General features: G+C 34.7%; 5 protein-coding genes and 1 pseudogene across 5 annotated transcripts; all 6 read left to right on the forward strand.

Annotated features, from left to right (window-relative positions):
* The first annotated feature begins 1,903 nt into the window (after positions 1–1,903).
* Positions 1,904–4,015, forward strand: LOC112695881 (peroxidase 3). Its single transcript, XM_025748407.3, has 4 exons — positions 1,904–2,175; positions 2,286–2,477; positions 2,563–2,731; positions 3,368–4,015. Exons 1-4 carry the CDS (start codon positions 1,966–1,968, stop codon positions 3,775–3,777), a joined length of 981 nt encoding a protein of 326 aa, XP_025604192.1. The 5' UTR covers positions 1,904–1,965; the 3' UTR covers positions 3,778–4,015.
* An 8,285-nt stretch (positions 4,016–12,300) lies between these two features.
* On the forward strand, positions 12,301–13,656 carry LOC112805290 (uncharacterized). The gene has a single exon (XM_025847689.1). The coding sequence runs from the start codon at positions 12,301–12,303 to the stop codon at positions 13,654–13,656; it is 1,356 nt and encodes a 451-aa protein (XP_025703474.1).
* On the forward strand, positions 13,653–17,893 carry LOC140173590 (uncharacterized; annotated as a pseudogene).
* Positions 17,894–18,581: 688 nt separating this feature from the next.
* On the forward strand, positions 18,582–22,291 carry LOC112695882 (NPL4-like protein 2). Its single transcript, XM_025748408.3, has 2 exons — positions 18,582–19,962; positions 21,629–22,291. Exons 1-2 carry the CDS (start codon positions 18,970–18,972, stop codon positions 21,881–21,883), a joined length of 1,248 nt encoding a protein of 415 aa, XP_025604193.1. The 5' UTR covers positions 18,582–18,969; the 3' UTR covers positions 21,884–22,291.
* Positions 22,292–23,191: 900 nt separating this feature from the next.
* On the forward strand, positions 23,192–31,440 carry LOC112695883 (sister-chromatid cohesion protein 3). The gene is made up of 22 exons (XM_025748409.3): positions 23,192–23,786; positions 23,912–24,116; positions 24,480–24,592; positions 24,742–24,834; positions 25,009–25,172; positions 25,257–25,493; positions 25,603–25,747; positions 25,863–26,041; positions 26,140–26,285; positions 26,381–26,508; positions 26,738–26,911; positions 27,233–27,394; positions 27,472–27,672; positions 27,756–27,893; positions 27,989–28,192; positions 28,288–28,432; positions 28,717–28,823; positions 28,924–29,061; positions 29,229–29,494; positions 29,580–29,704; positions 30,581–30,859; positions 31,089–31,440. The coding sequence occupies exons 1-22, from the start codon at positions 23,742–23,744 to the stop codon at positions 31,100–31,102; spliced, it is 3,408 nt and encodes a 1,135-aa protein (XP_025604194.1). The 5' UTR covers positions 23,192–23,741; the 3' UTR covers positions 31,103–31,440.
* A 700-nt stretch (positions 31,441–32,140) lies between these two features.
* Positions 32,141–33,475, forward strand: LOC112695884 (large ribosomal subunit protein eL21z/eL21y). The gene is made up of 2 exons (XM_025748410.2): positions 32,141–32,547; positions 33,053–33,475. Exons 1-2 carry the CDS (start codon positions 32,311–32,313, stop codon positions 33,308–33,310), a joined length of 495 nt encoding a protein of 164 aa, XP_025604195.1. The 5' UTR covers positions 32,141–32,310; the 3' UTR covers positions 33,311–33,475.
* The last annotated feature ends 38,614 nt before the right edge of the window (positions 33,476–72,089 follow it).

A 72,089-nucleotide genomic window follows, 5' to 3' on the forward strand; every position in this document is an offset into this window, starting at 1 on the left:
GCCGAGAAGTTTATTAAATCTTCACCAAGAGAACGAGCTATACTTTGGATTAATCAGGCAAGAACACGTATAAAATGACCTTGTTTTGTTAAAATGTAGACGACGTCAATATAGAAGAATATCGTTTTATTTTTTTTAGCGTGATAAGTAATTAATGTATCAAATTTAGTACGATATTAACGAAAATAAACTCACGAGACGAATTGTCGTTGTAAATTTAGAATTTTAATTTAGGTTCATTAAAATTTTTGGGTCAATCCTCGAATTTTAGGGCCATAACTAATGTCCATTACCTTTGATCAATGAAATGGAATTCGATGATGCCTTTGGCATATGTGATATGTGGGATTGACGTTAGTATGTAGTTTGGTTACTGAATTATTCTCTCTTGTATTATCTTGTAATATATAGTTTATTATATAATATATAATTATTCATTGACCTTCGATCACATATAAACCGAAGTAATTTATAGAAATATACCTGAACTAAATAATTACTTTCATACATTATATTGAATTCTCGCTCTTCAATGGACGAAAAACAATTAACACGGAGTTCCAGCTACAGTTTTAAATTTCTATCTCAACTAAATTGAGCATTCATAAAGCACATTTTCCTAGCCGGCATGCAATCGTAATTTTCATGCTTTATTTATCAAATTCGTAAGAACTATATATATAAATTTATATAAGAGGTTAATTTGCCAGTTATAATTTCTTATATTCTCAAAAATTAAGACATTACACTATTATATGATTCATTTATTCAGAAGTTAACTATACAACTTAATCTTTGACTCTCTAATGCGATGTTTAGTTGAAAGGAAAGAAAGAGAAAAAAAATAGAAAAAAAAAGAAAGAAAAAAAAATTGAATGAATTTTTATTTTTTTTAGATGTGTTTGGATAAAAGAAAAATAAAAAAAAATATTATAAAAAGATAATCTTACTTTTATATTATAAAATATATTAAAAAAAGTAAAAAAATAATAATAAAAGTATAGAGTAAAAATAAATTTTTTTAATATTAAAAAAATTGACAAATCCCACTAGTTTTTTTCTATTTTTTTCTTTAATTTTTTTTAACTAAACAATAAAAAATAATTATTTTTTTTCTATTTTTTTTCTTTCCTTTTCTTTCCTCCTATTTTTCTTTTAAACAAACATAACATGAAAGGAGACGCAACATACTAAGTCCAAGTCAAATCATACATAACTAAAAGCTTTATATGAAGGCGTTGACATGCTAATTACAATTAATTAAGCTTATGGTGTAACGGAAATGCATATAATTAAAGCTGATATATTATATTATGAATTTACACAAATTGAGTAGAATTAGTCAAAAATAATTCCATTGCCAAACATGGAAAATAGTTTTTTTTACACTTGATTTATCATCTTCTTATTTTAGGTTAAATTACATTTTTTGTTAATATTTATAATTTTTTAAAAATATTTTTAACATTTAATTTTATTTAACTTTATTACTTACGTTTTTAATTTATTTAATTTTATTTTTAATATTCTTTATTTGTATCAAAATTATTTCTAGACGCTTTTAATTTTGTCTCTAATATATTAAATAGAATTAACATAAAAAAATACTTTTGACATAAATAAAAAATATTAAAAATAAACTAAAAAGTCACAAATAACATGGTAAAAAAAATATACTTTCCTCTTTATTTTAATATCATTTTCATTATTCAATGGTAGGTACGGTGATTAGGTACTTATTATCCTAACGCAACTAGCCACAATACATGCATGCAACGATTTAAACTACAGATTAAGATATAGTATATAGAATAATGCTGATCTGGTATTGCATTTCAAAGTTGACATGAGATGCCTATAAAAAGGAGCAACTACATTGTAGTTCAACATTCCATTCTTCAGTTACAAATAATATAGTACTATATTGCACATAGAAGCTAAGGTGAAATAATCAAGAGCATAATCATGAAGACAACGTCTTTCCTCGTAGCTTGTGTGTTACTGTCTTGTTTCCTTGGGGCTTGCCACGCAGGCAACCTTAGGAAAAATTTCTATAGAAATTCCTGTCCTCAAGCTGAAGCTATTGTTAAGACCAAAATCCAACAACACGTTGCTGCAAGGCCTGAATTGCCAGCCAAATTGATTAGGATGCATTTTCATGACTGTTTCGTCAGGGTAATTAAACATCTTATTTCCATTTTATACTAACATTGATCTTGAATTTTAAAAAATTTAATTTAGACATACTGTTACTATAATTGTCACATTCAAAACTATTGTTTCAGGGTTGTGACGGATCGGTTTTGTTAGACTCAACTGCCACAAACAAAGCGGAGAAGGATTCTATTCCTAATTTATCATTGGCTGGCTATGATGTCATTGATGATATAAAAGCAGCAATTGAAGCAAAGTGTTCCGGAATTGTATCTTGTGCTGACATTCTGGCATTGGCAACTAGAGACGCTTTTTCTGTCCGAGTAAATTAAATCCAACTAATTCACATATATATATATAGTCTTAGTATGTAGTAATTAATATATAAATATTCAATAAAATTTGCAGTTTAATAATGTGCCTCTGTGGGAAGTGCTTACTGGTAGAAGAGATGGGAGAGTGTCCATAGCAAGTGAAGCCTTGGCCAATCTTCCACCACCTTTCTTCAACTTCACCCAGCTCAAACAAAGCTTCGAAAGTAAAAAACTCACCGTGCATGACCTCGTTGTATTATCAGGTTCAGTTTTGTTCCATAGTAATTAATATATGACATTTGGTATTATAATTGTATGAGAAATTATTGGAAGGCAACTATTTTTAATATTTTTTGTCATTATTTGACCAACATAAATATTAAATTATCTTAACAAATAAATTTTACTAAAAAAAAAATTTAGAGAATCATCTACAATATAAGTCAACTAAACTAATTTTTTTATTTTGAATTTTAAAATTTAAAACTTAAAATAATAAAAATTTATTTTTTTTATAATAGACTTATTTTCAACTAATTGAGTAAAATTGGTTTCACTTCTAGTCAGTTTCTTAATCGAACCTTTTACTAATTTATACGTGCAAACTGTAAAATAGATAAGTGGAAACCTTTTACTAAAATTTTGATAAATATAAATATAAATTGTATGTTTCTTGTATATAAAATCTCTGTAAATATAAGTGTAACAAAAATATTTTTGGTTATATAACATTGTTCTATGTATATGTATACGGAAATACGGTATTATTGATCTATACGATAATATTTATAAATATAATTTATTTTCGTCAAATTTATTATTAAGATTGATTCTCGATAGAAAATAGTATCCAAATTTGTTCCAAAGGCTAACTGCATTGGCTATATGTATATATGTAGGTGCACACACAATTGGAGTAGGGCATTGCAATCTCTTCACCAATAGGCTTTTCAATTTCACTGGAAAAGGTGATCAAGATCCTTCACTAAACCCCACGTATGCTGACTTCTTGAAGACAAAATGCCAGGGACTAAGTGACACAACCACAACGGTGGAGTTGGATCCTAATGGCTCTACCAAATTTGACAATGACTATTATAACATCCTTGTACAGAACAAGGGTCTGTTCCAATCAGATGCTGCGCTTCTAACAACAAAGACATCAAGGAACATTGTCAATGAATTGCGTAACCAAAACAAGTTCTACACGGAGTTTGGCCAATCAATGCAGAGAATGGGAGCCATTGAAGTCCTCACTGGCTCTGCTGGGGAAATTAGGCATAAGTGTTCTGTTGTCAACTCCAATTAATTAATCATTTAAAAAAAAAACTAAATTTGTTTCTTTGGTTTTGATTTCATTTCATTATTTGATTAATGTTGCCTGTGTTGTGAAATTGTTCTCTTGGAATTTGGCTTCCTTTTTTGCTTTCTTTTGAAATGTGCATGGTTTCTGGAGTTTGATAATGTAACATTGTAACATGTAATGTGTGTAACTCTGTATGTTTACACACAAAAAAAAAAATAATAATAAATTCCATTATTTTTCAATTCTAAGTTGCTTCGCTTTATAGTTTATATATCCAGTCATATCCATGTGTCTCATTGTCGAAGTTATTACTATTTTTTTAACCCTGTCTTCATTATTTTTTCCTAAGAATTTTATAAACCAAAATCGTGCCTCCAGTTCAACTTGGTTTTAAAATTATCCGAAAGACAATTATACCCTCACCCCACCTATCACAATTTTCTCATCTCCTCTCTTGCTCTGCTTCTTCATCTTCTTCATCCTCTTCATCCCTGCTCAGTGATTTCCATCAACTTGTTTCTCTCAAAGAAGGATTTCAATTCCCAAACCCAGCTCTCAACAAATTCCAACCTCAACCTCAACATCTCTAGCAACCAGTTCAGTGGTCACCTCCATTGGAACTGCTCTCCAACAATGGAAGTTTCAAAACAGAACCCGCAAACAAGGAAACAGCGAACAACAATGGAAGTTTTAAATCAACAAGCAGAAATAAACAACAAAATTTGCATTTCAAAACAGAACAACAAAATTTGCATTTCAAAGAGCAACAAAATTCACAAATCAACAAGCAGAAATGAAAAAAATTTGCAGTTCACAGTATCAACAAGAAGTAGAAATCAGTACCAAAGAATCAATAAATTACATTTCAAACATCAAAGAATCAACAAAAATTAAAAATAAAATAGAATTGGAACCCTAATTCAGAAGTGAGGAGAAGCAGAGACGAGTGGCGAGCGACGAGTGACGAAGAGCAGAGGCAAAACTGCAAAACGACAGTGGCGAGTGGCGTGAAGAAGCGGCGAGGACGCGGGGAGCAGCGACGAGGAGAGCGGCGAGTGGGGAGGAACAGCGGCGGGCGGTAAGAGGCGAAGAGCGGCGATCGGGAGAGAGCCAGCGCCGAGCTTCCCTTCCCCTTTCTTCTTCCCTTTCCTTTCCCCTTCTTTTTCTTCCCTTTCTTCTTCTTTCCTTCCCCGTTCTTTCTCCTTCTCGTCCTTTTTCTTTGTTTTTTTATTTATTTTATAATTTTTTAATTAAAAATAATTTAATAATAAAATTTAAAATTTTGATAAAAAAAAACAATTTTAAAACCAGATTATATTTTACAAATAATTTTGTATACAAATAAAGATTAAAAACAAAAAAAATTTACTTTATACTTTAGAAACCAATGTTGTAATTAATCCTATTTTTAACAAAAAAAATATTTTTTAATATATTTAATTTTAAATTAAGTTCAATTTATTTCTTTTTATTTATGTAAATACTAAACAATAATACATAACAAAAAAATTCACAAAATAACTATATTATTAAATGAAAAATCATAATAAACAATAAATTAATGCCTTAATTTCTATAAAAAAAAATATGCATACATATTTTTTTGTCTCCAATATTAACTATTGCACATTTATAAGTTGTATCTTTATTTTTATATCAAATAAAATTTAAATATTATATGGAGTAAATAGTCAAATTGGTCCCCGAAAGATAGCCCAATCTTCAAACGAGTTCCCGTAAGAAAAAGATAATAAAATTTGTCCTCGAAAAATTTAAAATTGGTAACATTAGTCCTTCCGTCAGTTAGATGATGACGTGTCACGTTAAGTGCCATGTGGCATATGATGACGTGGAGGGCTAATGCCACGTGTCACAAGATGATTGGTTCATGTCAGATCGGTGACACCTGGCATGCCACGTGTCAGGTCAGTGACATGTGGCATGCCACGTGGCACTTGACATGTAAAAAAATTATTTATAATCAAAATAGTCCTTGAAAGTTCAGACGTAAGTCATTTTCATCCCTAAAATTTTAAAAATTAATCAAATTAGTCCTTATATAATTTTTTTTATTTTTTCTTGATAATATTAAATTTAAAATATTTTTTGATACTACTAATTTTAATAGAAATGTAATTGACAATAAAAAAATTAGTAATTGTATCTTTTCTTCTTAAAAATTTGTTCAATAAAATTATCTCTCTCCTCTAATTCTTGTCAAAATCTCTTATTCTTTTCTATTATAAAACATTTTTCTTACATTATTACATTTTGTTGGAATATATATATGTCGCCTCTAACCTTCGTTCCTTTGATGTCGCTAAAGCCCAAGCTAAGCAAGGTCTTTCCAAGACCGAAGTCTGGAGCCAAAGCAACGGTAAGAGCTGGTAAGCATGGTAACTGTATCGGCGGCCGACGCTCCGCGTTCTATCTAGGTTCCTCTCTTACGTACGCCCCACCTCTTTCAACTAGCAAATCTTACAAAGCTGGGGAAATTGTCAAAACTTCTCGTTGACCACGGCCTATAGGAACCAGGCTATCTACCGCTTTTAACCCTGTTTGCATAGGCTCGTGCATAGATTTACGTTCAATAATCCCAGGTGCTTTCACTTTGACAAGAATTAGAGGAGAGAGATAATTTTATTGAACAAATTTTTAAGAAGAAAAGATACAATTACTAATTTTTTATTGTCAATTACATTTCTATTAAAATTAGTAGTATCAAAAAATATTTTAAATTTAATATTATCAAGAAAAAATAAAAAAATTATATAAGGACTAATTTGATTAATTTTTAAAATTTTTAGGGATGAAAATGACTTACGTCTGAACTTTCAAGGACTATTTTGATTATAAATAACTTTTTTACATGTCAAGTGCCACGTGGCATGCCACGTGTCACTGACCTGACACGTGGCATGCCAGGTGTCACCGATCTGACATGTCAACCAATCATCTTGTGACACGTGGCATTAGCCCTCCACGTCATCATATGCCACATGGCACTTAACGTGACACGTCATCATCCAACTGACGGAAGGACTAACGTTACCAATTTTAAATTTTTCGGGGACAAATTTTATTATTTTTTTCTTACGGGGACTCATTTGAAGATCGGGCTATCTTTCAGGACCAATTTGACTATTTACTCATATTATATGTATAACATTTTCTATTCAACTACAAAAAAAAAACAATTAACACCAAAAAAATACCAATAGATTAAATAATACCTAATCACCTCAATTTATGGAAACTTCTCTATACACAACCTTAATCATGTAATTCTCAGAGATTCTCTCATGATTTTGAATTAAAACATTTATCCCTTACTTGTTTTTAACTCTTAAAAGTGTCACATATAAGTGTCCGTACATAAAAATTAATTTCAGTAAGTACAAACTCATATTTTCAATGTCTATTCTTGAGTCTTGTTAATTGTCATTATTACTTGATTGGAATGCAGTCATTAGTTAGAACCATATTAATTTTTGGGATTAATGCAATTTCTCCTATTTTAGTCCTTATTAGTATTTTATATTTAACTAAATAATTTTCAAATCTCCTAACATGTAGTCGTGTACCATAGGCCATTTGACTAGTCCATTTTCTTAAGTAACATCATAGGAACACCAACAAAAATTATAAAATAATATATTATTTAGAATTTATAGTTATGTATATATGACTAAAAATTATAAAAAAAAAAGATATTTATGGTAAAATCTCCTAAACTTTTCAAATTACAATATAATGATATATTGTTCATTTTAGTGATTTTACATGTACTTAATAAACTGCTGTAAAAAAAATTTTCAATGTGCATCTCAATTTAAGTCTACAATTTTTTTTTAACGTGCATTTCAATTTAAGTCCACTCGTATATCACGTGAAGACAAAATAGTTAAAAATATAATACTTCTAGAAATTAAAAAAAAATAAAATTAACAAAACTATCATAATTTATCTGATCTCATCAAATTCTAGCATAATAAAAGAAACATAACTTATAAATTTATTACAGACTTCTAATTTTTTTTTTAGTTTAAAGACTTATTAATATGAAATTTTAAAAATATAAAGTGTTATTAACTTAAAAAATTATCAAAATAAATTAATACCAACAATTTTAATATAAAGTATACAACTTTTACCTATTAGATGCAAATCTTCTCTTTTTTTTGGAGTATTTATTCTTACGGTTCAAAGCAAAATAAATTTAACAAAATGAAAAAGTTTTCAACCAAATACAAAATGATATCCTTTCAAAAGTAAATCTTATATTCATGTCTAGCTGGCTTGAACCTAATATTATTTTAACCAATAATAAAATTGGTCATAATATAAACACTTTCTTCAGATATTATTTTTATAAATAGGAATATTTTTAGACTTTTTATTGTGAATTGTATACGAAAACTCTTGTAAAATAATATCACAATAAAAAATAATATACAATTCTATATTACCTCATCATCAAATAGAACTATTTTGATTGTAGCTTTTTGTGTACGTGTTTCAAATTGTTTGAAATTCGATATTGAATTATTCTAATATTAATTTTTCAAACTTTATACTCAGATGTTTGCCTTAAAATTATTAATAAGATCATACCTATAAAAAAATTAAAATAAAATAAAAAGATAAAAGAATGTAAGTAAAAATTGATGAAAATATTATATTTAATATTATTTTAAACTTAAGATTAGAACATAACATAATAGCCATGACAATTATAAAAAAAATATAAGTCTTAAATATAAAAGTTTACAATCACATAATACATTAAAGGAACATATATATATATATATATATATATATATATATAGCGTAGGATTAATCTATTCTAAATTAAAAATAAAAATATTTAATTAAATACTGATTTTTATATATAATTATAAAGAAAATACTTTTTAAATATAAGTTGAGAAGAGAGAGGTATGCATATTGGCATCAGAATATGCCACGTCAATAATTTTTGCACAAGAATACTATCTGTTGTAGAATAATATAATGATTATAGTACATTAAATATTGTACAAGATTGAAAAAAAATTCTTAGGGAAAGAAGAGTGTTCAAGGCCTGATTTGATTTGATTTGATTTTAGCACAGGTATTACATATTTATATTACTTCCTGTCCAACCTCACTTGATGTTGCTGATGTCTTGTTGCCGTAGCCTTATCAGCAGCTTCTCGCTTCAATGTTCTCTTTGTCTGTCTCCCTCGATTTTTTCAGTTGCCTCTTTCTTCTGGCGAGATATGAGCTTGCACCTTCTAGATCCTTAAAGTTTGATCGAGAGATTGAGTACTAACTTTGCTTTGAGTCGACCAGATCTAACAACATATTTTGACTTTCAAAGTTAGGCTCATGAACCACAAAATAAACACTATATATCGCCTTTAATAACACAAAATTGATTATTGATATCAATATCAAATTGTTACTAATTAATACACATGTGTATTATATAGCATTTTACTAAAGCTATTTATATGAGTGTTATATTTATGTTAATTTGAATCATAAATCTAATTTTTTTAATTATTAATGTCAATATCAATTTGTCACCGATTATATTTGATTAAAAATTATATTATAATGATCGAAAATATTAATAATTGAAAATTAGTCTAATTATGTATTAAATGCTCATTTTCATATATAATTATAAGAGTAAACTATTATTTCTACCTGCGAAAGTTAAAAATGGTGACATATCTACCCATAGAAAAAAAATACCATTTGTACCCATGAAATATGAATTTCGCACAACAAAATTATCCAAACACTAAAAAATTACTTAAAATCCCTAAATTACCTTTATCTTTACAACCACTTTTCTAATCTCAAATCCTACCACCACCCCTTCACCCAGCCACCCTAAATGAAAGAGTTTCTAACCCTAACCTTATTCACCCAATCACCTCCTTTGTCCCTCTAAAACTCATACACGAAGACATTACACACACACCTCCACCTGAGGAAGAAGAAAAGAAGAGGAGGGGGAGGGAGACCGCACTGGCAATGTGGGGACTTGTCGCCGCTATCGCATCATTGTCACTGTTATTGAGGGAGCCTGAAGAGGATATGCGAGCTAGAACTGAGGAAGGGAGAGCTGTCGCCACCGTCGCGCCTAGCTACTGCCAGCTCCGTCGCTTCTGTCGCCGCAGAAGAAGATAAGAGGAGGAGGAGGGGGACTACACTGGCAACGTGGGAACTCGCCGCCACTATCGCATCATCTCGCTATTGTTGAGGGGGCCCGAAAAGGAGATGCGAGCCAGAACCGAAGAAGGGAAACTGTCGCTGTCGTCGCGCCTTGCTGCTGCTGGCTCCGTCGCGTTTGTCGCCACCATTAATTGAGTCCATCGCTGTTGTTGTCGCTGGTTTAGAAGGAAGAGAGTGCGCAAAAGATCAGAGAAGGCGACGGCGCCGGTGGGTGTCATTGCAACCATCGTCGTCGATGCTGTTCAGCAATGGAGGAAGAACCGTGACGAGGAAGGAGAGTAGGAGTCCGTCACTATCACTGTCGAGCGAAGGTTTGTTGGTAGGGGTGGCGGAGAAGTGTGATGCATATTCAAAGTTATTGGGTTTGTTCCCAAATGTAGAAACGGATTGGGACCTGTATCCTATGACCGTCACATCTGCTACTCCTTCAATGGAGTTACAACAAGACATGGTTGAAGTTTATACTTGTCCTATGTTTGTACTTGAGTGATGGTGGTAGTTAGGGTTTAGGGTGGTGGTGAGGAAGATTTTCGATGGTGGTAGGGTTTGGGATTAGAAAAGTGGTGGTGTGGAGTAAGAGGAGAGGGTAATTTGAGAATTTCAAATAATTTGTTTGGATTTGGATAGTTTTGTTAGTAAAAGTTTATGTTTTATGGGTACAAATGGTAATTTCTTTTTTTTTAATGGGTAGATATGTCAACATTTTTAACTTTCGTGGGTAGAAATGGTAGTTTATTCTAATTATAAAGAGGATACTTTCTTAAAATAAGTTGAGAAGAGAGAGGTATGCATGTTGGTACCAGAATACGCCACGTCAATATTTTTAACACCAAAATACTATCCATTATATAATAATAATATAATAATAATTATTATGGATTTATGGCACATTAGTCCAATGAGTAAACATTATACAAGATTGAAAAAAAATTAAATAAAAAATATTTTTTCTTAATAAAAAGGGAGTGTTCAGACCTACCTTGATTTGATTTGACTTCAACACAGGTATTGTATCATTTTCTGTCCAACCTCACCAGATACTACTGATGCTTTGCCACCGCAGTCTTATCAGTAGCCTCCCGCTTCAATGCTCTCTTTGTCTGTCTCTTTGTTGTGACTTTTTTAGTTGTCTCTTTTTTTTTTGGCCAGTGAGATAATGAACTTGCGCCTCTTAGATCCTGAAAGTTTGGTGGAGGGATTGCCCTTGTTTTGAGCCGCCCAAATCTGACAAAAAATTTTGACTCTCAAATTTAGATTTATGAACTATAAAAAAATAATATATATAATTTTTAGTAGTACGAAATTAATTATTGATATCAATATCAATTTATTACTAATTAATATACATGTGTATTATAGAGTATTTTAACAAAATTATTTATGTTAATATTATATTTATGGTAATTAGAATTATAAATTTACGTTTAATTTTTTATTATTAATGTTAATATTAATTTGTTACGGATTACGTTTGATTAAAAATTATATATAATAATTGAAAATATTAATAATTAATCTAATTATATATTAAAAATTAATTTTTATATATAAATATAAAAAAATATTTTTTATAATAAATTAATATATATATATATATATATATATATATATATATATATATATATATATATATGTACACACACAGAGGCACGGACCCACCTTCATGAATTGGGGGCACTTGCCCCAGTGACATTTGATATTTTTAAACCCAAATATATATATATATATATATATATATAAAATATCTCCACTTTAAATTTTAAATGATCCTACTACAAATAAACTAAGCCCAATTATTAAAAGTTTAAGTCTATTTTATCTTTTTATGATTTTGACTATTAGTTAATCTAATTAAATTTAATCTTTTTCTGTTTTTAAATCCTAGCCGTCACTTATTTATTCTCTTAAATCCTTTTCTTAATTTTATATTTTTAATCTTCTTTTTCTATTCCTTGTCTAGTGGTCATCTTCTCTTCATCAAAATGTAAATTTTAAATTCTCTATTTTATTTTATATAGCTCTCTATGACTCTATGTATCTTTCAATTTCATTGTTTCTCTTTTTGATATTTTCAATTGCAAATTTTAATTCAAACAATTATAGTTTAGGTATTAATCTATTTTTTATTCTTTTCATGAATTTATATATTTTATTTTATTCTCAATTTAGTGATCCTTATTATTTATTTGTTTATCTTTCGTTCTATTCTATTATATGTAATTAGATTGCATATAAATTTTTAAAGTGAATTGATCAATTTACTATTTAGAATATATATTTTTACTTTTAGAAATAGTAATGGAGAAATATTTCAAAAGAAAGCTACCACTAGAATCTGAAGTCACTCCATTAGTCTCTTCTAATAAAAAGAAGTTCTTAGAATTCAATGTGGAAAGTCTGGTAGCTGATCCTGGACAACAACCCAAAATTTCAAATTATGATCCAAATGTCAGAGATGAAGTTAGACGAGCTTATTTGAAAAAAGGTCCTTGTCAACCAAGAGAACATGATTTTTCACAAACATATTTTGGAACTTCTCTCCGTAGATTTAATGCTGATTGGTTTGATGAATTTGACAATTGGTTGGAATATAGTATTTCAAAAGATGCTGTATTTTGTCTCTGTTGCTATCTTATGAAACCTGATGGTGCGAGTGGTGATACTTTTATAAAAGATGGCTTTTCAAATTGGAAAAAGAAGGAGCGATTACAAACACATGTTGGAAATCATGATAGTGCTCATAATCAAGCTCGAAGAAAATGCGAAGCACTCATGAAGCAAAAACAACATATTGAAGTTGTTTTTCAAAAGCATTCAGGCCAAGCTAAAAGAGATTACCGAATTCACTTAACAGCAACAATTGAGTGCATTAGGTTCTTATTGCGACAAGGATTGGCCTTTCGTGGTGATGATGAATCGCACAATTCAAATAATCAAGGTAATTTTTTGGAGTTTCTTGACTTTCTTGCTCAACATAATACAGAGATTGATCGTGTTTTCAAAAATGCTCGTGAAAACCTTAAGCTAGTAGCACCTAAAATTCAAAAAGATATTGTTAGAGCTGCTGCAAGTGAAACTACTAAAGTTATTATTGATGATCTTGGAGATGATTTATTTGTTGTTTTAGTTGATGAAGCTCGAGACATTTCTGTTAAAGAGCAAATGGCTGTTTGTTTGCGGTATGTGAACAAAGAAGGGATTGTAATGGAGCGATTTCTTGGCCTTGTCCATGTTTCTAGCACAAATGCGTTGTCGTTAAAAGTAGCTTTGGAATCTTTATTAACAATGCATAATTTAAGTTTAGCAAGAATACGTGGACAAGGTTACGATGGAGCTACTAATATGCAGGGAGAATTTAATGGCTTAAAAAGTTTGATCTTGAAAGAAAATGCTTGTGCTTTTTATGTTCATTGTTTTGCTCACCAACTTCAATTAGCACTTGTGGTTGTTGCAAAGAAACAGGTCGAAATTGCACTACTTTTTAATTTGCTTGCTAGTTTGTGCAATATTGTTGGAGCTTCTTGTAAACGTAAAGACATGCTTCGTGAAAGTCAAATGCAAAAGACAATTGTTGCATTACAAAATGGAGATGTTTCTAGTGGGCGTGGCTTAAATCAAGAAACAACATTGAAAAGGGCAGGTGATACTCGATGAGGCTCACATTATGGTACAATACTTAGCTTGATTTCTATTTTTTTCTTCCGTGGTAGAAGTTCTTGAAAACTCCGCCTATGTTACACTTGCGGTACATAACCAGTCCCAAGCCCGGATAAAGGAGGAGGGTTGTGTTAGGTCTTCGGCAACCAACATAAAAATATAGCCGAACCCCCATGACATGAATCAAAGACATTATTGCGTTAAAGCTAGGTCGTTGCCCGAAAGCAACGCGTCGTATGGCTCGAGTACGGTGTCAAAGCAAGAGCCGCTGCATCGGTGCCCGGATGTAGTGTTAAATGAGCAAGGGTTCTCGCATTTTCGTGAACGGACGAGGGTAAATAAGTTAGTTCACAAAGTAAAAGGTAAAGGTCGAAACGACAGAAGGTTGAGATTTGGGACATGGAACATAGGCACTCTAACAGGAAAGTCCATGGAGGTGGTGGACACCATGACAAGGAGGAAGATTAACATTATGTGCCTACAAGAAACGAAATGGGTTGGTGCAAAGGCTAGGGAGTTGGATACTTCTGGTTTCGAACTTTGGTATACAGGAAAGGTGAAGAATAGGAATGGGGTTGGAATAATTGTGGATAAGCAGTGAAAGAGGGACGTAGTGGATGTCAAGAGGGTGGGAGATTGGATCATCTCTATCAAACTTGTGGTGGAGGGAGGTGCTTTCCATGTGATTAGCGCCTATGCACCGCAAGTGGGTTCGGACGAACAACACAAGATAAGGTTTTGGGAGGATCTAGAGAGTTTGGTTCAAGTCATACCTTTGGGAGATAAGATTTTCTTAGGAGGAGATTGAAATGGCCATGTTGAGAGAGAAGTGGCTGGATATGAGAGTATTCACGGAGGCCATGGTTTCGGGGTGATCAATGCCGAGGGTAAAACTATTTTGGACTTTTCTTCAACCTTTGATCTTCTCATCGCAAATACATGTTTTAAAAAGAGAGACGAACATCTTATAATCTATAAGAGTGGCATGACAAGCTCTCAAATTGACTTCTTCTTGTTGAGGAGAGTTGACCGGAAATTTTGCATTAACTGTAAAATTATTCCGGGAAAGAGTTTGACAACACAACATAGGGTGCTCGTTATGAATTTTCACGTTGAGCAAAAGTTGAGGAAAAGACATTGTACGAAGAACCCAAGGACGAGGTGGTGGCGGATGAAAGGTGAGAAACAAAGAAACTTCCTAAGACGGGTAGGAGAAGAGGCAAAGTGGGATGGGAACGAAAGCGCGAAAGAGATGTGGAGGGAGATGGCAGAAGTTATCAGAAGAACAGCAAAAGAAAGTTTTGGTGAATCTAAAGGAATAGGACCAAGAGACAAGGAGTCCTGGTGGTGGAATGCGAGTATACAAGAAAAGATAAAGATAAAAAGGGAATGCTTTAAAGAGTGGTCTTTATGCCGCAATGCAGATAATTGGGAAAAATATAAGGCGGCTAAGAAAGAGACAAACGTGGCTGTAAGTGAAGCAAAAACAAGAGCATATGAGGGTCTCTACCAGTCTTTGGGCACAAAAGAAGGAGAAAAAGGTATATATAGAATCGCAAAGAGTCGGGAAAGAAGAACGAGAGATTTGGATCAGGTTAAGTGCATAAAGGATAAGGATAGAGAGGTGTTGTCTCAAGAGGAGAAGATTAATGAAAGGTGGAAGAGTTACTTCTACGAGTTATTTAATGAGGGACAGAAGACTCTTCCGAGCCTTGGTCGATTATGCACACAGGAAGAAGATCAAAACTTTGACTACTATCGAAGGATTCGAGACTTCGAGGTAAAAGAGGCTTTAAAGCAGATGAAAAATGGCAGGACAGTAGGACCTGATAATATCCCGATTGAGGTTTGGAAAGGTCTTGGAGAAAAAGGCATCAACTGGTTAACCAAGCTTTTTAATGAGATTTTAAGGTCAAAGAAGATGCCTGATGAGTGGAGAAAGAGCACCTTGGTACCTTATCTACAAGAATAAAGGGGATATACAAAGTTGCGGAAACTATAGAGGGATTAAGCTTATGAGTCATACTATGAAGTTATGGGAAAGGGTGATAGAACGGAGGTTGAGAAAAGAGACACAAGTAACAGAGAATCAATTTGGATTTATGCCAGGAAGATCTACCACTGAAGCGATATACCTATTAAGAAGGATGATGGAGATGTATCGTAGTAGTAAAAGGGACCTACATATGGTGTTTATTGATTTGGAAAAAGCGTATGATAGGGTACCAAGGGAGGTCTTATGGAAGGTTTTAGAAAAGAGGAGAGTAAGAATCGCATATATTCGGGCAATTAAAGACATGTATGATGGGGTCACAACTAGTGTGAAGACTCAAGGTGGTGTGACGGAAGAATTTCCTATTGGTATAGGATTACACCAGGGATCATCCTTAAGCCCATACCTTTTCACATTAGTCTTGGAAGTACTCACAGAGCACATCCAAGAGCCTGTGCCATGGTGCATGCTTTTTGCCGATGATATCGTCCTTATGGGAGAGTCAAGGGAAGACCTAAATAAGAAGTTGGAGTTATGGAGAGAAGCTTTAGAAGTGTATGGTCTGCGCATAAGCCGTAGCAAGACGGAATATATGGAATGTAAGTTCAGTCTGAGAAGGGAAAACCCCAATATAGAGGTGACGATTGGAGAAAACATCCTAGAAAAAGTTAAAAGTTTTAAGTATCTTGGGTGCATCATACAGGATAATGGAGAGATTGAACAGGATGTAAATCATAGGATCCAAGTAGGTTGGTCAAAATGGCAGAGTGCATCTGGTTTTATATGCGACAAAAAAGTGCCTTTAAAACTTAAAGGTAAATTCTATCGCACCGCTATAAGACCGGCTATGCTGTATGGTACGGAGTGTTGGGCGGCTAAAGGAGAGCACGAACATAAGCTGAATGTGGCAGAGATGAAGATGTTGAGATGGATGAGTGGTCATACGCGATTGGATAAAATAAGGAATGAAGATATAAGGGAGATAGTTGGAGTAGTACCCATTGTGGAAAAGATGGTTGAATCGCGTCTCAGGTGGTTTGGACATGTGAGAAGAAGACCGATAGAACATCTAGTCAGGAAGGTGGATGAGATGGAAGATGGACAAAGGGCGAAAGGCAGAGGAAGACCTAAGAAGACTATCCATGAGGTGGTCAAACGAGATCTACATGTAAACGGTCTCTCTGTAGACATGATACATGACAGAGCACAATGGCGTCGTTTGATTCATGTAGCCGACCCCACTTAGTGGGACAAGGCTTTGTTGTTGTTTGTTGTTTGGTAGAAGTTCTTTAAGTTATTGAGGAAGATGGAAATAATCCTGAACAAAGAGCTCAAGCATGCCAATTATTGAATCATATTCAATCTTTTGAATTTGTATTCAATTTACATTTGATAAAAAGTATATTAGGAGTTACTAATGAGTTGTCTCAAGCTCTACAAAGAAGTGATCAAGACATTATAAATGCTATGACATTGGTTAAAGTGTCCAAGCAACGATTGCAAAGTATAAGAGACGATGATTGGTCCTCTTTGCTCAACGAAGTTTTACTATTTTGTGATAGTCACAATATTCTTGCTCCAAATATGAATGATATATTTGTAACACAAGGAAGGTCAAGGCGCAAAATTCAAAAGGTCTCAAACTTGCATCATTTTCAAGTTGAATTATTTTATCAAGTGATTGATAGACAACTTCAAGAGCTTAACAATCGTTTTACAGAGGTAAATACCGAGCTACTTCTTTGTATAGCTTGTTTGAATCCAAGTGACTCATTTTTTGCATTTGATAAGGAGAAGTTGCTTCGTTTAGCTGAATTTTATCCACATGAATTCTCTTTTACTCAACTTTTGGCACTTGATAGTCAACTTGAGAATTTTATATTGGATATGTGTCTTGATGATCAATTCTCAAATATAAATGGAATCAGTGGACTATCTCAAAAGTTAGTTGAGACAAAAAAGCATATTGTTTATCCATTGGTATTTCTTCTGTTGAAATTAGCTTTGATTCTATCTGTGGCAACAGCATCAGTTGAGAGAACATTTTCTGCTATGAATATCATAAAGAGTCGACTTCGTAATCGAATGGGAGATGAGTGGTTGAATGATTGTTTGGTTACATATATAGAAAGAGAGACATTCAATCAAGTTGATAATGAAACAATTATTCAACATTTTCAAAATATGAAAACAAGAAGAGAAGTACCTTCAAGATTTGAAGCGAAGAAAGTTAGCAGCTAATGTAATTTTTGGTTTTTTTTGTATTCAAATAATTAATGTGCACTTTTATATTTTTAAATTTAAATTAATATATATTTTGATAATAATGTGTATTATTTTTACCCCACCATAAATTTTCTGGGTCCGTCACTATATATATATACTGATATCAAAATACATTATATTAATATTTTTGGTATGAGTTGTAAAATAATATATAATGATGACAATTCCTTGAATAGATAAACTATAAATATCACTCACGTGCTTATTAAATTTAGTTGCATATCTTAGTCTTAGCAGGCTAACACTTAATAGTAACAGGTGTGGAATTTACAAAATCCTTTATGTGAGAAATCACTTTTCATATTAAACATACTATATTTTAAAAATCAATTAAAAGTATATGTATTAAAAAATAATCCTAATTTTTTTCCAAAACTTAATTTTCTCATGTGATTCAAGTAATTAAATTAAAATTTAATCATTAAACAAAACATATTTTAAAATTTAGTTACTTGATATTCTATCAATATAAAATTTTCATTTTATTACAATATCAATTTATTTATAATTAAATTGTTAATATTTTTTTGGGACAGGAATTAAATTCTTAAATTAAACTCATCCATAATGTATATCGATAAGAAAGCCGTTCCTTTTTTTTTTTTTTTTGGTGACTATAAGAAAGCCGTTCTTATTTCTTAATCACTTTTATCTGAAGTCTTTTGAAGATAACAACGAAGGCCGGGCCCAATCGTCCAAAAAAGGATCCAATCATCTAGCGATCTCCATAAACCAAATAAAGACACAAACGCGGTCCATTATCATTCCCAATCACATCGACGGGAGTGCATTGACTGTATTCCCAATCACCCATAAACCCTCCCGCACCCTAACACTCCCCTCCACTCTCGCCGTCGACACTGTAGTTCTTTTCTTTTCCGCTACAGCAAGCCACCCCAGACCCCCAATCCTTCTATTTCACTCAACCCATACCCATAACCGTAACCCCAATTACTCAACAATACAAAACCCTAACTTGAAATTCTTTCAATCCAAACAAAACCTCACAGATTCCGTCGTCGTTTTCCACAATGATGCTCAGAATCAGAAGCCGCGACGGCCTCGAGCGAGTAGCAGTGGAAAACCCGCACGCCACAGTTTCTCAACTTAAATCGATTATTCAAACACAACTTGGAATTCCGGTGGAGAATCAAACGCTCTCTACCAATCAGAACCTTCTTCTTTCCAAGTCTCTAGAAGATCTCGTTCGATTCACCGACATGACTAACCCCGACGCTACTCTCTCCTCCCTCGGCCTCTCCCACGGCTCAATCCTATTCCTCTCCTACGCCGGCGACCGCCGCGGCGTCCCCGGCCCTCCCGCCGCCTTCAGCCCCGCCGGCTCCTTTGGCCGCAAGATGACTATGGATGACCTAATCGCCAAGCAGATGCGCGTCACGCGCCAGGAGCAACCGCACTGCGAGCTCGTCTCGTTCGATCGTGATTGCGCCAACGCGTTCCAGAATTACGTCAACGAAACTCTAGCTTTTGCCGTTAAGCGCGGCGGGTTCATGTACGGCACCGTTTCGGAGGAAGGCAAAGTCGAGGTAGACTTCATCTACGAGCCGCCTCAGCAGGGTACGGAGGAGAATTTGGTAATTTTCAGGGACCCTGAGGAGGAGAAGCTTGTGGATGCTATTGCTGTGGGATTGGGGATGAGAAAGGTAGGGTTTATATTCACGCAGACGATAAGCCAGGACAAGAAGGATTATACTTTATCGAATAGGGAGGTTCTTCAGGCTGCAGAGTTTCATGCGGAGAGTGGGTTGAAGGAGTGGGTCACTGCGGTTGTGAAGTTGGAGGTGAATGAGGATAGTATGGGCGCTGATGTGCACTTTGAGGCGTTTCAGATGAGCGACATGTGTGTTAGGTTGTTTAAGGAAGGGTGGTTTGAGACGGAGATCAAGGACGACGATGATCCTAAGTTGTCTAAGATGAAGAAAGAAGTGGTTGTTGGTGTTAAGGATACTAAAGAAGTTGACAATGATTTCTTCCTTGTGGTTGTTAAAATCTTTGATCATCAGGTATGTCTCTGTATCTGCGTTGTGTGTTTGTTATCTTCTTTCTTTTGTTCCGTGTGAAGTTGATTATATATTGTCAATTGCCATGTTAGATAAACAATTTCTACCTAATGATTTACACAAAATCAGGAATCCTAGTGCAAGCGTACTGTTTTGGGTTGAACTTAGGAGTTTGTTTTGATTAGGGGTGGTGACGGGTTTGCAGGTTTTTTTTTTTTGTTTTTTGTTTTTTTGTTGGGGGGGGGGGGGGTAGGGGATTGAGAATCTTTCATGTTGGTTGGTTTGTACCCATGAGGAAAAAATGTGAAGGGTACTTCACCGCCACGTTTATGGAGTCTGATCGGTCAGCCGGATGATAGGCTAAATGGCTTTAGCCTCTTATGCTTGCTATATAGGTGCTTTATAGGAGTTTTGATGTAATGACCTGACAATTTAATTAGGTTACCCATTAATCATCTGAGCTGACTAGCTCTCTTTGAGTGCATCCTTTGTTGATCCAATGGTGGCCCATCATGTAATGATGAAAAAATCTGATTAGTTTAATGGGCTGGATTGGGTCACCAGTTGCCTTCGAATGTGACAATTGAGACGTTGATTTCTAGAGTGTTATGCTGAGATTATTGTTTGGTTCTTGGAAGTGGCATAGCTAATATGTATTGAGCAAGGTTTTTTATGGAGAGTCACAGAACAATGAACATTGAGGATGGGGATCATTCATAATATTTGGTTTCAATGGATGGTTGTAAAATCAATAACATTGAAATCAAAGTGATTTTCTTCCATATATGGAGTTTTATAATTTGGATGGGAGCATTGGAACAATGGATGAGTTGTTTGTGTGTGACCTCAAGGTCACGGGTTCAAACTGTAGAATCAACAGAGGCAATTATGGGGTTAGGCAACCTATATTGCACCTCTGACTGCGGCCTCTTCCAGGATCTCGTATAACATGGTGGCCTGCCCTTTACATGGGGTTCTACAATTTAATTGAGCAGATTCTCAACTTTGCACACTGATTAGTATGAGCAAATTGATGGGTGGCAAGCTCCTTTTCTTCCATAATGCCCAAGAATGTTACTGAATCCTTCAAATCTCTAAGAAGTCTTTTAAAGTATATCATTCTTCTGTAAACCAGTTAAATTTTCCAAACAGGCATTGCACATGAGCTACAAGTTTTGATTAAGGAGTCTCCTGCCAATTATCATCCTTTAAGGTGGTCTTGCTAGAAAGCTAGGATTTTGAATGTGAAAGAAGCAAAGTTATTTGTCCCCAAAGCCTCCGAAATTATGCCTGCCATGTTGAGGGGAAGGAAATTCCTATGTGCCTGATTTGTTTGCAGAACTGAAAACTGCAGTTAGAAGCTTGAGTTTCATGAATTTGGTGTGAAATGGACTCAATAGTATTTTTTTAGTAACTACAGCTTGTTTTATTCACCATGGCTTCATTTTTCTTAGCACTTTCAATGGGTACACAAATTCTGATAGGTTTTTCAATAGTATCATTCTTGGGGTATAAACTACATGTTTAACTAAAACATATTGCTGTCATGTGATTCCTTATTCTGCTTACTGTATCAATTACCGTGCAAGCCTGAGCTACAAGTTTCTTTATCTTAGAGTTTGCAAAATATAATTGTTGTGACTTATGAATGCATATGTTCACAATGCAGGGTCCTCTTACATCAACATTTCCCATTGAGAACCGAAATAATCTGGTGACAATGAAGGCGCTGAAGAGTCATCTTGATCGGTCAAAAAACCTTCCTTTTGTGAAGCGAATTTCGGATTTTCATCTCCTTCTTGTATTGGCAAGGGTTTTGGACCTGGCCGCCGATGTTCCCGCACTGACAGAATGTGTGCAGACCCAGACTTCGGTACCGGAAGGCTACCAGATCCTTATTGAGTCCATGGCGAGTGCTGCTTGATTCTGTATGCAGGTTCTCTGTTCTTATTTATCAATGTTCAGGTTCAACATGGCGCTGTGGGAATATGGTGCATATTGCCCTTTATCATCATCGATCTAGAATGAATGAATGGTTGAATGTTGGTAACTTGTACATTGCTTCTTATAGCTTTCTGCCCATTGGATCTTTCCTTTTACCTGAAAAATGAGCTGATGTTTGATTCAAATGTTTTAACGTTTAAATCAATCCTAGATGGCTCGTACATATCGAGTGTTTACTATATTTAAGGACGGTAATGCTCCAAAATTGTGGCTTATGCTAGCAAACCATGCTGTGGGGCTTGTACCATTTGGCTGTTCACGGTTCTACCAACTGCTTAATTATGCCATGTTCATCTTGCTTTATACAAATTAATCGTCTAGTGGAAAATCTTATTTTTGTTGTTGTTGTGGTCATGCAAAACTAACTATAAATTAAAAACATACGATAATGTTTACATTTGTTAAATTAATTGATAAGGTGCTTTTGTTAATAGCTTTTAGCCTTTTACAAGAAAAAAGGGTGCATCTATGAGGTTTTTTGTGCAATGAACAAGCTTTTACAAGAAAAAGAGTGCATCTATGAGGTTTTTAAAATTGATTTATGCTTTCTCAAAATTGCTATCGCTTTTTGTACAATGCATACGCTGTGGTTTGAACTTTGGAGGAATAATCAATTCACTCTCATGGTTCGCGAAAATTATCACTTAGCAGTTAGCACAAGAGGAGTCAACGAGAAATAGACTAGGTTGTGACTTACTGACTCTGCGAAAAGACTGCTTCGCAATAATTAACTCCATTCAAACAATATCCATAGTAGTAAGGGGTGGCAACGGGGCGGGTAGGGGTGGGTTTTTGCTCTACTCGATCCCGCCTTGTTCAACAAAAACTCGTACTATCCGCGGGTAGTAAAATGTTTAACCCGTCTCTGCGGGTACCCGTCCCGCCCATACTCGACCCAATAATTATTAAATCCAAAAAATAAAATAAAATTTTAAAAATTATATAACCATTATTTACATTCATAACATAAATTAAAGTAAAAATTTAAATATGATACAATATTATTAATCATTTTACTAATTATTTTATATATATTACATATATTATATATTAAAAATATATATATTTATATATCTATTATATATATCGGGGCGGGTAGGGGCGGAATGGATATCCGGTGTGGGTGCGGATAATTATTCGCCCCGAACGGATAGGGGCGGAGTGAGTACCCACGGATTTGGATAGTGTTGCCACCTATAAATAAGCCAAAATTAAAGAGAGTTTAATCATATCTAACATTAATCCTTTTATTACTTCCTTAATGGAGCCGGAGGATATGTTCGACTGTTCGTACTAGTCCTAAGTAACAAAATGGAATGCGATGAAATAATATTATGCGGAAAAGAAATGAGTGTAACAAGATATTATTTAACTATTATTTAGATATTTGAATTATATAATTGAAGAATTTCCATGAATAAATTAGAATATTCGTTTCATCCTATTTCTTCTAATTTGGGATTAAAAAAAAAGGGGAAAAAACAGTGGTATTAGAATGAATTACGCCATCTATCTTCCTTAATTTTTCTTCAATCGTAATAATAACGAAATTATAAAAGATTATTTCCCTCCATTTTTATCCACCAGTTAAAAAAAAAATAGGGAAAAGGGGAGAAAATGAATCATTAGGTCGTAATTCGTAAATACGTCTCATTTGGCGGGAGATTTCTTAATCCCCATTTTGGAGGGCAGTGTGTGAAACTGAAAACCCCTCTCTCTGTCTCTCTCCTTCAAGCGTGAACCAGATCACAGTGTTGCAGTTGCAGAAGCATTAGGTCATGGAAGATCCAGCTCCAACCTCCGAAGCTTCCATTCGCCGTTCCGTAAGCATCCACCTCTCCAACTTCTTCACAGTCATATCTTAGTTCATGCCTAATCCTTCTTCCAATCGACCTAATTTTTTATTTTTATGTTTTCTCTTCTTTTTTGATCCCCCCAAATTGAGCAGAAGAGAAACAGAGCTCCGACTCGAAAACAAGTAGCTCGGGAAGCCGAGGCCGAGAACCGCGAGAAGGCCGGCGAGGCCAGCGACCATGCCGAACGAGAGAGCTCGCCTGATGAATTTGACGAAGCGCGCCCAAAATCCAAGCGGGCTCGTGCCTCCGAAGGAACTTCCAGCGTCGCCCACAAAGCTGCTGATCTGAGATTGATTGGTAAACTAAAACACACTGATTTCTTTACTGCTCCAATTTCTAGGGTTTCGAATGGGTGAAATGAAATTCCAGTTCCGACTCCTTTTGAGTGGCTTCTGCGTCGCAGATTCGCCTGCTGAATTGCTTTGAACTATTTTCGCCACCTTTTTTTTTGGTTTACATCATTATTTGTTGTACTGTTATTGTTTCTTTGATGTTAATATTTTTCTCCCGCCTTCATTCGTATTTAATTGATTATTTTAAAACTTAGATTTTTTTTTTTCCATTTCAAAACTATGATTGATTGGTGTTGTAGATTTTGTTATTATTCTTATGAAGTAACTGAACTGACGCCAAATAATTTTTTTGGTTTGGTTTCTGTAGAGGTAGTGAAAGGCAATGGCAAACTCATTCCTCATGCGGTCAAGCTCTGGGTCGAGCGCTATGAGAAGGATTCAAAGCCTGCGATGGTTGAGCTCTTGACAATGCTGTTTGAGGTATTATGAAAATTCTCAATCATAGTGGATCCAGTATATTCTTGGAAACTTTATTATTTTCTTAGATTTTCAAGTTATTCGGGGAGCAAAATACTTACAAATTTGAGAACTATAACTGGTACTGATGAAATGAAATTTTAAATGGTCAGGCATGTGGAGCCAAGTATTATGACAAAGGTGATCTCGTGGATGAGACTGATGTTGATGATGTTGTTGTTGCTCTTGTCAGTTGTGCGAAGAAGGTATACAATTTTCACCTGTCTTGTTTTCAAAAGTGAATTTCATTAGTGATAGTACAGGTGTGAAGGCTGAACCTCATCTTTTTGATGTAATGATCATTATTTTTAATTATTTGTAGACATTAATTCTCCAACCCCCTTTTCCTTTTCTTTTAATATCTGAATCTGAAATTCTAGGGCGAAGCAGAAGATTATCAAAATTCCAAAAAGAGGGAGTTCAAAAACTTCAAAGGGAATCTAGAATCATTCTGGGAAAATTTGGTTCGTGATTGTCAGCATGGCCCATTATTTGATAAGGTTTTATTTGACAAGTGCATGGACTATATCATTGCACTTTCATGGTTAGTAATAATATGATTGCATAGAGCTTTTGAGTTTGCCAAAATTTATGTATAATTGTCTTATCTATTGCGCTGCCTATGTAGCACCCCTCCAAGAGTTTATCGTCAAGTTGCCTCATTGATGGGTCTTCGGCTTGTCACATCATACATTAGTATTGCTAATATGCTTCGTTCACAAAGAGAGACTACTCGTAGACAACTGGATGCTGAAAAAAAGAAAAAAACTGAGGGACCTCGGGTGGAATCACTAAATAATAGGTTTTCTGATACTCATGAAAAAATAACATTGTTGGAGGAGATGATGCGCAAGATATTTACTGGGTAGGTGTTCCCTGAAGTAACTATTTAAAGGAAAGAATCTAATGTTCTTTCATGAGTATTACAATTTGTGGTTGTGTTTCTAACATTTCTGCATAATGCTTTTATGGAGGTTATTTGTGCATCGCTATAGAGACATTGACCCAAATATCAGGATGTCATGCATTGAGTCACTGGGTGAATGGATCCTGTCATATCCATCACTTTTCTTGCAGGATTTGTACCTAAAATATCTTGGCTGGACACTGAATGACAAAGTAATGAACACGTTTTACATTTTTTATGATACATTTTTTTTAATTGCATATGTATCATACAACTTACTTTTTTCTACTCTTTTCTTTTACCTGTTCCCCACGCCCTAACTTGTAGAATGCCGGGGTAAGAAAGGCTTCCATAAATGCACTTCAGAATCTTTATGAAGTGGATGACAATGTACCAACCCTAGGTTTATTTACTGAAAGATTTTCTGGCCGGATGATTGAGCTTGCTGAGGACATTGATGTTTCTGTAGCTGTTTGTGCCATTGGTCTTGTCAAGCAACTACTTAGGTCAGAATGTCAAACCTTTTCCAATAATATATTACCTGTTTGGTGGGAAGTTTTATGGCATAGATTGTCATTTGAGAATTGGTTTTTGTTTGCTGCAGACATCAACTTATTCCTGAAGATGACTTGGGTTCTTTGTACGATTTGTTGATTGTTGACACCCCAGAAATCAGGCATGCCATTGGTGCATTAGTGTATGATCACTTGATTGCTCAAAAATTTAGTACATCCCAATCAGGATCAAGAGGTCTTAAATCTATTCCTGATTATTTTCATTTTAAAATTGATACCATGCATTATTCTGTATGTGGCAGACATTTGACAAAGGCATTTTCTTTCTAGGTGAAACTGGCAATTCTTCTGAGGTCCACCTTAAGAGAATGCTGCGAATCCTGGAGGAGTTCCCACAAGATCCAATTTTGAGTATTTATGTGATAGATGATGTTTGGGAATACATGAAAGCTATGAAGGTATAGCTATATGACACTGTCCTTGCCTTTTTACATGTATATAAAAGAATGCTCAGGGGAAGGCATGAATGAGGGAGAACTGGAGCAGGTTCTCCTAGGCCCTATCTAACTTTGCTGAGCTGGAGGAGAGACAATAGAGGGATGGAAGAGGACCTAAAGTTACTCAAGTTAGGCCTGTTGTAACAATTTACTGAATAATATTCACTAGTTTCATATGTTTTGCTTGCAGGATTGGAAGTGCATCGTATCCATGCTTCTCGATGAAAATCCATCGGCTGAGCTCTCTGATAATGATGCAACAAACTTGGTGCGACTCTTGTGTGCATCTGTGAAGAAGGCTGTTGGAGAGCGGATTGTACCTGCTACTGACAACAGAAAGCAATACCACACCAAAGCCCAAAAAGTATGCGAGCTTGGTTTCTAACTCTTGTATTGCAATTTCCTGGGCTCTCTCTTTCTCTCTCTCTCTCTCTCTCTCTCTTCTGTTGATAGAGTAGTTTGCTTCTGAGACTGTATTTTCAAAGTGTAATTATGATTATGTCATATTATTTAGCTATTTTGGGCTACAGAAAAAATTCGATCACTTGGAACTTGGCTATTAGCAATGAGTACTCTGTAGTTTTGTATAATGCTCATGCTGGTGGTTGATTGATGTTGTTGTGATACAAGTGTCTGTTCTGTGTTCATGACAGACTCTAATCTCTTTTGATCCAATAAATGGCAGGAAGTATTTGAAAATAATAAACAGGACATATCTGTTGCTATGATGAAGAGTTACCCGTTACTCTTGCGGAAGTTTATTTCAGATAAAGCAAAAGTGTCATCTCTGGTTGAGATTGTTTTGTACATGAACCTTGAGCTTTATTCCTTGAAGAGGCAGGAGCAGGTTAGTGAATTATTCTTGCAGATTGTTCCAAACTGTTCACATTCTTTCTGGAAAATTAACGAGTGCTTCCTTTTCAGAATTTCAAAAATATGCTCCAGCTTATGAAAGAAGTGTTTTTTAAGCATGGTGACAAGGAACCTCTGAGAGCTTGTGTAAAGGCAATTAATTTTTGTTGCATAGAAAGTCAAGGAGAATTGCAAGATTTTGCGCGTAATAAGTTAAAGGAACTTGAGGATGAACTTATCTCTAAGCTGAAATCTGCAATTAAAGAAGTAGTGGTATGTTCCACTTAATTGTGTTGTATTCTGTTATTTCTTGGATCTAGTGGAAGAAATTAACCTACAGTGTGATGAGAATGCAGGATGGTGGTGATGAATATTCTCTTCTTGTAAACTCTAAGAGGTTGTATGAACTCCAGTTGTCAAAATCAGTGCCTATCCATAGCATATATGGAGACATTGTAGCGGTGTTACGTGATTTTAGAAATATGGAGGATGAGGTGTGTAAATGCTTTCTCAACGCTGACATCATGTTTTACATGTCATTCTTATTTGTTTGATTATTAATATTAATTTTCTGCATTTTACCATTCAGGTTGTTTGTTTCCTGCTTCTGAACATGTATATGCATCTAGCTTGGGCTCTACATTTTATCGAAAATGAAGAATGTGTTTCTGAAGCATCTTTAGTTTCTGTTATTTCTAAGCGCGATACCTTGTTACAAGAACTTGAATACTATCTTAACATGGCTACTGACAGCAAGGAAGGGGGTAGACTCGGAAGTGAGCTAGGTTGCAGAGTAAGAACTTGCTTTCCTTTCTACTTTCGTAGTATAAATAAGTTGAAGTCTTGCGTTCTTAGGACTAGTCTGATAAAAATGTTTTATTGGCAAAGGTGTGCACTATACTCGTAGAAACATGGTTCTTATTTAGAAGCACACTTTTCTCCAAGACAAAGCTGGAAAAATTAGGATATGCGCCAAGTGCAGACATGCTTCAAAAGTTTTGGGAACTTTGTCAACAACAACTTAATGTATCAGGTGACCCCAGACATTTATGTTAAAGTTGATGGACTTGTGTGAAGATTCATCCTAAGTTTTTTATTAAATTTTTTAAAAAACATAATATGTTAATATTCTTATTGTATACTCTTGAACTTGACATTTGATGTTTACTTTGCTTATTAACTTTGGTGTTAATGCTGCTAAATCTTCCTCATTGATGTATCCTCATTTTTTGTTGTATGTGTGTGTGCGCGCACATACTGTGTATTCATTTTGTTTTTAATTTTAGAAGACTGTTTAACTTGCTTATCGTTTTTCAGATGAGATGGAAGAGGAAGATGTCAACAGAGAGTATGCCGAGGAGTTAAACAGAGATGCTGTTATGCTTGCTGCTGGAAAACTGATTGCTAATGATGTTGTTTCAAAGGTAAATTGTTTTGTTTAAGAACTATTGGCGTTCTTTTTCTTATTCTTTTTTGGCTGGTAAATCTATTTTGATAGTAAAAATTTGGCTATTCTTGTTACAGGAATATCTTGCTTCTGAGATCATTTCTCACTATGTAATGCATGGGGCAAGTGTTGCTGAGATTGTAAAGAATCTGATCACAGTTCTGAAGAAAAAAGAAGATGATTTAGCCACCATTTTTTTTGAAGCACTTAAAAAGGTAAGAGCTTTGAAGTAGGTGTTTCAACCATGCTATGATATTTTTATGACAAGTAAATCTGGATCACCTTTCCACCACGTTTCTGCCTCTGGAAGATCTGTATATATATTTCACCCTCTTCTTCCCTCTTCTGTCCCAACTTCCTCACCTATTTATGCTGGTACCAGGCATACCGTCAACATATTGTGGATATCTCTGACAGCGAAAATGACCCTTCAGAAAGCAACTCCTTCTCAGGATGTAAAGATCTGGCTGCTCGGCTCTCTGGAACATTTGTTGGTGCTGCCAGGGTCAAGCACAGGTTAGACATTTTAAAAATTGTCAGGGATGGCATTGAATATGCTTTTGTTGAAGCTCCGAAACACTTGTCATTTCTGGAAGCAGCAGTGCTCCAGTTTGTGTCAAAACTCCCTGCAGCAGATGTGTTGGAAATGTAAGAGTTTCTTCTCATTTTATTAATGCTATTCAAACCTGTTATCAGCTGTACACAGTTTAATGCTGCTGCTTTTTATGGATAGTATGAAGGTTGTTCAAAGTCGAACAGCAAATGTCAATACTGATGAAAATCCAAGTGGTTGGCGTCCCTATTACACATTTATTGACATCCTACGTGAAAAATATGCAAAGAATGAAGGGTTTCAAGGTAATCTTTTGCATTTTTTTCCCATCTGTATTTATTGTCCCATATAGGTAAACAATATTGCAAACATCCTGTTAGATCTTCACTTAAATAAAATACTCATTATTACATGGTGCTATTAAAATTTGTTGTTGATGATTTGTTAGATTTCCACTGAAACAATATATAAAATAGTAATTGTTAAAAAATGGCGCTTTTACAATGTGTTGTCGTATTTGTTACATGGAGAGCATATTAGTTTATTTATGAGTTAATCTCCACTGAAACAATATATAAAATAGTTTATTAAATAATGGTGCTATTACAATGTGTTATTGCGTATTTGTTACATGGAGAGCATATTAGTTTATTAATGAGTTTATATATTTATCCTTCTATTATTTTAAAACCACTGGGTTGTTATTTTAGTTTGGTTTGGGTTTGCTAAGTATGCAACATATTTCAAAGCTTTTTGCCGTTGGAAATCTCAGTTTTTATCAATTCTGTCTCTGGTCTTGCATTTGTTTCTCATTTGTTCCCATGAATTTGAAGTTCTCTTCAAGATGATGCTGGAAGTTGATTAATTCTCACGACATAAGATATGCACCTTGATAATACCCTATGAGTATAGCTTAGTACTCTCCAGTTTATCAAACAAATCTAGTACTTGGTTGGTAGTAAGTGCCTTTTGTTGGTCATCAATTGAGCTCTAGGGAACATGTGATCTCAACGGTTTCATTTAGCCACATCTTGCGATGATTTATATGTTTTGCAATATTATAAGTGATAGCTAAATGACACCATAAATTGCCTCTCCTTTTTCTTAGCATGCTACATTATGTAATTTATGTCTGAGAATGAATATATTTAATGGACGAGCTAACTAATAATTGTTTCCAGATGAGAGGGAAGGGGTTGCTGTACGGCGCAGGGGTCGTCCTCCTAAGAGGCAGAACATACCAGGAAAGAAACTTTTTGATGAGCAAAGTTCAAGTGAGGACGAGGACTCCATTAGTGCATCTGAACAAGATGGACAAGATGAAGGTGGAAAGGAAGATGAGGATGACGAAGACGCTCCTTTGATACATTCAATCAGACCATCATCTAAGTTAAGATCGCTGGGAAAGGCAGGGAATTCTGCAAGAGCTGCAGATAATTTATCTGCTTCTAGAACATCAGGCATGTCTTGTCTTGGCAATTGATGATTTGCATATCAATCTTATAACTAAAGGCTAAGTTAACACATTAAAGTTAAAATAAAATTTGATTGTTTTGACTTCAGAAAACATTTTTGTTTTACTCTTACCATGCAAGATAATCAGATATTATCTAATATCACTGAAGGGCACGCCTCAGTAGTTTACCTAATTTAGTCTGTAAGCTACTAACTACTGTGTCGATTTTGCAGCTGCATCAAACTAGTTCTCCAAGGTTGAAAGCTACGTGTATAGTTTGCAAATGCTTCGGTTGCATATCCGATTTGCTCTAATTCTCCTTTCCCTCTACTGGACGGCAGCTTCTTAATAGGAAAAAGACCTGCTGCTGTTGATTGCCAGTTTAGATTATGAATACTTGTCTGTAATTTAATTTCGACGTGTCGATTGTATATGATAGTAATACTGTAATCGTTGTGTTAGTCAAGATGGTTAGCCTTTCTGCTGAATATAATTCTGCAAAATGCTCTTTCTTGGAGCCTAATTATTGAACTGGAAAGTTGGCATTACCTTGTCACTTAAAAACTATCGGCTTTGTGGCCAAAATTTCCTGGCTTTCTGCTGAAAATTGAGATGCGCTTAATGCACTTTGGTTGACCGCTGCTTTTGGTCATTCTTAACAGTTAACACGAAATAAATCAGCCGAATTTTTTTTAACTTCTTCTTAAGCTTATTTTTCTCCTTGGTAAAATGGCCTCTGCAAGTTTCAATGCGAAATCATATTTTTAAGTAAGAGGAGAAAGAGGAAAGAAGAAAGTGAAATAATAAATGGTAATTAGATGTGGTGGAAGAAAGAAATTGATTTATATTAAGGGCTTAACTATCATGAATTTTAACTTTTAAGGATACATATTAAGGGGGGATGGATTACTAATAAAAATTATTAAATTTTTAATTTAATAAATATATTAAAAAACAAATTTGATATATTTTATATAAAATTTTAATTTGTGTCTTTATAACACATGTTAATTAAAACTTTACATGAAATAGTAAATAAGACCTTTTCTTATTTTTAAAAAGAAAATTGTCAATCTAAAACTCTTTTTACATGTGGATAGAAATTCAGGTTCTAAACTAAACAGAGTTAATTTTGATATTTTTCAATAGCATATATAAATATAAATGAAAATCTAATACATTGCCCTTCGAAATTGAAAACTCAAATAATAATAATAATAATAATAATAATAAGGCAGGTAGCTCATGTTAAAAAAAAAGAGAATAAGGTCATATTCCAGCCCATAAAATTGGGAGCTTAAGAAAAGCCCATGGCCCGAAAAGAAATCAGGGAAAACCCTAAGGGGCAGATACCACCTATAAAATCAATTGCAAACACAAGAGTGAAGCTGTTACCTCTTCCAGCAGACAAAAACCCTAGTTTGTGTGCGTTAGCGGAGGTAAGGTAAGGTAAAGATGCCGGCTGGTCATGGTTTGAGGTCACGCACTAGAGACTCGTTCTCTCGTCCATTCAGGAAGAAGGGTACCATCGCCCTCACCACCTACCTCAGGACCTACCACATCGGCGACTACGTCGACATCAAGGTCAATGGTGCTGTCCACAAGGGTATGCCTCACAAGTTCTACCATGGCCGCACCGGTCGTGTCTGGAACGTCACCAAGCGCGCCATTGGTGTTGAGGTCAATAAGCAGGTACTGTTTTTAGATCTGATTTGTTGTTTATTTCATTGTAATTTGTATCTTCGTTTTGGACATTAGGGTTCAATATCTAATAATCATAATTTAATAGCTTTTTTAGCGATTAATTCGATGTTGACAGATCAGGTTATACATGCTTTTAGTATTTTTCAATGTATTTTGATGATTGTTGCTAATTAGTACATCTTCTAAATGTGAGTTAGCGTGCTTACTTGTTCTAGTAGTGTGTTCTGTAGAAAAAATTTGGTTTTTACGGTTTCTGAGTTATGAATTATTAGTGTGTTCCTCAGTTTCCTGCCTGGTGGAAATACAACGATTAAAGAGAATATAAAAAAAGTTGGTGTGTGGTTTGTCAAACTCGAGCAAATGAATTGTTGTATTTCAGTCATTCTTTCAGTTTGTGGGACTCTTTATATTGTAATAACTTTTTTTTTTTGTTAAATGTTGCTATTATACAATTATAAAAGCTTATTAATGGTCGTGTTTTTGTGTGACCCAGGTGGGGAATAGAATAATCAGGAAGAGAATTCATGTGCGTGTAGAGCACGTTATGCCTTCAAGGTGCACTGAGGAGTTCCGCCTCAGGAAGATCAACAATGACAAACTTAAGGCTGAGGCAAAGGCTAATGGACAAAAGATCAGTACCAAGAGACAGCCCGAGGGACCTAAACCTGGATTCATGGTTGAAGGTGCCACATTAGAGACTGTGACTCCCATTCCATATGATGTTGTCAATGATCTTAAAGGAGGGTATTAGGTTGTTGTTTCTTGTTTTTTTGGAATTTACTTAGTTTTGTTTGGATATTGAGTCCTCTTTCCTTTTTGCATTGGAAAGCCATATATTTTTATGAACAATCAAACTCGAGTTTTGTCTTGTTTATTTAACTCTAAATGCAAGGTTATGTGTTGTTATTCCCTTTAATATGTGCTTTGTTTTCAATTATTTCATATGCTGAGTGCCAAGTGGAGAACCTGTTCTTGATAGTCAAAAGTAATATAACTTCAATTACTATTATGAAATTGAATAGATAAATTCATAAATAGAGCGTCACAATTGTTGATAATAAAACCTATAAGTTTCTTATGCCAAATTCGTCAATCGTCAAGCATGGCAATCTTCTATATGAACCTGTGGACTTCCGAGCTTGGTTTTAAGCTGTTGTTACAACATGATACTGATGTTTTAAATTACTAGCAAAATCAAGTAATCAACACAGTTGCTAATTTCTAGTTTTCGTATTTGTAATGCTTTAATTTAACGTGACATAAAAGCATAACGTAATAATTTTGGAACGTGACTATGTTTTCTGGTCATTCCAGGTGCCTAGAGTATCCAATATCTTTCTAAAGATAAACATGTAGGTAGCCAGTTAGGTATCACTTTTTTATTGTGACATCACTATAACTAATTCACTGGAGAATTACGCAAATTAATGATCTTGATGAATCAAGGGCCACTATTGTACTATTGTATTGAATGTATTTGATACGAAATTCTGCTTTGTAAAAGCTTCAATTTGTAATGCTTCCACATGTCATGGAAACTCCTTTTCCCATAGGTAACAAATTTACCACTATTAGTATTATCAGAACCTTTTATCTCCATTAGGAGTTAGGGGACACAGCTTATGAACCTAACAAAGCTTTTGGATGAATCAAAATCACCTTCGAATATCATATAATAGTAATTGAGTAATTTGAAAGGAAGGAAAGAATCAGTGCTCAAAGATAAGAAACTTGTGACGAGTGGTACAGAAAGCAATATTGGTGTTATTAGAAACTTTGATCTTTTCATACTCTTTTTTAAGTAAAGTTGTTCTGTTTTACTCAGATTTGGCCAAACATGAGGTAGCTATCATGGTAATGTTCTACCTTGTTCATGACTCCATTTCAATTCTAGACAACACCTGTCAATTCTCAAATAATTAGTCTATGCTTTTTGGATTTTGTTGATTGAACTAAAAACTGCACCAATTACTTTCTATATTATCCATTCCTTTGAGATAATTGGAGTACTTAGTTGTGGATGTTACAAGATGAAATCACCTTCCATACTCCCCCCATCTCCTCCTCATGCTTATCTTCTCATGTATTAATCATCTTCCATAATCCTTTAGCTTATTTCTTTCACTATATGCATGCACTGTTATCTACTAACTCTCATAGTTTCTCACTCTTGTTGAATTGCATGTGTTAGAATATATTAAGATCAATTAGTTTTTCCTAAAATTATTTAGCATATCTGAATATTTATTATAGGATATTATGTCTTTATTATTTCAATTCTTTAAGCAGCTATAAAAATTCTTCGATATTGTATCATTCAAAATAACTTGAATACAGGCAAATCTTTTCTTTATTGCTCTTTCTTACCTTTCTATCAATATCAATTTATGTTAACTACTCAAGGTGTAATTTGTTTTTTTTTTCAAGGGTTCTCGAAGATTTAGACTTTATATGATAAACAACACTTTTATGCAATAACTAGCCATTCTTAATACTTAGATAAAGAAGACTATTTAGATAATTTATGTAAAGAATAGCTAAATTTCAGTAGATAACTTAAAATGTTAGACTATATTACTTAACAAAATTCATGTTATTATCTTAACTATCATTTTCTCACGAAGACATAGTAGATACCTAGATAATATTATACATAACAGAACCAATTAGCCAAAGTTCATTAATGAGGATTGGTACATTTTTTGTTTTGGGCAGGTTTAGCATGTGATTATGTAGTAAAAGGAGGAGCTAGAGTCAATGGCGCAAGGATCCCAGAACACTGGTGCCACAAGATGATTCGTTTAAACAAATGTGAATCACAGAAATGTTATGAAGAGTGCTCTAAAGAACAATATGGCAGTGGAGATTGCAAGGGTGCCACTTGCTTATGCAAATACTATTGTAAAGATCCTCCACTCTACTAACGGAAATATTTGATAACAAACAACTATTAGCCAAAGTCAAAACTTGTCTTATTTAGTATTTATTAATTCTAACAACAATTAATAAATATTAAATAAGATAAATTTAGACTGTTTTTTTTGTAATTTAGTACCAATCCTTCTTTCTCTTATGTAGTTATGCTTTTCCCCCCTACTATGTAACGTTTTTACTACTACATGGTTTACCAACTTTCTGCCCTATGAGCAATGCAAATTAAACAAAAAATAATTATGAGCAATGGCAATGCTATATATATTGCTAGGATTTAATTTCTAAGTTTTTTTTATTATACTATTATTATATCAATAAAGATGGTTAATTTTCACATTTTTTTTACTATTTTAATTGTTATGTAAATGAACAAATTGAACTCGTATTCCTATTAGGCCAAATTTGCTTCCTCACCAAATAATTTGCCGGCTTTCAAATTGACGGAAAAAAAATGTGGAACAAAGTAACTATAAGTTGTCATGAGTCATTACCAAACTAAATTTAATTAGTGTTTAATTATTTTAGAAATTATTTTAATTGATCTTATTTTATTTTATTTTTGGGAATTCTAATGCTAAGTGGCTACCATATACTCAATGGAAGTGTATTTGAACATTTGTAACCCTAACTCAGACAAGAAGGACAAAAATAAATGAACAAGACAAAGTAAATATATGTTTGATTTGTATTTTTATTTTTAATATTTATGTTATTATCCTTTTTCATAAAATTCTAAAAATATATAACAGTAAAAATAAAAATATAAAATAAATATACAAACCAAAGTATCATAAATTTAGCCATATCAAGTATGCATTATCTTATAAGATGAAATGGTGAATGGAAAAGCCGAAAGTGCATTGTTGGCCATGTGCAAAAATCCATAAAGAAATTACAAATTAAAAGTGTTAAAGACTCAATCCGAATTGACATAAATTTTAAGTATATTTTATTAGGTTTGGATTTATTTTTTGATTTGTTTTCTTTTTTTTTTTTGAATTTGTTCTGATTCAAAACGTATCTATCTATTCTATTATATAAAAATCGGATTTCTGTATTTAATGATGGAATTGACGTGGCATGTTTCTTAGAGTGTTTTTCGATTTATTTCTTTTAATTCATTAAAAACAAGTTATTACGATAAACTAATTAACTATATCAACTTAATTTGGTAGTATTTCTTAATTTATTTATTTTAATATTCTGTTAATATTTTTAATTTATTTCTTTTAATTTATTAAATCAAATTTATTGTGTGTACTAATTAATTAATTTGATTAATTTATTAGTCATTAAAATAATAAATCTATGAATAAAATAGGCAACTAAGATATTTTTAACTAATAATCAAATCAAATCATATATATTGAACTAAATTCAAATAATTTGAATTAAGGACTAAATTAAAATAAGATAATTTCTTATTTATTCAAGTTGAGTGTAATAAATACAAATTAATTTTGTTAGATAATCATAGTTGTATGGTCTACTATATATAGATGGGCACACAAAATTATAAAAGTCGTGATTTGTATAGTTCTTGCTATTTCAACTTTTCTTTTCTTCTTCTTTTTTTTTTTATGTATAATTTCTTTTATATATAAATGTACCAAAAATGAAAAAGTACGGATGGGTGTTTTATTGATTGTTTATTTGATGAATATATCTCAATTTAGGCATTCTATTAGATAGAAGAATATTTTTTTTTTATAGTATTAGATAGAAGAATATTTATTAAAATGAATATTTTCATTGTAATATTTTTTTTCAATTATCATATTTTTATGTCAGTCGTGTAAATTTTTTGAAGGCACAAGATAATAAAATAGGTTGGCATTAATATTATTAGAAACTAAATTTAATGGTTCAAATAAGCACCACTAATTATGTTAAAAAAGTAATTTTGTAATAATAATATGATTTACATATTAATTTCGAAATTAGACTCAATTACGCTAAAATTTTAAAGGTAATATAGAATTTGATAATAAAATTAATATTTATTAAGAAAATAAATTTATTTATGGCTATTTCCTAATTATAAATATTAAGATTTATGAAAAAATATTAATGTCATCATTCTTATTAATTAAATCATAATATTAGGTAGTTGATAGTTTTATAGGCGAAAATTTTATATTAAAAATTACGTAAAAATTAGCAACGAACAAGCAATAAGAATTTAGAAAAAATCTATTATTAAATACCAATTTCATAATTAAAATATATCACATATCATATTCTCATATATTCTATTTATTATCTATTCTATTATATAAAAATCAGGTTTCTTCACTTAATGATAGAGTTGACGTGATATATTTATAAGAATGTTTAGCGATTTGTTTCTTTTAACTCATTAAATACAACTTATTATGATAAATTAACTATATCAACTAATTGATTTGATTAGATATTTAAATATCACATAATTTATTATAATTTATATCAATTTAATTTGGGAGTATTTTTTAATTTATTTCTTTTAATGTTCTCTTAGTATTTTTAATTTATTTTTTTAATTTATTAAACTAAATTAATTATAATAATTATCTGTATTAATTAATTAATTAATTAGATTAATTAATTAATCATTAAAATAATAAATATATGAATAAAATAGCTTCTCGAGATATTTTTTACTAATAATTAAATCAAATCAAATAATATATATTGAGCTAAATTTAAATCATATGAATTAAGGACTAAACTAAAATAAGATAATTTTTACTTATTCTAATTGAATGCAATAAATATAATTAATTTTGGTAGATAATCATAGTCTTCTGGTCTTCTTTATATAGATAGCTACACAAAATTATAAAAATTATCATTTTTATCACTTTTACTATTTTAACTCTTTTTTTTATAAATTTACTCAAAATGAGAAGGTTTGGATGAGTGTTTCATTAATTATTTGTTTGACAAATATTATAGTTTGAAAATAACTCAATTTAGGCATTCTACCACTGTCGATATAAGTTGAACCTGTAATAATTCAAGGTGACCACGAATATATTATGTTTCATTAATTTTCTTTGCCAATCTGTTATCTTTTACCTAACAAACAATATATTATTTTCATCAGAAGTCATACATAATTGATTGATAATTCTATATATAAAAATATTCATGTGATAACTAAATACCATATTGTTATCTGCTAAAGTTAATTATCCTATGATTATGCGAATGTATAGCACTATTAGATAAAAATTGATTGGACTACATTTATTTTCAATGAGGTAGGTGATCTTTTAGGCCTAATCACGGTTAGAGTTGAGGAAGGTTTGAAAAATGCTAACAATATAAATACTTTTTATTTTTAATATACAATAATAATAAATATATATTAAAACTAATATTGTTTTGCACAAAATCATAAAATGTATAACATAGTCAAAACATATCTAATTCGTATTAACTGTCATTGTTTATCAGTTACGTTGTGATAAATTTGGTTATTAAAAAAGATTAAAATTAACTTAAATATACACAATATTATTTCATATTTTTTATTTTTATTTTATTATTTTAAAAAGTTATACATATTATAAGAGAACCTCATCTTTTTACCACCGGTTCTTCTACTTAATGGTTTCTATAAAGAAAAAAGGCATAATAATATTGTGTTTGGCAAGAATATATAGGATTTTGAAAGGTTGAAGCATAAATTTAGTTCTTAACATATTCGTAGATGAAGTATAGAGTAGATAAAAAAATAGCTAATAAAAGAATAAAAGGTTACAACTTCCTCAATACTAACCGTCGTAGTGTATGATAGGTGTTCTATAAGTTTTTTGGATTTAATTGTTTCTTTATTATTATATGTTGTTCTGTTTAATTTATGCTAAAAAGACTTATGATAATTATTTTATCGTGGTAGTGTAAAAGTTGTAGGTATTATATTTATTTTGTATGTTCTTCAATCTCATGTCCTTGATAGATATTTATGACTGGGTCATTATTCAAAGAAATTGGTTTAATATCTATTTTATATTCTATTTAAATTATAATAGTGAGTAAATTATTTTTTTAAAATAAATAATACAATTTTTTCATAAAAACAACATTTAAATCATTGTGAAATTAGATTATACCACACATGATGATAAATATTTTGGTATTAGATTTGCTATAAAATAAATTTTTAGAAATATTATGTTGTATTATATAATTTAGTTATATTTTTTTTATCTTCAATCTATATTATTTAGATGGGCATATTTCTAAAAAAGGTTATTCAATTTTTTTTAAACTATTAAATCAAATCAATTACAAAATAATTAATTAGGTTGATTAAATATCTAGATATCTTATAATTTAATATAATTTAATTTATATAGATATATGACTTTTACAGTTTTATTATTTATTGTAATAAATTCTAGATATAATTTTTGCAAGTTATAATTTATTTTTTTATTTGCATATTCAACTTTTAAGAATAATTTTTTTAATTTTTTATTTATAAATAAATTATTTTCTAATTTAATATGTGATTTTTTTTATGAATTTTTTTATTGTGCAATTCACTTTAACAAAAATAAATTAGTTTATGAAAATTTAAATTTGAGCACTTGCTATGGTTAAACTCAAACTTTAATTTATTTTGTCATATTATTATATAAATATTAAATTATTTGATTAAACACTTATTTGATTATGAAATAATATTATATGTTACTTTTATATTGGTAATTAAATTTCAATTACTACACAAATATTATATTTTAGGTAATTGTACATTTTTTGTTTTTTTAAAAGTTATTATATAATTTTTAGATTATTTAATTATGTTTATTTTTTAAAAGCATTGTCATTATTGGAGAGTAACTAATGTTTGTGATAGTCTAAAATTGAAAAATAAAAATATAAAATATTAATATACTGAATTTTCGAAGCATAAATCGTAAAGTAAATATATATGATTATAATTAATGATCATAATTAAAAGTCTTTAATTTATTTTATTTACTAATATTTTAATTTTTTTATAATATTTTCATAAAACTTGATTAATAGATTCTTTTTCGCAATATTTTTCTTGAATTTTTTAACAAAAATTTTTCACAATGTTGATAAGAAATTTTTGATAAGACATTGAATTTTTTAACAAAAATCACTTCTCAAAATATTATGATTTCACAGTATTATGATTTCACAAGTTATAATATGTGGGGTAATCACTTTTATAAACCATTTGCAAATCGATTTTACGTATATCCTCCAAAGTAAAAAAGGCTACGTGCATGTCTCAATTTATATATATATGTAAATCAAATTTATGGAGTTCGAATTATGAGTTTTCGTAGTAAATCGAATCCATAAGATTCGAATTACTTAGATGCTTTCTATGCTACTAAATCGAATGGAGTAGATTCGATTTACAATGAGCTGGATTGCTACTAAGTGAGTATAAATCAAATCTTATTGCTTCGATTTAACATGGACCATATAAATCGAAATTTACAGATTCGATTTAGTAAGGAATGACATAATTCAAATTCTTTGAATTCAATTTACTTTCGAATCACAATGTCAAGTAATTCGAATCTTATAGATTCGATTTACTACTTATTACCCTAATTCAAATTCATTAAATTCGATTTATATAGAAATGTAAATAGAGACAACTAGGTAATATTTTTGGATTTGGGGGATTTAGGTAATTTTAGGGTGGCTTTGATTTATCAACGTAAATTAACCTAATATGTGATATTAGTTATTGTTATATATATAAAAAATGTGACTTATTTATGCATTATTTAGATTAGAAGAATTTGTAGAGAAATAAAATATTGGAGAAGAAAATGGATGAAAAAAAATCAATTTTTCATTGTTTGAATCAACACAGAAATTGAATGAAAAATATAAAAATGTATGTGGAACTCATGTAAATTTTTTCTCTTCAAAGTTGCGAAAAAAATTGATGTAGAAGTGCAAATATGGGTAAAAATACAGAGTTACCATTTGAAATATAATTTATATATAATATATAAAAATATTAATATAATTTTACTCTAATATAATTTTTTCTCTTCTTACTTTTCCTTCCATCCAAGCAAAAGAAAATTCTTACTCTATTTTATTTCTATTCATTTTTTCTTCATCTAAACAACACAAAAAAATACTTTTCTTTCTATTTTCTTTCCTCTTATTTTCCATCTTATATCCAAACAATAGTTTAGTGTTTATCTATTTATCTTCTATTAATATTATTATAATAAGGATACATGTGACTTTATAAATATGATATAACATAAACTTTAATTATCTGAGAATTTATTGAGTAACTAAAATAACTCCACGTCACAACCAATGAATGCTAGCAATAGGGATGATCACAAAAACAGCCGAAATGGGTATTTAAAGGGATTACTCGCATTTTGAGGCTAGATGGGGACTCGTGAAATTCTCACGACCTACCACACAAAAATGGATGGGGACTAGGGGTGGCAAACGGGTCGAAACCTGATGTGTGGAAAACGATCCAACACAAAACTCACCGGCAAGTGTACCGGGTCGCATCAAGTAATAATAACTCACATGAGTGAGGTCGATCCCACAGGGATTGAAGGATTGAGCAATTTTAGTTTAGTGGTTGATTTAGTCAAGCGAATCAAGTTTTGGTTGAGTGGGTTGTATTTAACAGAAGCTAAATTGATTGAAATGTAAAGGGAGAAGGGAAATTGCAGTAAAGTAAAGAACAGGAAAGTAAATTTGCAGAATCTTAAAGGACAAGAAAGTAAATGACTGAAACTTAAAGTGCAAGAAATGTAAATTGCAGTAACTTAAATGGCAAGAAAGATAAATGGCTTGAATATAAAAGGGAATTGAGGACTGGGATTGCAGAATTTAAACAAAAAGAAAGTAAATTGCAACAATTAAGAGAGCAGAAATTGAATCAGAAGCAATGAGAATTCAAACAGAAAGGAAATAAAGTGCAGCAGAGGTTCACAGAAGAACCCAAGTAAATTGTGATCTCAGGACTCAAGAGCTTAGGTAGCAGAGCCTAAAACTCAATTTCCTTCCCAGATCCGAGTTATCAAAGCAATTGACAGAAAATTAAAGAAGAAGCAGTAGAGGAACAGAAAATGAAATTCAATTGTGCATAAAAGGATTTAAAGAGATTTTAGATGGGAATTGAGACAGAATTTCCTCAATTTCACACACCCAAAACTCAGAAAGAGAAGAGTGGAATTGCCCGAGTAAACACGAGGAAGGAGATCAATTAATTCTCCCTTAATCCTCTTGAGCTCTCGGTCAAGTCTCTCAAGAACAATTACAAGAAATTCAAAGCTCAAAGAAAGTGCAAAATTCAGAAGCAAAGCCAAAGGTAAGTCAAAAAGGTTCAGGAAAAAGGTCCTAATTACATCAAACTAGCTTCTATTTATACACTTTCTATTCTTGGATTTTGGGATTTGGATGGGCTTTTGATTTGGTGAAGAAATGAATTAAAATGGGGTTTTAATTTGAATTTTCGGCCCATGAGAAGTTGCTCCCAGGAGGCTGCCCTGCCCTTGCGGAGGGCAGGGCAGGATTTGGAGTTTGGTGCGTTGTTGGTGCGGCGTGGTGCAGCCTTGGTGCGCAGAATGCTGCCCTGCCCGCGCCAAGGGCAGGGCAGGAAAAGTTGGTGCGCCAGAAATTGCCTTGGTGCACTGTTGGTGCTGCCAGAATCAAGAATTGGTGCGCCAGAAATTGCCTTGGTGCATAGGATGCTGCCCTGCCCTCGCGGAGGGCAGGGCAGGAAAATTTGGTGCTGCCAGGATCGAGCTTGGTGCGTGCTGGTGCTGCCAGGAATGAGCTTGGTGCGCCAGATTTGAGCCTTGGTGCGCCAGATCCGTGCACCAACAAAATGCTGCCCTGCCCTCGCGGAGGGCAGGGCAGTGTTTCCAAAATGATGTCCCGTGTTCGAAACACGGCTGGAACACACGCTCAATTAATTTCCTTGGTTTCTTGGCACGGCACTCAACCTTAGTTCCTTGCTTCTTCCTTGGTCCGTGTTCGATTCTTGTGGCATGCATGGGTGACATTTTTCCTTTGATTTTCTTCCTTGGTGAGCCCGATACTGCCCTTGTGGAGGGCAGGGCAAGGTTCTCTTCTTCTTGGTTCCAAGGCACACTTTTGTGCTCTGCCCTTGTAGTGGGCAGGGCAGAGTTGCCTTCCTTGTTTGGTTCCCTTATGTTGCCCTCCTAGAGGGCAGTGTGCCCTTGTGGAGGGCAATGTTTGCCTCCCCCTTGCATGCGGCACACTTCCTCTTGCTTTGACCACACTTTCCTTTCCTTGGGCTACACTTCTTAGGCCACGCTTTTCCTTTTCTTTTCTTTTCTTCACCTATAATAAACCAAAACAACCACTCCAAGTATCACTAAATTCAAGAGGCTTATAAATCAATTAAAATTCAATTAAAATTAGCTTAAACCTCATGGATTGTCATTAATTTCATGGTGATTGCTTGATTTAGAGAAGTTATGCATTTTCACTCCAAATCACTTACTTAGGATGCAAGAAAGTGCATAAATGCTAACAAAACAAGTGAAATTAGCTTGAAAAATGGGTATATGATGACTTGTCATCACAACACCAAACTTAAATCTTGCTTGTCCCCAAGCAAGCATCAAAACTAAGAGAAATTGAAATGAATAAGAAAAGAATACATATCCTTATTAGGCAGATAGCAGAACTTAATCTATGGGGTCATTATGCAGACAATGATAACTCAATTATTGTTGCTGTTACATGATATACATTTTGCATCAAAGGTTTGCTAAACTTGCTGTTATAAGACTCACTTTGTGATTCCTCCCTTGCTAACTTTTCTTGGCTTCCAATGCTTAACAAGCTTATTATTCTTTTTGGAGGTTTGGTGTCAAATGCTGCAGTATTAGCCTTTGGCTTTATTTGTTTCTTTCTTTTACTCAACATCTCTCCACCACAGACACATGGCTCACTAATTCTTCCTAGGATCATTGATGCCCAGCATCTCTTTGGATAACTAAATGTTCTGTATCTAAGTTGCTCTTTATTGTGGATTTTCAATTGGCCATCCCAAATCAGTTGATCTAAGTGACCGGGTTTTAAAATACCCCTTAGAATTTACTCATCCAAGCATATCTTAGTACAAGAACACCACAGGCATGTGTCCTAGGGTCCAAGCTATTGGTGTCCAACCTTTATTCTTTGTTTTTCTTGCCATTTTGGCTTTTTCTTTCCCTTTTCTTTCTGTTTTTGTTACCAAGGGCTTTTTCATTATTGATAAGAGTTTTTATAACAGCAAGCTAACTCACACTTGAATAAGAATGATATTATGCAACAATTATTTCATGAGTTATGCATTTACTCAAACACATATACCACCACCAACTTCCATTCATACTTATGCAACATTGGATATTCCTCTTTTCAATTCAAACCAAACTCTTTTATTTAAGCATATGGGAAACAAAGCAATTTTCAAGCTAAGTGATGGATAACAAGCATTATGCAGATTTATCATTTTTAGCAAACAATTTCACTTGCAACTAGATAAACGCTTTAGCAAGACAAACAATGGTTTCCAGATTCAAAACATTTCACAGCAGCAAGGATTAAGTTCAGATACAACCTTTGAAGTTGCAGCCCTTTGATTCTTCCTTCTGTTGTGTTCTCTTTGAGTTAAGATGCATAATGTTTTCAATTGTTGACTCATGTCCTGCATAATCCTCAAAGTTGCTTGCTTCTCAAGCCCTTAATTATATGGTTAGTATGTATAAACTGAGTGTGGTTCTAGGATTGATTTTTGGTGTAGGGACACCAAACTTAATTGTTTGCCACTGCCTCAGATGCAACAAGTCAACCATATTTGAAACCATGTATCCTTGCTAAGGGTTAATGAAAATAAAGCTAGAAAACAATTCAACAGTTGAATAATGTGTTTGATTGCTTGGAGCTAGAATCATGCAAGAGGTGAGAGTGTGTTTTTAAATGATATTTTTGGTGGAACACCAAACTTAGAAGTTTTCATTCTCCCTCAAATTGTTTTGGTGTGCAACACCAAACTTAGCTCCTTGCAATGCATACCAATTATTCAACATTTTTATTGAAAAAGCTATGAAAAAGAAAACTACCTCAGGTTGGGTTGCCTCCCAACAAGCGCTCTTTTATTGTCACTAGCTTGACATCTTCTATTTTGCTGATCATGGAGGTTGAAAATCACAGTGCCTTAGCTTGTCTTTCTTTACTGTGAACTTCCTTCCGGTTTCCTCTTTGATGACCTCTATAGATTCTTGTGGAAGGATCTTAGTCACAATGTAATGCTCAGACAACTGTGGGAACATCTTCATGGTTTGAATATTGATCATCACTCGATCCCCTGGTGAAAATTTTCCAGTGGGGGCTTTCTGTTTTTCTTTAGTTCTATCCTCTGTTTCTCCTTGAAAAAATTCCTTGTTGTGTTCTTCTTGGCTGGTACATCCTTTATCCAGTGTTTTCTCGTTGTCCTCCATGATCCTTTTCCATCCTTCCTTCTTTGTAGCATCTTCATTGTTAGCCAGTTTGTCTTCAATGGCTCTGGTGAAAGTATTTGCCTTCTTCTCACCCATTTCTGCAAAATACTTCGCCAGTTGAGCTATCTGCTCTTCAATTCCTTTGATTAACATCTCTTGGTTCCTTGTTGTTTCTTCTTGGTGTTTCATCATTCTCTCTATTAGGATCTCTAAGTTTGTGATTCTTCGAGAGTCTTGTGAGATTGGTTGGTTATGAGATGTTAAAGGTTGGAAGGGTGGGTGTAATGGTGGTATGTGATGGTTGTTATTGATGTAATGGTGTTTTTGTTGGGTTGTGAAGTTGGGGTTGTTATAATTGAAGTCCCTTGGTTTGTGATTTTGGTACTCGTTTCTTCTCCAGTTGAGATGAGTCTGGGAGTATCTGTGTTGTGAGTATTGGCTTTGGGTGGTATTAGTGGGTGGGGGATGTTGATTGGTTGTGGTCATGGAATTGCCCTGGTGGAAACTTCCTTGTTCTTGATGTTGAGGCTCCCTCATTCTCAGATAAGAATGAGGTCTCCATGGTGGAAATTTGGCACTCACTGCAGCAGACAGCTCCATGTTTTGCTGTGGTTGATGGTGCATTTGTCTGTTTTGGTCTTTGAACGCATTCACCCCTTCAATATTTGCCACTTCTTTTTCTGAGATTGCATTTTGTGGTTTCTCAGATGGATGTTGGTCGTTGACTCCTTTGTCATTGAAGTCTGCGATTCCTTGGGCGGTTGTTGTTGCTTTGAGTAGGCCATCTGAGAAGTAGTCCACTGCTTTTCTTGTTTCTAGGGTTAATCCTTCATAGAAAGCTCGGAAGCCCACTTTATCAGTTGCTTTCTTGTATCTTTCCCAGGCCTTAAAGAGTGGTTCTTCGTCTCCTTGTGTGAATAGATGTTCCTCCTCTTTCAGCTGGATGATCTGTCTGGATGAGGTGAATTTGGCCAGAAATTTGGTGACCAAATCATCCCAACTAATGATACTTTCTTGGGGAAAAGTTTCAAACCATTGTGCAGCCTCACCCTTTAATGAGAAAGGGAATAACAGGATCTTGTAAGTGTCATGATCTGGACCATCGGTTTTGACCGCATTACAAGTTCTCAGGAAAGTAGATATGTGCTGTTGAGGATCCTCCGATAGATTTCCATCATAAGAACAATTGTTCTTGATGAGTGTAATGAGTGGTGGCTTCATGTCATGATACTCCTTGTTTGTAGAAACTTGATTTCCTGTGGCATGCGATCAAACAGGAGGAATAAACGGCAGCACACTTGAGGATTAAATGAAGTTAGTTAAAATAAACTGTTAGCAAATTGATAGAGGCAATTTCTCAAACAGTTAGTATGTTAGTAAAAAGATAAAGAAAAAGTGCTTAATCTAGACCTCCACTTCACTTAATCATTGTCAATCTATTTCAATCCCCGGCAACGGCGCCAAAAACTTGATGTGTGGAAAACGATCCAACACAAAACTCACCGGCAAGTGTACCGGGTCGCATCAAGTAATAATAACTCACATGAGTGAGGTCGATCCCACAGGGATTGAAGGATTGAGCAATTTTAGTTTAGTGGTTGATTTAGTCAAGCGAATCAAGTTTTGGTTGAGTGGGTTGTATTTAACAGAAGCTAAATTGATTGAAATGTAAAGGGAGAAGGGAAATTGCAGTAAAGTAAAGAACAGGAAAGTAAATTTGCAGAATCTTAAAGGACAAGAAAGTAAATGACTGAAACTTAAAGTGCAAGAAATGTAAATTGCAGTAACTTAAATGGCAAGAAAGATAAATGGCTTGAATATAAAAGGGAATTGAGGACTGGGATTGCAGAATTTAAACAAAAAGAAAGTAAATTGCAACAATTAAGAGAGCAGAAATTGAATCAGAAGCAATGAGAATTCAAACAGAAAGGAAATAAAGTGCAGCAGAGGTTCACAGAAGAACCCAAGTAAATTGTGATCTCAGGACTCAAGAGCTTAGGTAGCAGAGCCTAAAACTCAATTTCCTTCCCAGATCCGAGTTATCAAAGCAATTGACAGAAAATTAAAGAAGAAGCAGTAGAGGAACAGAAAATGAAATTCAATTGTGCATAAAAGGATTTAAAGAGATTTTAGATGGGAATTGAGACAGAATTTCCTCAATTTCACACACCCAAAACTCAGAAAGAGAAGAGTGGAATTGCCCGAGTAAACACGAGGAAGGAGATCAATTAATTCTCCCTTAATCCTCTTGAGCTCTCGGTCAAGTCTCTCAAGAACAATTACAAGAAATTCAAAGCTCAAAGAAAGTGCAAAATTCAGAAGCAAAGCCAAAGGTAAGTCAAAAAGGTTCAGGAAAAAGGTCCTAATTACATCAAACTAGCTTCTATTTATACACTTTCTATTCTTGGATTTTGGGATTTGGATGGGCTTTTGATTTGGTGAAGAAATGAATTAAAATGGGGTTTTAATTTGAATTTTCGGCCCATGAGAAGTTGCTCCCAAGAGGCTGCCCTGCCCTTGCGGAGGGCAGGGCAGGATTTGGAGTTTGGTGCGTTGTTGGTGCAGTGTGGTGCAGCCTTGGTGCGCAGAATGCTGCCCTGCCCGCGCCAAGGGCAGGGCAGGAAAAGTTGGTGCGCCAGAAATTGCCTTGGTGCGCTGTTGGTGCTGCCAGAATCAAGAATTGGTGCGCCAGAAATTGCCTTGGTGCATAGGATGCTGCCCTGCCCTCGCCGAGGGCAGGGCAGGAAAATTTGGTGCTGCCAGGATCGAGCTTGGTGCGTGCTGGTGCTGCCAGGAATGAGCTTGGTGCGCCAGATTTGAGCCTTGGTGCGCCAGATCCGTGCACCAACAAAATGCTGCCCTGCCCTCGCGGAGGGCAGGGCAGTGTTTCCAAAATGATGTCCCGTGTTCGAAACACGGCTGGAACACACGCTCAATTAATTTCCTTGGTTTCTTGGCACGGCACTCAACCTTAGTTCCTTGCTTCTTCCTTGGTCCGTGTTCGATTCTTGTGGCATGCATGGGTGACATTTTTCCTTTGATTTTCTTCCTTGGTGAGCCCGATACTGCCCTTGTGGAGGGCAGGGCAAGGTTCTCTTCTTCTTGGTTCCAAGGCACACTTTTGTGCTCTGCCCTTGTAGTGGGCAGGGCAGAGTTGCCTTCCTTGTTTGGTTCCCTTATGTTGCCCTCCTAGAGGGCAGTGTGCCCTTGTGGAGGGCAATGTTTGCCTCCCCCTTGCATGCGGCACACTTCCTCTTGCTTTGACCACACTTTCCTTTCCTTGGGCTACACTTCTTAGGCCACGCTTTTCCTTTTCTTTTCTTTTCTTCACCTATAATAAACCAAAACAACCACTCCAAGTATCACTAAATTCAAGAGGCTTATAAATCAATTAAAATTCAATTAAAATTAGCTTAAACCTCATGGATTGTCATTAATTTCATGGTGATTGCTTGATTTAGAGAAGTTATGCATTTTCACTCCAAATCACTTACTTAGGATGCAAGAAAGTGCATAAATGCTAACAAAACAAGTGAAATTAGCTTGAAAAATGGGTATATGATGACTTGTCATCAAAACCCATCGAAATGACCCGCATAACCTGCCAAAAAAGACGGCTTTGGTTGAAAATTTGAGACCGCCAAACTTAAAAAGTCCACCTACCCTGCATAATCTAATCCATGGGCTTTAGCGGGGCTTTGATGGGGTGGGACAGGCTTCCCTGCTGGGCCAAGCTTTTATTTTGTCAGTGCCATTTTTTTATAAATATTTATGATGTTATTGATCTACAAGAGGATGAAGATGATAATTGAAGATGTTCTAAGTTATATTTTGGATTATGTTTTATGTTTGATTGATTATAAACATGAAGATGTTTAATTATATATTTTGAATAATATTTGTTTTGCTTTGGACAATATTGATTTATTATTTTGTTTCAAAAAATTTGGTTTATAATTATGTTTATTACATATTTATAATTATAAAGACTTTAATGTGTGTGAATTTAAAAATTATAATTTTTTTATGTTTTTAGAAATTATAAATTTATTACAATTGTTGTAAAATTATATATATTATTTAATATTGAATGGTTTATAAAAAAAATATTTCATAAAATATGAAGTTTTAACAAGTAACAATATTGATCATATTGTTTTAGACTTCAAGAATGAATATGATACCAACAGATAAAATTGTCCCAAGTAAATTTTAACAATGACAAAAGTCTATAAGTATTGCTATTAATAAAAAATTAATCTATTTTAAGGAGAAATACAATTTTTTTCTACGGATTTTCTAACTCGACAAATCGAGGATTAATCCACCACATATTGATGCTCTATTTATTAAGGGTCTATCATTAACTAATGAATTGTTATACACACAAGACGAGATTCGAACTCTAAATACTTGCTTAAGCAGACAAATGAAATGACCATTCAACTAATTCAAATTGATTAAAATAAATATGAATTGTTTTTAATATATTATATATATTTTCATTTAAATTTTAATAAAAAAATTTATATAATTTTATATATTATCCCGTGTAGAACACGAGAACATACACTAGTTTTATAATTAATATAATATACATTAGGATGAAATTAATAATAAAATATTATAATTTTATACATTAATTAATATCTTTATATTATATGTTATTATTTTAATTTAAAATAGTTTGTTTTGAAATAAATGTAATATAATATTTATTAAATTTAATTTTTAAAATTTATTATATAAAATTTATAAAATTATATCCACAACTTTATTTTAAATTAATCTGGTTTATCCAGCTAGTTTTCAAGTAGATTTAGAATTGAATTAAATTCGTTGAGATAGATCCGGTACATACTAAACATTCACAACAAATACAATTTTATTCTTTTGGTAAATGATTTTACATACCGCTAGCATGGTTGTTATAAAAATTCGCAAACTTTGAAAGCATCAACTTCACTTGCTTCAATCACCGGGTGGCTGTCTTCTCCCAACAATCATTGTTACGTGAGTGATGGTTAAAATAATCAAATTTTTCTTCTAATGCTTCTTTCCATACTAGGTGAGGTAAGTCATTTTTGTTCTTCCACAGAGTAACATAAAACAACATCGTAAATTTCTTATTTCTCTTCCTCTGAATTATTTTGTGCTTAACGCCAAGAAATTCTAAATACGTAGTCTTGTTTTGTCAGCTTTCCAGTCGATATAATTATCGACATTTTTATTAAAATTTTTATGAAATTTATTCTGATTTGTAGATGTGTTTGCAAGCATTGGAATCCAAACTTTGCCAATTTACTCTTTGCTTATATGAAGATCTGTCACATGTTCACATTTTTTATGGTTAAGTGGAGATCACAAAATAACAATGACAATTCAAATTGATCGATTAATATCGTTAGAGTTATTCGATCCTATTTGGTATCTAAAATTCTTTAGAGTTGTGTCTACATATAGATTCATGGACCATATGATAGAAATTTCTCAAGATCTCCCTACATGAAAGATAGGTACTGCAGTAAATATTATCCTAAAATATTCAGTAGCACCATAGTTATCGATGATAGTGGATACTCATCATATAGAAGATGAGATATAGGAGTAGTTACTGAGAAGAAGGAAGTCCGATGTCTTATCATCCGCACATTAATATAGAGTACTGCAACAAGTAAAATACTATCAAATATTTGTTCAAGTACGTGAATAAAGAATTAGAGTTTTAAAGAAAGCTTCTAGTGTTAAATCTGTGCGATGCACGGGCCTAATTTGACGTGAAAAATCAAAAATAATTTATAATTATAATTTTTCAAGTTTAGTATAATACTATTGTTATTATATAATAAATATACTGATGAATATATTGTTTTATATTTATTCAAAGTAAAATAAAAATTGAACAGATTGAAATCTATAATATTTTTGAACCATAACGAAAGAAACCTGAAAAAAATAAAAACATATATAACTGTATTAGTAGCATGTTCATTTTATATTAAACTTTATATCAAAAGATTAATGAAAATTTATCAACTATCTAATATTTTACTAACCTCATTAGAAAAGTAATTTTCATATGATATTGTGCTCTCTTTTACACATTTCATTAGTCTAAAAGTAGAGTTATAGATAAATTATTTATATCTACAATAAATATCTGTACAAAAGTGTAAATCATAATATGTTATTAAAATAAAAATACTATTTTTTATCTAAATATTATCAAAAACTTCTTTGAACACGACATTTGTTGTTGATGACTTTGAATTGCCGTCTTCATCTAGAATTAGAACCTTCAGGGCATTACAACTTTTAACTCTTGACAAAGTAACATAAAGTTATCCATATGTGAATACTAATTTTATCAAGTAAGGCCCTATATGTGATAATAATTACTCTTGTTGATGGTCATTGCCAAGCACACTGTTAATAGAAATTGTCTCTGTTAAAACTTAAATAGTAACCCTGAATTTGAAGGGATCAAATTCATTCTTGAATATTTGATATTATTTAAGAACTTTGGCACGAACTACTTTTATTGTACATCTTCATTCTCATCGTCAGCCTGACATGTGTTAGAATTTAGATACTCATTTTTCATCTCTAGAAAGACTGTCAATACGAAATCGTTTATCTTTTCGACACTCTCAAGTGTGGGTGCTAGAATTATCCTACTTTAAAAATACATATAATTTGACCTGTTTTACAACAAATTTAACTATGTAAAGTATATCAAATGAGAGAAAAAGTCATCAGTAGTTGTAATAAGCAAATTGTTAATTTTAAAACTTTACTACAATCATAATAAGAATAAAGATTAATTACAATTTAAAAATTTATTTTTTGAATAATTAATATTTGCACCTTTTATTTTCTCTTCTCAATGACTAAAGATATCTTTGCGGTTAAAAGTAAACCACTAGTATAGTCAACATTCGAAAATTGTAATTAATTCTTTTATATAAATTAAATATTTCCAATGATGAAGGAATAAAAAATTTAATTCATTTCTAATAGAAATTATAATTGTAATTGCACCCACAATTTGAATAAAGTGAGCCTTTTTTGAGGTTCACATCATCAATCATCTTCTTAACTTTATAAGAAGGTAAAAAATATGGATTATAAAAAATTTGGACTTCAATGATAAAAAAAAGGTCTTATCAATTAATTTGAACAAAAATTTAGGTGTATCTCATAGATCTCCTTTTTATAGGATATCATTTAACATATTAATAATAAAAAAATATAAAAACTATCCTTAAAAATATCTCCACTAATGTGTTTAGAAATAAATATTTGGCTGGAACCTACCAATAACAGTGAATCAAGTATTTTTACAGAATAAACTACCAACCCGGTCTCCGTCCATTTCTCAGAATGACAATGCGATCCCTCAAGATAAAAACGATCCAATTCGATCTCTATCCTCTACTTCTATGACACAACGTGGTCCCTGTGGGTATTTTTCCATCAATCCTGAACGAAAAATGCTGACATGTTAATTTCAAAAATAGACAATAACTTAATTCTCTCTAAATTTAAATTGGTTAGGAGTTCATCTGTCCTTATTCTTTAAATAATATATTTTTAAATTATTTTTTATTCATTATATTAATATTTTTCAATAAATTATTAAATATATAATATAATAAGTACAAACTAATTAATAAATTTTAAATTTAAAAATATCATTTATTATGAAACTAAATAAATAATTTTCAAATATAATTTTTAAATATATAAATAATAAGCATTAAAATATGGTTAATACATTAATAATAATAATAATAATAATAATAATAATAATAATAATAATAATAATAATAATAATAATAATAATAATAATAATCCTATGACATACTATTATTATTATTATTAAGATAATTTTATATATATATACACGTAAAATTTTAATTAATTTACATTATTCTTATTGTACTATACCCCTAAGATTTCGGATAAAACCGAGTCATACCTCGGCATAACGGCTCCATCCCAACAGAACGTTCCCACAATCTCGGATGGAGATCAATCACCACAATCTTGGAAGGAGATCAGTCACTAAAACCTCAAAAGAAACTAACTATTGAGCTACAAACTGATCTATAAAACGAGCTGAGCCATCAATAAAAGAACACACAAGAGAAAAATACTTCGTCCCAAAAACAACATACTTCGAAACTATATCCACAATCATATATGCCCTTTATTTAGTTTATTTTTCTACTGACTTGGGTGTCAGAGTCCTTTTTACAGGTACCACACTCGGATCCAGGTTCACGAGGATATTATCGATTCGGCCAAAGCTACCAGGCATAGCAAGGTCAACGGAGAGCCAACGTATAGATCGGACAGAGTATCCTTGCAAGAACACTTATATTGATAAATTTTTATCGATCTTTAACTTTATGACAATATGTATTATTAATAGATTAATAATATTATTGATGCTTGAGTTTGTTGAGTTTATAAATGGTCTTCATAATAATATATATATATATATATATATATATATATATATATATATTAATTTAGTAGTCTACTCATTGTGTATTTTTACTATTTTAACGCAAAGATATCAAATAGAATTATTAATTTAGTTTAAAGAGATCCCGATCTCCATTTCGGTCCTCAAAAGATAAAATTAATCGAAATCGTCCCCGAAAGGATACACGACTTGGTCACGTTAGTCCTTCTGTCAGTTGGATGATGATGTGTCACGTTAAGTACCACATGGCACATGATGACGTGGTGGGTTAATGGCACGTGTCAGATCAGTGACATGTGTCATGCCACGTGTCACTTGACATGTAAAAAAGTTATTTATAATCAAAATAGTTCTTGAAAGTTCAGACGTAAGTCATTTTCATCCCTAAAGTTTTTTACAACGCCACGTGTCACTGATCTGACACGTCAACCAATCATCTTGTGACACGTGGTATTAACCCACCATGTCATCATGTGCCACGTGGCACTTAACATGATACATTATCATCCAACTGATGGAAGGACTAACGTGACCAAGTCGTGTATCTTTCGGGGATGATTTCCATTAATTTTATCTTTAGAGGACCAAAATGGAGATTGGGATATCTTTCAGGGACAATTTTGACTATTAACTCATATATATAATGTAAAACATTATTTTTATTCTTCAATAATAATATTGTATTTACTTTTATACTTGAATTTTGATACATTAATATTGTGAAACATTTTACACAATTATTTGATTATATATATATTTTTTAAATAATCATTCATGTAATTAATATATAAGATAATTATTTTTACTAACGTAGCATTATTACTATATTTGTGAAGATATGCATTTTAAGTTTTAACTTTTGATTTCAATTTATTTTTATAACTAATATTTTTATCTGTAATTATATTACAGGAATATAAATCTTTTAAAATTATGACGGTTTGTACCTGACATTATAGATTATAGCACAAAAGATTTATAGAATCAAACTATTTTTACAAAAAAAATTCTAGGAGACAAAAGTCCCCGTCGTCTAAGAAGACCAGGGTCTCCGTAGAAAAAAAAATCAAGGTTTAATTACTCTGTTGGTCCCTATAGTTTTGCGAAATTTTCAATTAAGTCCCTATACTTTTTTTCCTTTTAATTGGGTCCCTGCACCAATTTTTTTTCAATTAGGTCCCTCTTGGCAGTAATTGGCTTAATTTTATAGGGAACCAACTAAAAAAAAAAATAGTATAGGGACCCAAATAAAAGAAAAAAAAGTGTAAGGACCCAATTAAAAAAAAATTGGTGCAAGGACTCAATTAAAAGAAAAAAAAGTACAGGGACCTAATTAAAAATTTTGCAAAACAATAGAGACCAACAGAGTAATTAAACCAAAAATCAAATAATAAGATTTTTAATTATTATTTTCATGTGAAAGAGCTTGATTTATTACTAATAATTAATTTTAATATTTGTTATCTAAAATTTGAAACGATTTAACTTGTATACTTTTGATTAGGTGTTAAGTCTGTTGCATAAATAGAAATAAGGGCAATTTTTCTAAATAAATAAAATGCCCCTCAAATTTACCTGATTACACAATTTCACAAATGCAGACGCAATTGCATTTTTTTGACGAATCTATAGAAACCGCTACTGCCAGCAGCAGATAAGGGTATAATGTAAACCGCTACTGGCAGCCGTAGTTTACGAGCAAAGGCATTTAAACAGAAACCGCTATAGGCAGTAACGGTTTCTATGCAAGAGGATTTGGCCATAAACCACTACAGGTAGTAGCGATTTATGCATTGGAAGCAAGCAACGTAAATTGTAACACCCTACCATACAGAGTCTTATGCTTAAGTCATAATTCAGAGATGGCAAGGTATTACAACCTCTAAAATAAAAATTTAGTACATATAGTAGTATGAATAAGGTTTTTAACTAGGAGCCTTTATAGAAAAAGGGGTAGACAAAAATCGCAACTCGAAAGCGCAACACTCCGGTCGATAACATAACGAACGAGGATAACCAACGCGAGATTATATATATATACAAAGGAGTATCAAAAACAGGAATATCAAGACTCAAAATCCGGCTGTGAAGATAACCGATTCGAGCATAGCAATATATACATATGATAAAATAAGAAAAACCCCAAAGAAGACCCAAAGGGACACAAATACATAAAACCTATTCTCCAAAATCTCCCATAAGAGGAGTCATCTCAGTTTGTATTATTTAATGGAGATAAAAGTATCTAAGCAAAACATATAACCCAAAACATAGTCCCCAAGAACAAAGGATCTTCGCAAATCCAGAAGTCTCCAGCATGCCTCAGCGGAAAACCTCACGTCCTGCATCTGAAAACCACAAAATCCGCATGGGTGAGAACCAGAGGTCCTCAGCATGGTAACAGCTTCCATATATATAATACATAATAATAGAGGAAAGCCGAAGGCAATCCTAGAACTTCCTCCAGATAATTCTAAAGCTTATAAACAAGCTAAACCATAAAGGGCATCTGACTAAAGATTCTTCAGTCTAACTAATACTTCCCTTTCCAATTCCTTCAGACCTCCCAACCACCAGCAGGAGTATAATGTAGCAAACACAGTTATATCAAACAAGAAATATACAAATAGGAACAAATAAGGCATTTAGACAATTAGCAAGTAATATGCAGTCAAATAGGCAATCTCAAACAATTCATATAGTATGCATATGATGAATGCCTGTCCCTAGTGGCTGATGATATCATCTATCGGTTATAGAGCCAACCCGACAAGTCCTGGCAGTTAACCATTGGACTGTCCCTCTGTCGTGTCTCCCCAACTCGAGTTATACTCAATATAAACTTGATTATAATCATGATCCATATCCATCACCCTCACTGGTGAATATTTATGGGGGTGAGCTCATCCGGGGCTTTCACAGTGCCCGGCCACCCTGACGACATAGGGTCAAAAGAGCTTCAAGTCTCAACCTGGAGCACGTGGTGGCTAGCCACTGCTTTCTCCCAGGAAAACTCTCATCTCCGATAATGGAAGTGCAACATTCACAATTCATTCAACAGCATATATGCATTTATACTAGCCATAATCATGGCTCCGCCGTAACACGACAATAATCTAGCCATCCGGCTCACGGTTAAATCCATAACCAGCCATTTCATTAACAATTACGGCCCTTCAGACCATGGCATAACAAGCACTTCCACCACTATCCTCCGCCTCTCACATAATCATGCTTGATCCTCATTGATCATTCATTTTTCCCTTGCTTCACTCGCAAGTTACCACATCCCCTAGCTCCTCTTCCCATTGCTAGGTATATCATAATGATTTAAGACATAAATGGTGAGATCGGAGGCTTAGAAGTATGAGATTTGGCTTTGAAAACTCAAAAATCAACTTTGGGATGAAAACAGGGCCACGCGTACGCGCACTCCGCGCGCACGCGTGGATGGCCACCAAAACTCATCGACGCGTATGCGTCATGCACGCTAACGCATGGATTGAAAATTTGCCAATCGACGCGCACGCATCAGCCACGCGTACGCGTGGGTACTCTCATGCCTCATGCACAAATCTGGCACAGTTCTGGCACAACTTTCTGAAAAATAGCTGGGCATTGGGTGCAGCACATTCGGCGCGCCCGCGCACACCCCGTGCACTCGTGGATGGCGTTTTCGAGAAGAACGGCGCGTACGCGCCAAGTGCTCCTACGCGCGAGGGGTCATTCTGCTAAAAATTTTCTAAGTTAAAAACTGCAGAATTCACATATTCAAACCCCAATCTTCCGACGGACATAACTTCCTCGTTTCAAATCGTTTTTCACCCGTTCTTCGAACGGCATGGACATCCCCGATCCAATTTCATTTCTAAATAGATTTGGCACAAAACAGAGATCCGTATTCCAAGTTATGTCCCGTCAAAGTATGCCCAAAAACCATATTTTTATACAAAATTACAAAGTGCCATTTCAAAACAAGCCATTTTCAACTCTTTTCAAAATCAATCAAAACATGCCAATTTCATCCCTTTTCTTTGAAATCAATCAAAATATATCAAATTCAACATCAAGCCTCCTCAACTCACACATTGACACTTTACCACAATTCACCAAAACCACTATCTCATCATTTTAACCCATTTCACCCAAGTGGCTCAAACTCAAACACATTGACATATCATACACTTTTCCTCATGCCAATTTTTGACAACACCAATTCCAATAAATCATCATTGTACATAATCAATATCATACTCACCATCATCATGATTTCACCCACAATTCAACCATACTCAATCATCAAGCATATATCACAACATGCATATTTCTCATACATCATACCATCAAGGCATTAATAATCATCATCACATATATGACCACATCATATATATCAACCATTCAACAACACCAACAATTCAATGCCTATCTTAGGGCCTCTAGCCTAAGTATTTCCTACCAAATTACATATTAGATACGGGAAACCGAGACCATACCTTAGCCGATTTCCCAAGCTCAACCGGAGCACTTCCAAATCACTTATCCACAAGCTCTCAAGGCCTCAACACCTCCAAGAACAGATTTTTCACCACCAAACCCTTTTCAAGCTTTTCAATGTCACCAATCAAACTCCAATATTCACATATACACAACCTAAGCCACAATCATCACACCCATACACAACATCTCAATACCCAAACATCATAGAACCACAAATCACACTAGGGTTGAGAATCTTACCATACCCAAGGTCCAAGGAGACAAGATTAACCTTCTCCTTCAAGAGAGTTGGGTCCTATAACATCAAAGAGCCCAAAATCTCAACATTTTGCCCATAAAACTCGAAAACAAGGCTGGAATTTAGAAGAGCAAAACGTGGCTTACCTCAAGATTAATTGTATGGATTTTTTAGAGCTCTTCATAGTGAACGCGTGGTCGCAAACGGTGCGGCAATCGGAACTCTAGATCAAAAGTTATGGTAGTTTGAAGATCAAGTGAGAGAAAGAACTTGAGAGAGTGTTCTTCCTCCCCTCTCTTCAATTTTCAGCGTGAGTTTGAGTGTTGTGAGGAGAGAGAGTGCTGAAAACTAGAGTTTTGGTTTAGTTATGTTGGGCCAAGGGCCCACTTTGGGTTCGGTTGGCCCGGTTTGGCCCGTTTGATCCAATCTTGATCCGAATTCTACAAAATTGGTACCAAAATTCTCGTCTCAATCTCCTCTATCACATTTAGCCACAAAAATCACATTTTGGGATTTATAGAATACATTCTCATTTATGGGTTAATTAGTCATTAATTAACCGGGTTTTACATTCTCATTTTATGCATTGGAAGCAAGCAATGTAAACTGCTAGAGGCAGTAGCGGTTTACGTGGAGTGTGCGTCTATATAATCCGTGGCTTGCAGTCGCAGACTTCATTTGTGCTTTTATAGGGTTGCCTAGAGAGAGAAAACTTGTAGAGAGAAGGAGGAGCACTTGGAGGAGGGTTTTAGAAATTTTTTGAGCGCTGACTTGAGGTAGAAAGCATGGCAGACGAACAAAGCTTATACCGACTGAACGGTGTTGCCCACGTTGCCGATGTCATTGCCGACGAGGTTAGCTTTATTTTATTTATCTCAGCATTAACATCTGTTAAATAGTTTATGGAATGTAGGGTGTAGATGATAGAATATTAATCAATGTTCTGAAAGGTGGACCGGACCGGCCAGTTCAACCGGGTTAACCGAAAATTGGTCATCTGGGCATGAAATTTAGTTTAGTGAGTGGGTAGGTTATGAAATTTTAAATTTTATTTATATATGAATGATTGAATTTAAATGTTAAAAGATTTATGTTATACTTTTAATAATTTTATTTTATATTTAACGAAATCGGTTCGACCACGGTTCAACCATAGTTGGACCATTGTCCATTGAACCATTGAACCAGTAAGTTGACCGGTGCAATGACCGGTTCGGTTCTCGCAACCTTGATATGAATCTAAACCTTATAATTGTTAGATCTTACTTAGGGTGTGGAATGTAGTGACACTATATGCTAGGTTAGACGACACTGGAATAATAGGTGATGATTAGTCTGTGGTCTTTGTTTTTTGTTAAGCATTTATTTTACTCGTATGTTATGTTTATGCACTTATATGTTTATGAACTTCGTAGCTTATGTTTATGCACTTATATGTTTATTTTCGTCATATGTTATGTTTATGAATAAGTAGGTATTACCCTTTTATGTTTATGTTTTTATTCTGTTCTTAGCACACGTATGTCGGAAGAAAATAAAATAAATACAACGTTACATAATTACCACACAAGTTTGAAGACAAGAAATACATCGTCACATAGTTAGAACACAACTAAAAAACAAAGTCCATACATAATTAGAAAGCACTAATGCATTTTCATTGACGACTACATAGGTGTATAGAAAGCTAACTAAACATCTAGTACTACTACCCAACTGTCGATCCTCGTTGGGGGCAACTCCTACGAGTGTAACCAGGCTGCCTGCAAAGGCCACATCGTTTCGGCCTGTTGGGGTCAACTTCATCCATGCTGTTGCGGATCCGTGTGGACTGTGGTCAACCCTCTCTAGTGCGTCGCATGTTAGGGTCAGGGATGAAAGTCGGTCCGTCATATGGTGGCCAAAGACCCTCTGAAATACATGGTACAAAGGCCATCTGATACACCTTGAAAACCTTAGCCATGCTGTAAACTTCATCAACAAAATTGGCCCAATCCAATCGTGACTGAGCACAGCATGCGATTGCATGGCAACACGGGTAGTGCAGGGCCTGAAAATTGCCACAGTCGCACGTACGATCTCTAAGCGAAACTTGGTAAGTTCCCAATGAAAACTTACCCATAGGTGTAGTCTCCGTGACAGTATACTCGGAATGATGCCTATCAAATAGTGTCACTGTAAAACACCTTGAATCCTTCAAGTTCCGCTCAATGGCTTTATGGTGCACGAAATTGCAATCACACTTTTGCAACTCCGCACAACTAACCAGCAAGTGCACTGGGTCGTCCAAGTAATACCTTACGTGAGTAAGGGTCGATCCCACAGAGATTGTCGGCTTGAAGTAAGCTATGGTTATCTTGTAACTCTTAGTCAGGATATCAATAATTATCAGGTTTAATTGTGAAAAGTAAAAGAACATGAAATAAGTATTTGTTTTGCAGTAATGGAGAACATGTTGAGGTTTTGGAGATGCTCTATCTTCTGAATCTCTGCTTTCCTACTCTCTTCTTCTTCATGCACGCAAGACTCCTTCCATGGCAAGCTGTATGTAGGGTTTCACCGTTGTCAATGGCTACCTCCCATCCTCTCAGTGAAAATGTTCAACGCGCTCTGTCACAGCACGGATAATCATCTGTCGGTTCTCAATCAGGTTGGAATAGAATCCAGTGATTCTTTTGCGTCTGTCACTAACGCCCAGCCTTCAGGAGTTTGAAGCTCGTCACAGTCATTCAATCCTTGAATCCTACTCAGAATACCACAGACAAGGTTTAGACCTTTCAGATTCTCTTGAATGCTGCCATCAATTCTAGCTTATACCACGAAGATTCTGATTAAGGAATCCAAGAGATATCTACTCAATCTAAGGTAGAACGGAGGTGGTTGTCAGGCACACGTTCATAGGTGAGAATGATGATGAGTGTCACAGATCATCACATTCATCAAGTTTAGGAACAAGTGATATCTTAGAATAGAAGCAAGCGTGATTGAATGAAAAACGGTAGTAATTGCATTAATCCATCAAGACACAGCAGAGATCCTCACCCCCAACCATGGGGTTTAGAGACTCATGCCGTAGAAGATACAATGAGAAACGAGTAAAGTGTCATGATGTCCAGATACAATAGTAAAAGGTCCTATTAATAGTGAACTAGTAACCTAGGGTATACAGAAATGAGTAAATGACGTAAAAATCCACTTCCGGGGTCCACTTGGTGTGTGCTTGGGCTGAGCATTGAAGCTTTCATGTGTAGAGACTTTTTTGGAGTTAAACGCCAGCTTTTGTGCCAGTTTGGGCGTTTAACTCCAATTTTTGTGCCAGCTCCGGCGTTAAACGCTGGGAATTCTGAAGCTGATTTGCAACGCCGATTTGGGCCATCAAATCTCAGGCAAAATATGGACTATTATACATTGCTGGAAAGTCCAGGATGTCTACTTTCCAACGCAATTGAGAGCGCGCCAATTGGGTTTCTGTAGCTCCAGAAAATCCACTTCGAGTGCAGGGAGGTCAGAATCCAACAGCATCTGCAGTTCTTTTTCAGCCTCTGACTCAGATTTTTGCTCAGGTCCCTCAATTTCAGCCAGAAAATACCTGAAATCACAGAAAAATACACAAACTCATAGTAAATCCCAGAAAAGTGAATTTTAAATAAAAACTAATAAAAACATACTAAAAACTAACTAAAATGTACTAAAAACATACTAAAAACAATGCCAAAAAGCGTATAAATTATCCGCTCATCACTTTAACAAGTGCCTGGGAAAATCGGTGACCGGACCCAAGTTGTGCCTCGGCTGACTGACCTCGAACAACAAACAGCTCTGCAAGCCTCAAGTACGTCGACTTGACCAATGATGTCACTGGTAGATTCCTGGTTCCCTTCAAAACAGAGTTGACGCACTCAGATATGTTGGTCGTCATGTGACCATATCGCCTGCCTGGATCCTTGTGCTGTGTCCACCTCTCATACTCCATCCTCTTTGCCCAATCGCACATAGCGGGATTCTCTGTTCTCATGATGTCGAACCAATACTCAAACTCGGCCTCCGTCTTAGCATAAGCAGCATTCACCAGCCTCCTCCTAACATCCTGCTCCTTGAAGCTAAGAGCAAAATTGGCTGCAACATGCCGAATACAAAATGCTTGATACGTATGAGGAGGTTGCCACCCACTACCAGGTGTCTCTAGTGCTGTCTTGATGCCGTTGTGCCTGTCAGAAATCACCAGAATGCCCATTTGTGGCGTCACATGTCTTCTGAGGTTGGTCAGAAAGTATGACCAAGACTCTGTATTTTCTCCCTCCACAAGTGCAAAGGCAATAGGCAGGATGATAAGAATTATGTTGGGCATTAAGGGTTTAATACATTCAAAGTAATAAAATCCTAATGGAAGGGGGACAAGAAAAGAATGACAACAAGAAGAGGAATTTATTGGCATAAAGAGACACAGCGAAAACATAAAAGATAGATAAAGGGGTTTTCCTACTAGACCTCTAAGATACCTGTTCTTAGCAACCTAGGTCACTGGAAAGGATTCCCTACTAGACCTTCAAAGAACTTGTCCTTGACAACCTAGATCAGAGGGACGAAAACTGAAAGAAACCACCACGCAGATCACTTTAGTGTTGGATCCTTTAATCTTCCTCATGCAACAAGCGAAGCAAATCACTCACCTCACTTTTCACACAATAAACGTGCTTAAAAGAAACTGAAATTTATTCATCAAAGTTGTGTAAATTGTCTCACCAGAAGGTGTTTAAATAGACCCCAAATAAACTAGCTAAAAGATAAGATAAGATAACTAATTTAAATCAAATTTGATCTTATTGGATGAGATCAAATTTGATTTAAATTTTCAAAATCCTAAAGATATGATAACTAATTTAAATCAGATTTGATCTTATTAAATTAGATCAGATTTGATTTAAATTTAAAATCCCTAAAAATACTACTAAGCATAGCAGATTTAAAACAAGTCTTCTAACAAACTTTGACCATATAACGAACTAAAACAAAAGTCTAGAATTTCGAAATTTAAAGATAAATTATGCCTTCCACTGAATTCGGAAAGCATTATTGGTCTTCTTGCTGTCCTGACTTAGTCCAATGGGCCTTGCCCATTCTTCCTTAGTTAGAACTTAATGTAACTCCATATGCATAAGTGCTGCCAGGTTTCCAAAGCTCTCCTTGAGCTTCTTTGCACGTGCTCTAGTGATGGGGCCCTTTGGAAGTGTAAAATTCCCATTCTGCCCTTTTGTCTTAAAATGCCCCTGTTGTCTTTCCGAGCATGTATCACATGATGTTCAAGTTTTCATCTTGAGCAATCGCTAACAACAAGGTCCCTCCGTACTTACCATACAAGTGAGTACCATCGATGCTGACTAGAGGTTTACAGTATCAAAATGCCTCAATACATGGAGGAAATGTCCAGAAAAGACGGTGAAAGTAGACAGTCGATTCATCAACCTGATCACCCACTCTAACCAGAGTGGTCTTCAGAAGAGCTATCGTGCCATCCATGGTGGACTTCACCCTAAGGATCCACCGGGACAGCTCGCCATAAGACTCTTCCCAGTCCCCGTAGATCTATGCTACTGCCTTCTGCTTCGCCATCCAAACCTTCCTATAACTAGGCCTGAAACCATAGGTAGCCTTATTTGCTTCCTGCAACACCTTAATCGTAACCGACGCATCCGCTCTGACCAATGGAAAGATCCTCGCATAGATGAGATGATAATCAAGTTGTCTGTCGTCTCTCGATATGGATGTGGCCAAACATGTGTGCGGTCTGTTGTACCTCCTAACTTCCTACGTGTTCTTCCGCTGCCACAGTGCGATACGGATCATCCACGTGCACCCTTTTCTAAACTCCTTGCACTTCCTTTGGTATTTCAGATGGTTCAATTCCATCACCCTATACTGAACTCCAGGCCGGATGCTGTAATCCTTCACACTCAGCACGGCTTCTTCCTTGCTTTGGAAAGATTGACCAAGGCGAAATTCCACCAGACCGGTTATATCATGTAGACCTTGACCCACATACGTCTCCCTCATCTCTCGCTGTTTGCCAATGGCTCCCAAGTTCAACGCTGACAAGTGTAGAGGATATTGCTATGTACCGGAACCCGATGCTCCTTGGTGTGTATGTGTGGTGCTCGGAATATCCTCCTCACTGTCCCCAACAATATCGACCGGCTCATCCGTTGAATCATCATCTTGCATGGCATTTTTAACACGATCTGGTCCAACCTCATAGTCAAAATCGGGGACACCAACTGGCACACTAGCAGTACCAATCGCAACACATGGAGGATTGTGGATCGGACCGGAAGGTGCGACCACTGGCATTGACGTGGAGGCACCACCCATCGTCGTTGACTGAGGATTTGGCGCAGATGCCCCAGAGCTGTCAACGCCATCCTCTAACTTCGCAAACAACTCCGGTATTCTGACCTCCAGAAAACTTCGCCGATAGTGAAACAATACCTCCAAGTCTTCATCGGACCCAATGACAAATGTTTCATACTTCACACCAGCGGCCACAACGGCAATGGAAATCTTGTAGAACAATTTTTTAATCCAATTGGTCCCGCACACACCAAGCTTCTGTAATATTCTCTGCTTTATCTCGGCCAACGTACTCGACAACTGAATAAAAACACTAAGGGGTTCCTATCTGTGAATTTAACCCCGTGCCTTTTACTTTTTTTCCCAAGAGCAATGCACCAAAGCCACAAAACACTCCTCCCCATCCATTTGTGAGAAATGAGAGTCTTCTCAACTCAATAATGCTTGGAGGGGTATTTATAGGCAACCAGCCTCGACGCACACTCCATGTAAACTGCTACTACCTCTAACGGTTTACGTTGCTTGCTTCCAATGCGTAAACCGCTAGTGCCTGTAGCAGTTTATGGCCAAATCCTCCTGCACAGAAACCACTACTATCGGTAGCGGTTTTTGTTTAAACGCCCTTGCTCGTAAACCGTAACTGCTAGTAGCGATTTACATTATACCCTAATTCACTGTTAGCAGTAGCAATTTCTATAGATTCGTCCAAAAAATGCAATTGCGTCTACGTTTGTGAAATTGTGTAATCAGGTAAATTTGAGGGGCATTTTATTTATTTAGGAAAAATTTCCTAGAAATAATTAACTTTTATGCTTGCTATTTAAAAATAATAGGGTAAATACCCTTTCCGGCCCCTGAACATTTTAAAGTGGGACATATCGCACATTTATCATCCAGAAACCTCAACCCGATCCTCAACCAACGACATAAGTGAACGAATCGACCTCTGTGACTGGTTGCTAACAGGTTGCCTGGATGACGTGTCAGGTGGAGGCTGAGGTGGCAACTGAATGTGCCACGTGTAAGTAGAAGTTGTTGCAGGGACTCAAAACCCCCTCCCTGCAACTCAAACGGCGTCGTTGCATTGGGTTAATATTCCCCCATTCTTGAATGATTGAAAATGTTTAGGGTTTGCATCTTCTGGCTATGTGAGAGGACCTGCAACAGTGGGCATGGCAACTGCAAATTCCGGTGCTTCATTCAGTCGCGAGAAAAGATGCGGTGGGGGTGACGAGAGTTGGGGGAGTGGAATGAGTGCCGATGGAAGTATTCTAGAAGGAGCGTCGAGAAGGATGAAGAAGAAATTTGTTTCTTCAGTGTGCAATTGCGGATCATACACCATTTTGTTCGAATCTGGAACTTCAAAAAACCCTGGGAGGCTTTTCTTTGGTTGTTCCTATTTTAAGGTAATTTTTTTGGAAATCGTTTTTGTTTGGGTTGCTGCGTTATTTTGGTAACTTGTTGGAGCTGAACAGTAGGCATGTTTGATGTAGAACAACACAGGACATTGCAAATACTTTGCCTGGCTAGATGAATATGTTGCCTTTTTTTGTATTGATGAGGTGGTACAAGATGGAGTATCGGATCCAACGAAAAATATGGAAGAAAGAATTGCAGAGATAGAGAAGAAGATGGATGAGATCAAAAGCGATGAGAAGAACAGTGGTGCTCTTAGCAGATGGAAAGTGTTTGGGTTGATTTTGCTGGGCATTGTAATAGAAAAGGGATGTAGTATAGTAACAGCTACATAATGTTAATATGCCTTTGACATTGTAAATTCAGTGTTTTGTAATGGGGGAAATGCTTGGATGTAGTGAAAGAAAAGAATGTGAAATTGTAATGAACTATGTTTCTGGATTAATAGAGTTTGTTTAGTCAGTTATGTGTATTTTCTGCATTTCATGATTTGTGTGTAATTGATTGACAGAATCATGGTAAACCAAACTGAAAACATAGTAAAAATGCACATTTACACAAGGAGTAAACATTGTCATTTCACAATCGAAGCCATGTGAGGCAAAGTTTCCATAAGCTAACACAGAAGGTACACCAGAGAAAGTTTACAAAATAAAACTCACACACTATGTGAGTCCAAGTAGTTTTGCCAAAAAAAACATGTCCTTAAACATATGCAGTTTTCATAATTCTGGTGCAGCAGCCAAAAAACATAAACAGGAAGAGAAACAGATAAGTCTTATAGTCTAAAATTCCTAGTTAACTAAGTCTGCTTTGGTGGCCTGAAATTTAGTGTTGGAATGAACTTCAATAAGTCTGAAGAGGTTCCTCCACTTAATGCAACAACTGTTTCCTTGGTGATGGCCTCAAGATTTTCTGGTGTAGATGCTGGTTGGTGGCCTATTTGTGGAGACAGAGGACCTGGTGGCCTAAAGGTCTTCAGCTTGGGCCTGAGTCTGGCACTTGGCTGGGCTGGTGGTGCAGGAGTGGACTGAGATGGTGGTGCAGGAGTGGGTTGGGATGGTGGTGCAAGAGCTGGCTGGGCTGTTGGTGCAGGCCTTGTCTGGGCTGGTGCTGCAAGACTTGGCTGGGCTAGTTCACCTTGAGATTGCTATGCAACCACATCCAAAATAAGCCAGTTAGTAAGGAAAAAATGAGTAAACAAGTTAGACTGCATAGTATACTATAACATTTACCACTGGAGGGGCAGATTGAGAAATTGGCATTTCCTCTTGTGGAGCATGTGGCCTCTTGGGCATCTTTTTCTTGTGCTTCTTTAGCTTAGCCTATTTCAGGAGTAAATCAATAATATGGCAAACCATTCAGTCCTAAACAGACACACAGGCAATGACACCATAAAACCTAAAGAACAAAAAGAATAGCAAAGTAAAATTCAGATATCTAACCCTAATTTCCTCTAAAGTTGGGTTCGGCCTCTGATGCATGGGTTTGTTCTGAGCTTGGCCAGAAGTACCATCCTGAACAATGAGTTAAGAGTTCAATTAACTTTGGTAGTATTCCATGGCTGCAGAAAGAAAACCAAGTTATGGAGAAAATTATTCCATACCTTGTTAGTTCTCCTCTTTTTTGGTTGCCAGTTAGGGTTTTTAGGTGCTCCCTTACATGTTTTGAAGTAGTGGCCAGCCTCTCTGCATTTGCTACAGGTAGCCTAGAAGGTCCTTCTAACCTTGCTGCCATCAGTTGGAGCTACAGGGGTAGCTGATTCCTTTTTCCTCTTAACTGGTCTACCAACAGGTCTCACAATTTTTGGTGGATCTGCCTTCAGTTGGTCAGTTGGTTCCTAAAACTCCTCACTGGGTACATGGTTGATACAGATGTCATATGTCTTCCTTATTGCTTCCATAGTGAGAAATGGAGACACGAAGTCTTCAGCTGCTTTTACCCTCACTCTGGATATGGCTGCAACAGCATGAACACAAGGTACACCTACAGAATAGAATTTAGCAATTAAAACATCTGCCATAGCTCAACAACATTGCCAAAAAATTGAAACTGATTTGACATGTATACACCTAACCTGTGAGCTGCCATAAGTTACATGTGCAGGTTTGATTTTTCAGGTTAACCCCCAGCTTGTGTGTATTCCTGGATACCTCAAACACAACCCTGTCATTGTCACCACACCATTGAGCATTCCACTTGTGACTTTCTGCCTTAATCCATTTGTCCAATTTCATTTGTTGTACTGGAGCCAACTTTCCTTTATATGCCCCTAGGATCCTCTTGTGTCTAGCCATTTTGTTCATAACATGAACCTGTAGATCCTCACACAGTGTCAGGATTGGTTTCTCCCTAGCCTCCACAATGACTGCATTCCAAGACTCCACATGTTGTTTGTCACAACAGCGTTCTTAGCATAGTGATTGAAAAATGCCCTACACCATACATTAGGGTCAAACTTACTCATGTATTCCCAAGCTCCATTACTCACAGTTTTCAACCTATCCATAGCAGCCTTGAACTGAACTCGAGTTGTGCTCCTAGCTGCTTCCCAAACACAACCCTTAACCTGTTTGTCCCTAAACCTCCTTTCACAGTTTTCCACATATGCAGCACACAGTTCCTATGAAATGCATTTGGCATCACCTCTTGGACTGCCCTTACAAGACCCTGCATTATATGATATCACACATTTAATCTAGCAGAAAACTCAACAATACATGATGCTAGCTACTAATTATGAAACTTACTTTCTGTTGATCAGACATTAAATGCCATCCAAAGAGCATGCTTGCCCCGAAATCCTCCTGAAGGCAGGTCAGAAACCATTTCCAATTATCAATGTTCTCAACCCTGGTTACACCAAATGCGATAACAAAGACATGATTATTTGCGTCTTGAGTCACTGCAGAAAGAAGTTGGCCTCCATAGTAACCCTTCAGAAAACACCCATCCAACCCGATGAGTGGCCTGCACCCATTCTTGAAGCCTCTTCTGCAAGCATCAAAACTGATATACAATCTCTGAAACAAGTTTGGCCCTTGTGGCTGAGGTAAGGTGTTCATGTGTGCTATGCTCCCGGGATTGCTTTTGTGTATCTCATTCAGGTAGTCCCTAAGCTTCCCAAATTAAGCCCCTTCATTGCCCAACACAGTCTCCCTAGCTTGCTTTATTGCTCGTGTAATCATCTTCCGATTTAGTTGAACATTATAGTCTTCTTTCATATGTTGCATTGCCTCCCTAGGTGTCAACTTTGGTTGCGTTTTTAGTCTCAGCCCCAATTTCTCAGCCACCCATTTTTTATCAGCAAGGTTGCTTCCATAATCCCGGCCACATGTGTGCTCACTGTGAAATGTCTTGACCTCAAAGGACTTGGTAACCGAGTTCTTCGACACAAAAATCAGCCAAGGACAATCTTCCTCAGCACAGGCTGCTCTAACTCTCCCCGGCTCATTTTTTAGGTACATGAAATCCCTTCCATATTGCACAAAGACATCCTTAAGTGCCCTTTTAAATTGCTCCATAGTTGCAAACTGCATCCCTAGTCTAAAATGCACCTCTCCAAATGTTTTGCCCTCATTAAAATCTGGACCAGAAGGGCCCCTCTCATCATCAGATGAAACTAGAGTCACAAAACCCTCAGACTCATACTCATAAACAATATCATCACCATCAACGAATTCTTCACCAGCCTGAGTTGCAACCCCCTTCTGCCCCACATTTCCCTCACTAGCTAGGCCTTCCATATTACCCAGATCTGGCCCAACAAAGCCTCCACTACCTGGGCCTTGGCCCAACCATGAATCTCCACTGCTAGGCCCACTTTCCATTTCTGTATTCAGAACATGTTTCATCCTCCTCTTACCAGCATATCTCTTAGAGGCCCTTCTCTTCGCCATGGTGTTAGGTGAGCAAGACTTCCAATTTTTCTTCTTTTTACTTTGTACATCAACAGCCTCCTCAGAATTGTCAATTTCATACCCAGGAGGAGGGGGCTTGTAAGCTTCATCTTCAGCACTCTCGTATGAATCGTAGGAGGAGGAAGAAAATTTTGAAGAATCTGTCACCACCAAGACATCCTCATCTTCAGATACCCATTCCTCCTCCACAGGCTCATCGTCAGTTACATCGGGGATATCCACTCCATGCTCAAAGTAAAGGTGGAACTCCTTCAGATTATGCCTCATAGTGAAGTCGCACATGTTGTTGATTTCCTTATCACCATAGAGCACTTGCAGACCATCCTCGAACTCAATAACAGTTGGGTCGTGCCAGTAGATTTGTTTGTATGTCAAGTACCCCAAACCCTTGAAAAGTTCCTCCAAGTCCTTCTTGTTTACGAAATCAATATCCATTGGAGGAAACTTCTCTACCTTCCCGTCTAAGTAATGTAGCTTACCATTAGCTCTAACAAGCTTTCTGCCATGGTTAAATACAGGGATCACAAACACAAACATCTGCAACATTTAAAAATAGTTTTATCATAATGCACAACAATGCCACCAACATTATCATCACTAAAACCACTACATACAAATTTTATTACCCGGATTACTAACTACGTTTATCAACCCTAACATTATCAAACCCTAATTAAAAACAGTGTTTCTTCTTAACCACTTTATCCATTAATCATACTAATCATCTCGAACGTAAAGTTCCTCACATCACACCCCACATAGACATGCATGAAAAACAACTACATTCTTAACTAACACAATGTGAAAATCGAAAAACTGAACTAACTTCTCACTGCCGTCTCACACAGTGAACGTCTATGCCCTGCACATGTTCATCGCAGATTCGATTATACGAGACTTCCATTCTAGCGTCGTACAAAGGTTCTGGAGGGAAACAATGGTGGAAGATGAAGTGTTAGGGCTTTTTAGTGAATGAATGAAAAGAAGATGGAGATTACAGTAAATGTACTTCGAAAGTGAGGGGGAATATTAACCCAATGCAACGACGCCGTTTGAGTTGCAGGGAGGGGGTTTTGAGTCCCTGCAACAACTTCTACTTACACATGGCACATTCAGTTGCCACCTCAGCCTCCACCTGACACGTCATCCAGGCAACCTGTTAGCAACCGGTCACAGGGGTCGATTCGTTCACTTATGTC

Source organism: Arachis hypogaea, chromosome 6 (assembly GCF_003086295.3).
Source record: "Arachis hypogaea cultivar Tifrunner chromosome 6, arahy.Tifrunner.gnm2.J5K5, whole genome shotgun sequence".
In the NCBI taxonomy this organism is placed as follows: Eukaryota; Viridiplantae; Streptophyta; class Magnoliopsida; order Fabales; family Fabaceae; genus Arachis; species Arachis hypogaea.

What these genes read in the sequence shown, in the direction of transcription:
- LOC112695882 (XM_025748408.3), top strand. Translation starts at nt 18,970, where the DNA reads ATGATGCTCAGAATCAGAAGCCGCGACGGCCTCGAGCGAGTAGCAGTG. An exon ending in TTAAAATCTTTGATCATCAG is followed by an intron (nt 19,963 to 21,628) that starts GTATGTCTCTGT and finishes TTCACAATGCAG; the next exon opens with GGTCCTCTTACATCAACATT.
- LOC112695883 (XM_025748409.3), top strand. Translation starts at nt 23,742, where the DNA reads ATGGAAGATCCAGCTCCAACCTCCGAAGCTTCCATTCGCCGTTCC. An exon ending in AAGCTTCCATTCGCCGTTCC is followed by an intron (nt 23,787 to 23,911) that starts GTAAGCATCCAC and finishes CAAATTGAGCAG; the next exon opens with AAGAGAAACAGAGCTCCGAC. An exon ending in TGCTGATCTGAGATTGATTG is followed by an intron (nt 24,117 to 24,479) that starts GTAAACTAAAAC and finishes TGGTTTCTGTAG; the next exon opens with AGGTAGTGAAAGGCAATGGC.
- LOC112805290 (XM_025847689.1), top strand. Translation starts at nt 12,301, where the DNA reads ATGGAGAAATATTTCAAAAGAAAGCTACCACTAGAATCTGAAGTCACT.
- LOC112695881 (XM_025748407.3), top strand. Translation starts at nt 1,966, where the DNA reads ATGAAGACAACGTCTTTCCTCGTAGCTTGTGTGTTACTGTCTTGTTTC. An exon ending in TTCATGACTGTTTCGTCAGG is followed by an intron (nt 2,176 to 2,285) that starts GTAATTAAACAT and finishes CTATTGTTTCAG; the next exon opens with GGTTGTGACGGATCGGTTTT. An exon ending in TGACCTCGTTGTATTATCAG is followed by an intron (nt 2,732 to 3,367) that starts GTTCAGTTTTGT and finishes GTATATATGTAG; the next exon opens with GTGCACACACAATTGGAGTA.
- LOC112695884 (XM_025748410.2), top strand. Translation starts at nt 32,311, where the DNA reads ATGCCGGCTGGTCATGGTTTGAGGTCACGCACTAGAGACTCGTTCTCT. An exon ending in GTGTTGAGGTCAATAAGCAG is followed by an intron (nt 32,548 to 33,052) that starts GTACTGTTTTTA and finishes TGTGTGACCCAG; the next exon opens with GTGGGGAATAGAATAATCAG.